General features: G+C 33.0%; 5 protein-coding genes and 1 long non-coding RNA gene across 24 annotated transcripts in view; 3 read left to right on the plus strand and 3 right to left on the minus strand.

Moving 5' to 3' along the window:
• LOC137806478 (putative alpha,alpha-trehalose-phosphate synthase [UDP-forming] 10) overlaps positions 1-4,533 on the plus strand; it is a 5,073-nt gene extending 540 nt beyond the window's left edge. Inside the window, exons 2-4 of the mRNA XM_068606617.2 lie at positions 1,263-3,292; positions 3,412-3,685; positions 3,775-4,533. Of these exons, the coding sequence (XP_068462718.1) occupies positions 1,305-3,292; positions 3,412-3,685; positions 3,775-4,086 (2,574 nt within the window). The 5' untranslated portion in view covers positions 1,263-1,304 and the 3' untranslated portion in view covers positions 4,087-4,533. The remainder of the gene's footprint in view (positions 1-1,262; positions 3,293-3,411; positions 3,686-3,774) is intronic.
• Positions 4,534-29,602: 25,069 nt separating this feature from the next.
• Positions 29,603-33,647, plus strand: LOC137806479 (uncharacterized). The gene is made up of 7 exons (XM_068606618.2): positions 29,603-30,021; positions 30,116-30,196; positions 30,297-30,473; positions 30,949-31,119; positions 31,303-31,515; positions 31,602-31,690; positions 32,589-33,647. Exons 1-7 carry the CDS (start codon positions 29,658-29,660, stop codon positions 33,264-33,266), a joined length of 1,773 nt encoding a protein of 590 aa, XP_068462719.1. The 5' UTR covers positions 29,603-29,657; the 3' UTR covers positions 33,267-33,647.
• A 1,471-nt stretch (positions 33,648-35,118) lies between these two features.
• Positions 35,119-38,426, minus strand: LOC137806480 (NHL domain-containing protein). 5 transcript variants are annotated; one of them, XM_068606620.2, is made up of 6 exons: positions 38,205-38,426; positions 37,953-38,129; positions 37,699-37,860; positions 37,063-37,260; positions 35,758-35,855; positions 35,119-35,673 (listed from the first exon to the last, which is right to left on the minus strand). In XM_068606620.2, the coding sequence occupies exons 1-6, from the start codon at positions 38,251-38,253 to the stop codon at positions 35,176-35,178; spliced, it is 1,182 nt and encodes a 393-aa protein (XP_068462721.1). In that variant the 5' UTR covers positions 38,254-38,426; the 3' UTR covers positions 35,119-35,175. The 5 variants fall into 5 exon arrangements, with proteins under 5 accessions (XP_068462721.1, XP_090156469.1, XP_090156468.1 ...); XM_090300343.1 differs by having other exon boundaries at positions 35,119-35,677; XM_090300342.1 differs by having other exon boundaries at positions 35,119-35,677; positions 37,699-37,863.
• Positions 38,427-43,477: 5,051 nt separating this feature from the next.
• Positions 43,478-45,662, minus strand: LOC137839018 (uncharacterized). Its single transcript, XM_068648147.1, has 3 exons — positions 44,961-45,662; positions 44,538-44,710; positions 43,478-44,183 (listed from the first exon to the last, which is right to left on the minus strand). Exons 1-3 carry the CDS (start codon positions 45,660-45,662, stop codon positions 43,478-43,480), a joined length of 1,581 nt encoding a protein of 526 aa, XP_068504248.1.
• A 3,578-nt stretch (positions 45,663-49,240) lies between these two features.
• Positions 49,241-71,817, plus strand: part of LOC137806481 (AP-1 complex subunit gamma-2) — a 28,701-nt gene continuing 6,124 nt past the window's right edge. For 4 of the 15 annotated variants that reach the window (XR_011080354.2, XR_011080353.2, XR_016519460.1 and 1 more), the window contains exons 1-14: positions 49,241-49,592; positions 50,386-50,688; positions 50,796-50,937; positions 51,793-51,966; positions 58,290-58,469; positions 60,767-60,921; positions 67,380-67,470; positions 67,567-67,730; positions 68,227-68,281; positions 68,671-68,793; positions 68,887-68,982; positions 70,850-70,977; positions 71,604-71,708; positions 71,814-71,817. The exon at positions 71,814-71,817 is cut by the window's right edge and continues 232 nt beyond it. Coding sequence is in view for 10 of the 15 variants with exons in the window: in XM_068606621.2 (XP_068462722.2) it covers positions 49,561-49,592; positions 50,386-50,688; positions 50,796-50,937; positions 51,793-51,966; positions 58,290-58,469; positions 60,767-60,921; positions 67,380-67,470; positions 67,567-67,730; positions 68,227-68,281; positions 68,671-68,793; positions 68,887-68,982; positions 70,850-70,977; positions 71,604-71,708; positions 71,814-71,817 (1,752 nt within the window). In the remaining 5 variants the exon portion in view is untranslated. Of the gene's footprint in view, positions 49,593-50,385; positions 50,689-50,795; positions 50,938-51,778; positions 51,967-56,471; positions 56,614-57,124; positions 57,371-58,289; positions 58,470-60,766; positions 60,922-67,379; positions 67,471-67,566; positions 67,731-68,226; positions 68,282-68,670; positions 68,794-68,886; positions 68,983-69,982; positions 70,432-70,849; positions 70,978-71,603; positions 71,709-71,813 lie in introns of those variants that run through there. The other 11 variants (XR_016519461.1, XR_016519462.1, XM_090300231.1 and 8 more) reach the window with 11 other exon arrangements.
• LOC137806482 (uncharacterized) overlaps positions 71,641-71,817 on the minus strand; it is a 1,986-nt gene continuing 1,809 nt past the window's right edge. The window contains exon 3 of the long non-coding RNA XR_011080355.2: positions 71,641-71,817. This exon is cut by the window's right edge and continues 213 nt beyond it. This is a non-coding gene — a long non-coding RNA (uncharacterized LOC137806482).

Consider the following 71,817-nt stretch of genomic DNA (forward strand, 5'->3'; position numbering starts at 1 on the left):
TGCCTTTTTGTCATCATCTTGTTGGGATTTAACTGTTTTGAGTCCAAATGGTTTTTAGATGGAATTTGTTCTCTTCTGTAACAAGTTTTTTTTTAATTAAAAATTATGTTTCGGATTTTTTTTTATATTATATGCTCCTCGATTATGATTTGTTTGCGGTAATTTATTTATTTCAATGTTTGGTGTTGGAAATGGAAAGTTTTTCTGAAGAGATAATTCGAAACCTAGTGATTTTCCTTTAAATAGATTTTGTTTGACATTTCGGCTAGATGAGGCTTCCAGCCCTTCTTCAAGAGGAAACTGTTAGGATGTAGTCCACCGATATATTTCGGTTGAAGTTTTGAGACCATTTTGTATTATTTTGATGTGGGGGTTATCGTATTTGATCATTGGAATATTGTGTTTCAGTGTTTCACAAATATTGTGAACTTGGATAATGGTGCATGAAGTTGGATTTAGACTAGTTTTGTGTAGTTTGAACTGTGGAATCAATGCCATAAAGATTAGTGCATGAGTATAGCATTATCTGTAATCTGCGCGGATTATAATCTGTTTGTATTTGGATGCGTGCCTGTAGTGAGACGAATTGGCATCTTCATTTTTAAAGGGAATCCATCTGGCTATTTCTGATATTGTGCCTCATGATTTGGGATGTACAGTTGAATTAGAAGAGATTTTTCTCTAACACAAGTGAAATTATTTTGGTATACCCAGAAACTTTTTAGATATACAATGCATTATGAATATTTTTTATTTATCTTTCTTGTGTTGGGTTAGTATTAAATACGCAACGTCTGCTTCTCTTTCTCCATATGGTACTGTGTTTGCCGTGTACCAAAATGGGAGAATAGCACAGTGAGGATGTTTATCTTCTGGAAATAATTATATCATCTTGGGTGTTATAAGTGATTCACTACACTTTCCGTTTTTTGGCCTTATTGTCAACGATTCACAAGTATAGCTACTTTTTTGCTGTTTTTTTCTATATTATTTTTTAAGACTGGGACAAAATAAATGCTATCAAGTGTTTGCTGATGTTGAGTACAATAAATTTGTTCTAGCAACTACATAATAACCAAGCTAGTAAATGTTCCTGAAAGGAATTAGAAAGAGATTCACATCAGATGTCTAGTGTTGTTGACACCATATGAATACAGTCTTTTTCATTTTAATTTACTTGGAGGCCCTAGTTATATCATATGTAGGATACTCACTGCGAATCTTGTTTGATATTCACATTTATTATCTTTTTTTTTTTGCAGAACTATTAGAAAGAATTGAAGAAAGGTACCCCTTGTCCAGTCATGGCTTCAAGATCATATGCTAATCTGCTAGACTTGGCTAGTGGGGACTTGCTTGATATTCCGCGCACTCCAAGAGCTCTTCCAAGGGTTATGACCATTCCTGGAATTATTTCTGACCTGGATGGTTATGGTTGTAATGATGGTGATTCAGATGTTAGCTCTTCTGGATATAGGGAGCGGAAAATCATTGTGGCAAACATGTTGCCGTTGCAGGCTAAAAGAGATATAGAAACTGCTAAATGGGTCTTCAGTTGGGATGAAGATTCAATTTTATTACAGTTAAAAGATGGTTTTTCTTCTGATACTGAAGTAATCTATGTGGGTTCTCTCAAGATTGAAATAGATCTCTGTGAGCAGGATGCAGTTGCTCAGAGATTACTGGATGAATTTAATTGTGTACCTACCTTTCTTCCCCATGATCTCCAGAAGAAGTTCTACCTTGGCTTTTGTAAGCAGCAACTTTGGCCTCTCTTTCATTATATGTTACCCATATGTCCAGATCATGGTGATCGCTTTGACCGTACACTTTGGCAGGCCTATGTTTCTGCAAACAAAATATTTGCAGACAAGGTCATGGAAGTAATTAATCCTGATGATGATTTTGTTTGGGTTCATGACTATCACTTAATGGTTTTGCCTACTTTCTTGAGGAAGCGATATAATCAGGTTAAACTTGGATTCTTTCTGCATAGTCCTTTCCCTTCATCTGAAATCTACCGAACTTTACCAGTAAGGGATGAAATTTTGAGGGGATTGTTGAACTCTGATTTAATTGGCTTTCATACATTTGATTATGCTCGCCACTTTCTTTCTTGCTGCAGTAGAATGCTAGGTCTTGACTATGAATCTAAGCGAGGACATATAGGGCTTGATTACTTTGGCCGCACTATTTTTATTAAAATTTCACCTGTAGGCATTCACATGGGTAGACTTGAATCTGTATTAAATCTTTCTTCTACATCTGCTAAACTGAAAGAGGTTCAGGAAGAGTTTAAGGGTAAGAAAGTAATTCTTGGTGTTGATGACATGGATATTTTTAAGGGTATTAGTCTGAAACTTCTAGCCGTGGAACATCTGCTGCAGCAGAATTCAGATTTGCGGGGCAAAGTTGTCCTAGTTCAAATTGTAAATCCTGCAAGGGGCTTTGGGAAGGATGTTCAAGAAGCAAAGAATGAAACATATTTAATTGCCAGGAGGATCAATGATACATATAGCAAAAATAATTATCAGCCAGTTATTCTCATTGACCGACCTGTTCCTCGCTTTGAGAAGAGTGCATATTATGCCGTAGCAGAATGTTGCATTGTGAATGCTGTAAGGGATGGTATGAACTTAGTTCCATACAAATATATAGTCTGCAGACAGGGAACTGCACGACTAGATGAATCATTGGGTAGAAAAAGTGATTCTCCTCGGACAAGCATGCTTGTTGTGTCTGAGTTCATTGGTTGTTCACCTTCTCTTAGCGGAGCAATAAGGGTCAATCCCTGGGACATAGATGCCGTAGCCGATGCTATGTATGCTGCCCTTACTATGAGTGATTCAGAGAAGCAGTTGCGCCACGAGAAGCACTATAGGTATGTCAGTTCTCATGATGTGGCATATTGGGCAAATAGCTTTATGCAGGATTTGGAGAGAGCGTGCGCAGATCATTACACCAAAAGATGCTGGGGATTTGGTTTGGGCTTGGGGTTCAGAGTTGTTTCTCTTTCTCATGGTTTTAGGAAGTTGACGATTGACCATGTTGTTTCAGCATACAAGAGAACCAATAGAAGGGCCATCTTTCTTGATTATGATGGTACTGTTGTACCACAATCTTCCATCAGTAAAGTCCCCAGCCCTGAAGTCATCTCCGTCTTAAATGCTCTTTGTAATGATCCCAAGAATATTGTGTTCATTGTTAGTGGGAGGGGAAGGGATTCACTGAGTGACTGGTTTACTTCATGCCGAAAGCTGGGACTTGCAGCAGAACATGGGTACTTTTTACGGTATGTCATTTTATTATAGGGAAGATTGTGCTACTTCATATCTCGCTATCTGCCACCCTGTCCTTTCCCTAAAAAAAGCCTAAACAAGTGTTTTTTCCCTCATCTTTTTATGGTTGCAGGTGGAACAAAGATTCAGAATGGGAAGCAAGTCACTTGTCTGCAGATCTGGATTGGAAAAAGATAGTGGAACCTGTCATGCAGTTGTATACAGAAGCAACTGATGGTTCTAATATTGAAATTAAGGAAAGTGGTTTGGTGTGGCATCATCAAGATGCAGACCCTGATTTTGGTTCTTGCCAAGCCAAGGAATTGTTGAATCACTTGGAAAGTGTGCTTGCTAATGAACCAGCAGTTGTTACGAGAGGCCAGCATATTGTTGAAGTTAAGCCACAGGTATATTTCAAAGTCTTTCCCCTTTGTTCTTTAATCTTGAAACTCAGGCTGGAGTGGACAAAATCAAAAAATTTCTTTGCTCTGTGCAGGGAATAAGCAAGGGTTGGGTAGCCGAAGAGGTTCTTCAGACCATGGTTAACAGTAATCCACCAGACTTTGTACTGTGCATAGGTGATGATAGGTCTGATGAGGACATGTTTGAGACCATTTTGAGGACGGTATCATTGCCATCAGCTCCAGAGATCTTTGCCTGCACTGTAGGTAGGAAGCCTAGCAAGGCCAAGTATTTTCTTGATGATACTAGTGATGTAGTAAAGTTGCTTCAAGGCCTTGCTGCTTCATCCAATCCAAAACCCAGGCATCTTGCTCACTTTCAGGTCTCCTTTGAGAGCACAGTTTGAGTTATAGACAAGTTAAGACAGCATTATTGGTTCATTGTGCTGCTCTTGCAAGGATTGTGAATCAATAAAATTTTTGGTTATTAATCTTAACCTGACAAACAAATGGTGCGACCTTGTTGTCCGGATCTAATTCTTTGTAGGGCTCCTGAACCGGTTTGCGTGGCATGTGGAAGGCTTTTGTTTAATACTACAATTCATGAATATGCCTGCCAATTTTTCTCTTGTACATGGTGCCATCAAGAGATTTAGTCATGCTTAGAATGTTAGATCTTATGGCTGTCATCACTGGACAATGGGGCACCCAAACTTGTATAGTTACGATATCTTTATTGCAATACATAATGCCTTTCTGGTTTGAGATCTCTTGAACATGGTGGATATCCATTTGCAGAAAATTGAATGCAATAACTGCTACCATCACTATCGACAAAATGGTGATTTTTACTATTTTTCAAGTAGTAATATTGTGTTTAAATCAGTGTGTCCCCATCTTTTGAACAGATATTTATGGGCATGCAAGTCTTATCGTGAAGCTGTTCAATGAAGTTTTGATGTGAATTCTTTCAAACACGTAAATTTGGTCAATTTAGTGTGATTAAGTTTAACTAATTTCAGATATTTAACTTTATAGTTCTCAACTTAGAAATATCTTTTGGTAATTTTAGCTTAGAAGTGTTTTGTATCCCTTGATAATTTATACTATCCTACAAATATATGGTTTATTATTTACTAACTTTCTTTGCGGTTATATTTTAATTGAATAATTTTATCGTTTTAATAAATAAAAGTAATTTATTTATTCAATAAAATAAATAACTAAATTATTTATTTATTATTTTAAAGAAATTAAATAAATTCTCCATTTTAAAAATAATCACTGCATATTTTCTAAATTGCATTATTTTATATTTTAGTTAATTACTCATAATGAAATTATAAAAGTAATAAAATTATAGAAACTAGTAGAAACACACGAGTGTATATGTAAATTTTTTTCTTATGATTTTCTTTATCATAATTATTAAAATAAAAATTTTAAATTTATAAAAAAAACCATTTGCGTAAAAATTAATTGTAAAATAAATAATTTTTATAATTTTATTATAGGTAGTTTTTTTATTATGCGGTTAATTGAATTTTAAAAAAACAGCTACCAAACTTAAAGGGTAAAATGAGTTATATTGATAAGAGTAATATTGGTAGTGTACTGCAAATAATTACACAACAATTATAAAGAAAAAATATATTTCTTAATGATTATTAAAAATAGAAAAAATATAAAATTATGTTTGTCTAAACTATATTATTTTATTGTAATAAAATTTATATTTTTCATTAAATTTTGTGATTTTTATTGTGTCACATTATCACTAAATAATTTATACCTAATTTTTTATAAAATAAATTTAGATAATTTTAATTTTTTTTAATTTAGACTTTATTATTATATATAATAAAATTTATTGTTTTAATGAATAAAATAACATTGTTTTTAATTTAAAGTTCAGTTACTCAATTTTTAAAAACTCTGGAGTGTTAAATGAGATGTTATTGTTTATTTGATCGGTTTCCCTTTTAGATTAAATTAATTTTTATTCTAAACAACTTTTGATATTGGTTTTTGCTTATGTTAGAAACTTATTTTGGTTGATTTAGCTTAAAAGAAAGTGACTGTCTCAATTAATTTAGTCTTCGTTCTCAATTAATTTAGTCGTTCTTTGGAGTTTGGTTATTTTCTATTTGTATTGTTTAGATCTCTAGAATATAAGAGTTTTCAACTCTTCTTGTGTTTCTTTGAGGCAGAAAAACTGTCGTTAATAAATTTTGTATTTGAGGCTGAAGATGATGTTTAAGTTCATGCATGTAACATCTTAGGGAGTGGGTACTCTTTTAATAATGGTTTGATGGAAATGATTGCATGTAATATAAGAATTTGGTACATGATGTTTTAGAGTTATTTTTAGTTGATTTGTGAAAATTGAAGTAGATGAATTGAATTTTACGTCGGTGAAATTGAATTTAAATTTTGTTATATAAATTATGCATGTACAACCTTTTAAAGTTGGTTGGTGATTATTTTGACAATGTATGAAAATGAATTGAATTTTAAGTCGATGAAATTGAATCTAAAATTTGTTAATTATGCATGTACAACCTTATAAAGTTGGTAATTATTTTAACAAGTGAATATTTTTGTTTGATGGAATATTGGGTGCATGTCCTAAAATGAGTTTTGAGTCTTGACAAACTAGCAAGTTTAGTTGAAATGAGATATGTACTTAGTGTAGTAAGTATTGAAAGTTGGTTTGATTGTTGGATGAGAATTTGAAATAAATGGATTGGAAACATGAAAATGGAGTTATTTAGGGTTGATCAACCCTTTTTTTAACTTGTCAATATTATTAAAGTTGATATAATATGTTTTAGCTAAATTTTGGTAAGATTGTTAGTTGTTGAAAAGAGTTTTTAGTTGTTAGATTTCGATTTAAGAAAGATATTCTTGTTTAAGAGAAAATGAGACAAAGAGTTAGATCTTGTCTTTATTTTTTCTCACTTAAGTGAGATCTTCTCATCCAAGTCAAAATGGAATAGAGAGTAAGTCCATATTTTTTGTTTGATTTTCGCTAGCACGAGTTTATCGCTTAAACAACACCTTATTACTACAAATTCAATGTTTTACTTGTTGGTTTGATAAATGATTGAGTTATTATTGTTATGTAAGTGGTGATACAATGTAAATGATTGTGAATGATATATTTTTGTGTACGGTGAATTATTTAAGATCACAAATTTGGGTGTTAGTCTTTAATAGGACATGCTTACTATAAGTTTTTCTAAAGACATTAATAAACATTCCTTAGAGAATATTATTTTGTTTTATATAGATCCATGTGTGATCTATTATTGTGTCTCTTTGATGAATAATTTGTGTGGAAATATATTAACTAGGAAGATGTTGTTATAATGAGTTTGCATAAGGTTCTTTTATTTGTTAGATAATATTATATAGGTATTAGTTAAGGGTAGTACAACCTTTATAATGTCATATTTATATCCTTGTTGTACATTATATATTCTAGCTTCTATTCTTGCTAATATTAGGAATCATGTTCCTCTTTTTTTTTCACGTATTCTTAAATTGTATCCCATCTATATATGTTATGACTTTTGATGGCTCTTAAATGCCATTAGCAGGCCTTATATTCGTCTCCACATATATTGTGTCCATTTTAGGTGTTTATTATAACTTTAAATATTGTCTCAGTTGGTCAATTTTGTGACTGTAGTTACTCTGTTTTGTTTTTCTCCACTAATTTTTATGTGCATGATCCTTAATCCGCGAAGCTGATCGGGACAAGTTGTAGACATAGAAACTTTATATGTTAGATGAGTTAAAGGTTCTAGTTGTTGGGACCTAATTTATTATATTTTCATTATAATTTCACATCATCTAGTTTCTATTTATGGCATTAACTCAATAGATATATTTTTTCCTCTAGGTTAAACTACTTAGTCTCCACTAGGTTTTAGGCAAGTTACAAACCAGTTGTGATTGTACACTTGCCAAATGTACTGCTTTATCTTTTACCAAGAGTGATTCCACCTCGCATGCACGTTTTGACTTGGTTCATTTTGATGTATGGGGTTCATTACTTGTTCCTATCAAGGTGGATCCAGCTATTATATTTCATTTATCAGTGGTTATATTCTTTATTGTTCGGTTTATCTTATGAAACATCATTCCAACTTTTTTTTATGTATATCATATGTTTCTTACTATGCTTAAAACTCAAGATAATGTTGTTATTAAATGTTTTTTTTTATATGATTTAGGTAGTGAGTACACTTCTAATAAATTTTGTGAATTACTTTCATTGATAACATTCTTCATTGGACTCTTGTACTAACACTCCTCAACACAATGAAGTTGATGAAAGAAAACATCGCCACATTCTTTATACTACTTGTTCTCTTTTATATTGTTCTTTAGTTCCCAATGAATTTTATTGTGAAGCTATTTTTATTGTTGTCCATGTTATTAACCAAATTTAATCTATTGTTATCTCAAGTATGTCTCCCTTTCAAAAAGTTGTATAATTGTGTTACTCATTATTATTTTTTGAATTTTTTCATTCTACTTGTTTTGTACTTCATCCACAAGTAAAACATACTAAATTGTTCTCTCCCTTCATGTGTTTTTGTTGGTTATGGGGATGATCAAAATGGTCATCATTGATATGGTCCTACCAATCACAAACTCTATACTTCTCATCATGTTGTTTTTCTTGAGCACATCTCATTCTATTCGCTCTCTTTTAACTCCCACAATCTTGCACAGTCTAATGTTATTTTTATATTGATTCTCTTTCCAAAAAATGTTGATAATGTAAATAATCCTAAAATTGAGAATTGCATCGATGTTATTGATACTACTACGACTTAGGATGTCCTCACGACTTCCTAAGCACGTCATGCGATTGTTGATCCTTCATCTCCTCGTTATCCTCCATATGTTCATAGGTCCACCCAATCACCAAATTTTATTTATTCTCTTTATTCTTCTTCCTTTGATTGCTTACTGATCACAATTCATATTTTTTCTAAGTCTTCTTCCTATCAATAGGTTGTCCTTGATCCACTTTGGCAACAAAATATATAAGAGAAAATTTCTGCATATTATAAGACAACTACTTGGGACTCATTATCTATTCCTCCAAGAAACAAGTTATTGTCTCTTGGTGGATCTATAAAATTAAAACAAAGTCATATGAGTCTATTAAGCATTACAAAGTTCATTTAGTCGCTAAAAGATTCTCTCAAGAATATGGTCTTGATTATGTAGAAACTTTTATCTTGACTGTTAACTATCATGCATACTCTTATTGTGTTGTGTTGTTTCTTAGTGGGATATTTTTAGATGAATGTTTTCTTGTTAATAGTGTAAATTACATTAATTATAACATTCAATAGTTTTAATTAAATAATTTATTCTCATATTAAAAGTTGTCATCATTTAAGTAAAGTTAAAAAAGTTATACTAATCTATAATTATTTTGAAAAGCCTATTTATATTCATTAAAATTGGCATAATATATAATTCTCAAAATATAAAAAATATGAACTAATGATCTCATTTTATTAATTTTTCTAAAATATAGCATACAATTACAATTAAGATAGTAGATAATTATAATTCAATAATTGTATTGGTAGGGTCGGAATGACCGAGTTCATGACTCGGCACCCGGTGCGTGCTAACCAAAACCACAAAGACCATTACGCCTAAATAGGATTAATGAGCCTAATTAGCGATCAAACACTAGGTAATGCATTCCTAAGCATGACCCAACTCCCTAATCTGGTCCAATAATAGAGGGCCCATGATAATAATATAAATAGGTACAGATTCCAAGAATCAGGTACGTCACTTCACAATATTAATAGCGTTGAGTGTCGAATACCGAATTCTCTCTTAAGCATCAGAGTGCCTTTTGCAGGTATCATCCGAGTCTGGGGATCGTGAGGCCAAGAGGGAGAGTAACGGAGGAGAGATGGACCCATTAGGAGAAGGAGGAAGGAAGTGTAGACCAACTGATCAAAATATGATATGAATCATTCTCTTAGTTCCAACATCGTTCGAGAACAATAATCAAATTGTAAAAGATTACATATTACATAGAGTTATTGAAAATATCATTATTAATGTAAATTTACATAAGTATAATATACACAAATAAATAAATATAAAATTAAAAAAACTTATCGAAATAACTACTAGAAAATCTTATAACATTAGTAGTCTTAAACCCCCGAAGGAACTACAAAAGAAAAAAAAATTATGTTAGAAAGGAGAGAGAGAGAGAGAAAATTAGATGAGCATAAAAGGGAAGAGGGAATGTAAGTGGGAAAACAAACTGAAGTGCTGGATTAAAAAAATAAAGAAGAAATGAAGAAACAAAATAAAAATAAGTAAAAATATATTGATGAAGTAGCTTACATTACCAATCACCATTAAAGTATGCTACACATAAGATAAATTATAGGCACTAGGTTAAGTGAATTTTGTACTTTTTCTAATGAACTAAATCTGGTGTATACTGATAGATTGGTGGCATTTTTTATTTTCATTAAATTTTGAAGTTGGTTGCATAGGAAACGAAGAGTGAATGAGCCAATGGAAACAAGAGACATAATAGGAAATTCCCTTTGTGCAAAGGAGTACACACTCCTCCCTCACTCTTAAGATTTTTTGGGAAAACAAATAAATCATGGCCTACTATTTGTCTGCTACTGCTAATTAGAAGGTTGAGCATTTGTCATCAACATCTTTGTTTTTCCAAATTTAGCTGCAGAATATATCAGATGGAATGTGTTGTCTACAAGATATGATGAATGCTTGTGACAAAGCAACCTATTGATGATAGGGCTGCAGCTTTTGACACCTACAAATGCATCCAAAAACCCTGAACAAATGGCCCCAACCTCATAAATTTCCTGCAGAAAGATAATACAGCTTGTTGTATCTAAACATATCTCCATAGTATTACTCATAAGTTCAATTTGGATTAATGATTCTATTCAAAAGGAAAAATAATACATAGCTCAAAAAACTTATTTTAATCTAAACAAAAAGTGATCTATTTGATCTAGTTAGTTCTTCTACAAGAGTAGATTAAAACCATTATCAAAACTAAGTCATAATCAAGCAATGTAGAAACTTATCTGTACAAAACATGCAAACAACTTTTTCTGTCTTGTTTTCTTCCATATGATTCAGTGGACATCCCTCAGCTAACATGAAAGATATGCTTTTGTGAGAGAGGAATATAAAATAGGCCACGCTTGTCTTGAGGTACTGTAAACTCTTTGTTTTCTTAGGGATTTGTAAGTTTGAGGTTTTGTAAATTGAAAGCTATAATTTAGAGAAGAGACTTTATAAAAAATAAAGATTAGTGAGATTTCAATGGAGATTAATCCACAGTTGATGTTCCTTAACACTAATATAATTATGAGAAAATAAGAAGAAACAGTTATATATATCTAGATGCAAAGCTAACACTGTCATCACATGGCATGGCATCATTGTCAGCTTGCTCTGGTGAATAGAGTTAGATAATACTAACCAATACATAGTGTCAGGTGCAGTCTGACCTTCAAAACAATAACAATAATAATGTTTCATGGTTTTTTATTATAATTATTGGTGTTTGTCCTAAACCAGTGTGGTTGTTTTGTTTTGTTTTGCTGGTGCCTGGTTGTACCCTCTTACACATCCCACCACTGTGCAGAGGAATTTTGTTGGATGGTATTGCATGGCATATCTGCATCTTCATTTCATCCTACAAATTAATCATAATCCTAATGATGTCACAACTGCAATCAGAGGCTGAAATTAATGAAGGAATGTGTTGGTGGCACCACAAATTTAACCAACTTCATTTATCATATTATAACTGAATATTTGAATTGAATCAATTTGTTGTCGGGTAAAATCTTAGCTCCCAGAAATGCTTAGATTATGTTCAAACCATTATTCAAAGCCTGGATGGTATATGAAAATGTTTTCATGTTATATATCATATATGATCATGTTGGTGTTCATATAACATGATCATATAATCATGGTTTGAACTGCCAGTTCAATCACAATATCAAGATGTTTGAGATCTTTGCAAGTGCAATTTTGGCTACCAGCATTTATCTCCAACATAAAAGATCCAAAAGAAACTATAATTATACCTTCAATTTAAATTGTTTGTTAAAATGCATTTAGAGTTTTTGTATGAAAACAAAAATCAATGTATAACTAAATGTAAGAACCACTTTTTTTCAGTTTAGAGAATAAAGTTACAATTAAATGTAGGAAAAAATGACTTTTAAACACAACTATAAATAATAGATTTAAAATGTTTTTTCATTCTTTATTTATTATCAAATTCTATTTTTCTAGAAATATAAATTCTATATAACTTTAGTTTCTCGATGGACAATTTACCATTTTTCATTTAGATCTAGGGATGATAATGCGAGTTGGTCCGTTCTGCATAGGCTCATCTCGTATTTGGCCCGCAAAATGTGGGTCGGGTTGGTCTGTCCTGTATAGAATATGCGGACTAATTTTACTAGCATGTCCCGCATAAGGGTTGGCCCGCGAGCCAACCTGCATAAAAAATACTTTTTTAAAAAAAATTAATAAAACAAATAAAATAAATTTTGAATAAATTTAATTCTTTTTTTTATTTAGATGCATTAGGTAAATGGTCTCACAATACTATTCTCATGACACATGCGTAATAAGATGTGAGTAAAATTTTCAGAATGTGAAATATGAGGCTGCATGAAGAAAATATGGGGGTACAAAATTTTTTTTTTTAACTTTTAAGTTATGCAGGTCAGCCCGCCCTATCCCGCACTTAGCCTGTGTGGACTGAGGGTTATGTGAGGCGGACCTACTCAAGCCAGGAGGTTGAAATAGTTAGCCTATCCCGTGTTTCTCTCAGCGGGCAGCGGGTCGGCCGCACACTCTGTCCCGCTTTACCATCCCTAGATCACATATTTGAGGAGATGGTCCATAATAAATTAAGTTGTACTAGTTAAAATTTTAATCTAAATAAGCTTTCCATTTACCATATAGTTGGTTTTTATTTTTGTTGCTCTTTTTTTTATATGATAATGTTATACTCATTTTATGTGAATCAATTGACAAACAATATCTTCTTATATATGAATAAGTATAAAGTGTTTATTAGTTGAAGTTTTTGAAAGACTATCATAATTTTTTTTAAGAATAGTGTGTATAATGGGAGATTTTTATTATTTTCAAGATTTCTTAAGCATCAAGCTAACCTTCATACAAGGAAAATAACTTATAATTATGATTTTTTTTATATATTGGAAATTTATTGACTATTGTGAATTTGGATTGGTACTTTTAAAAATTATAATATTGGAATTGATGGTGTTATTATTGATCTCTTTTATCTTATTTTTGACTTACTTTCAGTGTCATAATTTGATTGACATATTATATATGCAAGCTAGAGTGGAAAAAATGTTTATAGTGATGTTTAAAATGTATTAGACAAGTTAGAATTTGAATGTTTTGATGGTGTAATTCTCCCATGACTTTATTATTTTTTGAAGGTGCAACTGGTTTCAGAATGGAAGGGGATTGAATGGAGCATGAACTTAATTTGCAAATTAACAAACAAACAAATTCAGTGTTTAAAAGCGTATAAAGTAAAGAGAAGTAGACACAAATTTATATTGGTTCAGCCTACAACTTGGGTTATGTCCAATCCCTTAAGTAAATCACTTAAGAGTTTTTCACTAAACGAGTTTTAACACCTCTCTATGACAAGTATTCTTACACCTTTCCAAGTACAACGAGTTTTAACACCTCTCTAGGAACGAGTATTCAATACCTCTCCAGGCACACGAGTTTTAACACCTCTCCATGACAAGTATTCTTACACCTCTCAAAGTACAACATGTTTTAACACCTCTCCAGGAATGGGTATTCAACAACTCTCTAGGCACACGAGTTTTAACACCTCTTCATGAATGAGTATTCAACATATCTCTAACACACAAGTTTTAGCACCTCTCCAAGAATGAGTATTCAACACCTCTCCAGCAAACCATTTATAATCTCTCCCTAAGATTAAGACTTCTCAAAGATATGAGAAAACACTCTTTACATAGAGAACAATGGAAACACAAAATATACTTCACAAAGTGTTGGATTTACAAAGGTTTAGCACACAACACAACTCACTAAATGCTCTATAAAGCAGCACAATCTTTACAAGGCACAACTCTTTCACACATGATTATATTTCTTTCAATTTAATTTTCTGCATTTCGTAGGTCTGTATATTTTTAGAGATCCCACATCGACTAGAGATTAAAGCCTTTCATTGTATATAAGTGAGTGCAAACCTCAACCTCATGAACCAGTTTTATGGGGTTGAGTTAGGTTTAAAGTCCACTTTGTAATATGGTATTAGAGTCATTTCGAGTCTATCCTAATGAGTGTTTGTGTTGGGCCTATTGTGTCACTTGCTATCGGACCACCCATAATATATAGTCCCATGCACGAGTTGGCAGTCTCGGCGTGAGGGGGGTGTTGGAGATCCCACATCGACTAGAGATTAGAGCCTTTCATTGTATATAAGTGGGTGCAAACCTCAACCTGATGAGTCGGTTTTATGGGGTTGAGTTAGGCTTAAAGTCCACTTTGTAATATATATGATTCTTCATCTTCAAGGTCCTCATCTTCAGATTTAAACATTGAGACATAGATTTTAACTTGGATATATTTTCACAATATATTTTTTGAAAAAATCTTTAATGTAGTGAATATGTGTGCCTCTATTTTTGAAATCTTTGCAATAATAAATTTTTCATTTTGAAAACTTTCTAATACAATCTCAAATTAAACTTAATCCTTAAGGCATAATTGTACTTGAAATAGTTCTTAATCAATATAGAAAGTGCATTTCATTCGTAAATCATTAAGAAACTTAATATTTGGAGTTTTTGATATACCCTATTTTACGTTCACAACTATGAAAACTTTCCAAACTCATTCCATCAATTATCTATTTTCAAACTTTGTTTTATATGAACGAAGGTCACCAAATAAGGTTAAGAAACGTTAATGCATTGTCAAAAGTCTTAGAATGTAAAATTCAAGTTAGACACTCCCTAATATGTAAGATTGTCTAACGTGTAGAAGACGAAATGATCATATTTCATGTACAAGTTCCAAAGACCATCTAGTGTGTCTATGAGCATTGTATCGACAAACTTTTCCATTTAGAGACTGTCTGATGAGATTTTCTGGCACGTCCATGCACTGTGAGACTGTCTAGTGCGTCTATTTATAATTGGACTATTTAATTGGTCAGCATTTTCTAGTTTGACTATTCTTTCATTAACACAAAAACGTTCAGAGATTTTCTAATGAGTTTAACACTGAGAGACTGTCTAAGAGTTTTAACATTGCAAGACTGTCTAACAGGTTTTACCTTAATAGACCGTCTGACATGTCTTTAACTTGTTCTGCGCATTAGTGAGCTTTGTTGAAATACTTAACACATCTTATAATGTTTGCTATTATTAAAACTCATAGAATCTTGTATCACGAGACTATCTAATGAGTGGTAAACCATCTAATGGTTACTAGACCATTTAGTGTCATAACATTTTTTGGTTTCCTGCATATATCACTTAAGAGTCGAACGATACTTGAGTAATAGCAATCATGGCATAGACAAAACATTGCTATGAAATTGTTACTCCTACTGCTCAAGTGACAATGCTCATAATTCAAGCTATAACATGTAGTTTAAGTCATAGAGATGCCAAAATAATTATTTCTTCTTTGAAATTCCATTTGCTTAAGTAATAGACGATCACTGAAGCGATGAAGACTTAGTAACTTGAGATAGTTTTTGGAAGTTTGTAACTCGAGCAAAGAAGTCACATAGCTCAAACAATGATTTAGTGTTTGAGCGAGGGAGAATCAATGTTAATTATCTTCAAAAGTTGGGTGCATTAGGATGCTCAAACGAAGAAGAGACAAAATCACTATTCTCTCTCCTAAAGATATATCACTCAAATATTATGATAATGCTCAACAATAAATATATCTTATCAGTGGAGCGTCAATTTACCAATTAAGCAAGAGAGAATGAGTATTGATTATCTCTCTTTTGAAGCTTTCTTCATTCAAACGATCGTGAGTTCAACAAAAAATAATATATTATTAGTCCATACCTTTAATAATGAAATTTCATTAAAAAAATATTAAAAATTATGTTAAATTTTATCACTAAACTAGTATACTTTTGAAAATTTTACCTTAAACTTTTAAAATAATTTAATTATTAATTTTTCAAAACATTTTTTACTCTAGAATGATTTATTAACTGCTTGCAATCATTTAAGATATATTTGTTATGTAAAAAAATACTTTGGTAAAATCTCAATATCATAACTATTATTAATTATTTATATTATTTAAAAATAATTTTTTAATTTCTCTATATATTTTTCTTATTTTATCCTACTATATAGTGTTGTTGTTTATATTATTTAGTTTACCCCAGTCGTCAATCTATTAAAAATATAAGCTAGATAATTGTAAGCATAAATGTACTAAAAAAAAAATCAAGGTCTTAATTAGTTTCATAGAATAAAATATAGATAAATGAAACAAATAATTTAATATTTAAGACTAATATTATATCATTATTTCTTATTAATAAACATAGAATATTTTAACTTAATTTATTGATCACATTACCACAGCTTCATTTTTTTTTTCACCTTATTAATTGGTCATGCTATTACATCCTTAATAAATTGACATTTAATTGACGAAAAAGTAAAATGGATATACTTTTGAAATTCATATGAAAAATTTCCAAATTGAAAAGTTTAGTAACAAAATACATTGTATACAAAATTAAAAATTCAATAGTAAAATTTTCAAAAATGCAAAAATCAAGTATAAAATTTGTAATTTAAAATATATTATAGAATCATCATAATTTCACATTGGTTATCATGTTATTAGAAATTTGACAATCAATTTACAAAAAAGTAAAATGTGTAGGATTCTGAATTTCACGTGCTTTCATATTGGTGACGTGATCATATTATTAAAATTTTGACATTCAATTTATGAAAATATAAAATATGTATATTTTTTGACATTTCAGATGATAAAGTTCAAAAAGAAATTTTACAAAAATATAAAAACTTACTGGAAAAAAAATATGACATTGTTCCCATAAAATAAAATAAAATAAAAATACCGACAAACTTCAATTATTTGTTTTCACAAACACAACCTGGCATGTCGTATATATACAGCATAGAAAAGTTGTGCTTTCAGTTCCCAATGATGTTGGTTTTTGTTAAAGAATTCATCACGTTATTTGATACCTTCATTATTATAATAACTTCATGCAAGTAGTGTTTCTTTAAATACGCACGATAGTATTTATAAGCGAGTTGTAAAATAGAAACACTATTTACCGAGGAAAAATAAATCAAAACAACCATTTAAATGATTTCTATTTTCAATGAGAATATACATACATTGCATAAATACTTTAATAAGTGAATTATATGGGTTTGGAATGATTCCTTAATTAAGGAGATTATATCATTGAATCTTGGTAATTGATCAATTGAATATATTTAATGATGGACATTTTAATATTTTAGAATTATATTTCTCTTGAAAAGTACTACGAAGTTCAACCTATAAAGTTTTTCAAGATATCTTGAAAATGTGAACATCAATTATTCATATCTCTTTATGAAGAAATATTTTGTTCTTTCTCTATGTAAAGGAAATTTGTGAGGAAAATAAGAGTAAACAAGTGAGAAGAACAACATAGAGAGTAAATGAGAGAATTCACATTTACATAGTGGTGAGATTAGAAATCTTAGTGAGAGGATAAAGAGACATTATATCTCATCATTGTTGTGTGAGATTAAGTGTTACATTCATTGAGTGAGAGAAATAAATATCATAATCTTACTTTCATAGTGAAGACATTTCCTAGACTAGGTCATGTGAGTTTTTACTTCTCAAGTTGGGGAGGTTTTTTCACTTTAAAAATTATCGGTGTCATTATTCTATTTTGTTCTATTTTCTTTTGTTTGGTTATTACTTCGACAAGTGCCCATTTTGTATGTACACAAAGGAGAGAGAATTAGTTCTGATTTTTCCAACAGTGGTATCTGATTTTCCCAACAGTGGTATAGCTTGATTCTGATACAAAATGGAAGGAGTCTTTACTAATGGAGGCATGTTCAAGATCATAAAAGACAATTATTCCTATTGGAAGTCCATGATGGAGGATCACTTATATTTTAAGGATATGACGAACCCATTTCTGGCAAAGACAAACCAGAAGGTAAGAATGACAAAGATTGAGAACTTTTGAATTGAAAAGTTGTTTCAATTTCGAAAATATATTAATAAAAGTTTGTTTGAGCAATGTGTCCACATACATATAGGCTTGAGTTGTGGTAAAAAATTAAATCTATGACTCAAAAGAAAACTCTAAGAAATAAAGCATCTCTTGTCAGAAGACTGGTGAAACTTGACTATACAGATGGTCAAAGTATGATGGAGCACTTAAATTCATTTGAGGGTCTTGTAAATCAATTGACAAAGATAAATATGAAGATTGATGTTGAGTTGCAGGCATTTTTGTTATTCAGTTCTTTGCCTGAAAGTTGGGACACACTGGTGGTCTCGCTCAACAACTCGGTTCCAAATGAGAAGATCTCAATGGACATTGTTTCATACAATACTTTGACCCTCACAGAGTAAGAGAAACAAATATTGTAATCATACTTTCATAGTGGAGACATTTTCTGGATTAGGTCCATAGGTTTTTACTTAGGATGTTTTTACACGCTAAAAATTATTGATGTCATTATTCTATTTTGTTATATTTTTTTTATCTGTTTATTACTTTCGTAAGTGCCAGTTATGTATCTAGAGAGGAAATTGGTTCTGATTTTTTTAAACATGTAACATAATAAATCATATTATTAAACCCTTTAATATGATAATCATTTCATGGGGCTTAAATAATTGAGGTTAAATTATAAGTTTGATTTCCTTTAATTTTTTAATGTGATTTTACAATTATACTTTTCTAAATTTTAAGAAAGTTGTAATTTTAGTCTACTTTTTAATTTTGAATATGTTTTATTTCTTTTCTACTAGATTAATTCAACTCTAAACCTAGTATATTCATTTAACGCACCATAACAAATAATTAAATAAAATATGAAAAAGAAAAGATAGAATCGTGTATAAAATTGAGAATTGGATCAAAATTATAAATTTTGTAAAATTTAATAATTAAAAAAATAAGAGATAAGGGACGAAATCCATAATTAATAAATTTTTTTTGTAAGGAATTATTAGGGAGAAACTAATTGGCTGTTAAATGAGAGATCGTTTTAAGTTAGAACCAATGCCATTTTTCATTTTCAATAACAGAAAAATACTGTTTCCAAAATGTTAAGAATCTTATTCGCATAATGAATTGCTTTTTCTTTTCTAAAATTATTCTAACATAAACAAACAATTTAACTCTTTTTTTGCCATCATTGTGTTCAGTAGTATTTCTATTTTACATGGAGATAATTTGCATTCATAGATTTCTTAATATACTAACATTCTATAGCACAGATACGGATACGGACACTTGCACGACATGGGTACGGATACGAAGATATATTTAATCTCTAAAATGTAGGATACGGGGACACAGATCTATATATTATATAATTTTGAATTATATAAATTGAAAATAAATATTTATGTGCAAAAGTATGTTCCAGATTCTTTTGGGAGCAGGAAGATATTTTTCATGACTGGTTCAAAAGAATTTGTTCTTATTTTTATAATCATAATAAAAATTTATACAATAAATTTGAGTTTTTAGAAAGTTATTGTATTTATACCTTTTAAAATTGTGTTAGAATCGTGCTAGAATTTTCAAAAATCCAACAAATATTTTTTTGAATTAAACACTTCACCGATAAGTATCCTACGAGTGTCAACACGGATACGTGTGTTCGACACGGATACGCCATTTAAGAAGAAGTGTCCGAGCCTCATTAAATAAAAATTAATTTTAGAGACAAAAAATAATTAGATTTTAGATACTATTTTAGACACCAAAAAAATTATTGGTATCTAAATTAGATTTTATTATTGATAAATAATTTATAAATTGATATCTAATTAACTACCAAAATTTTAACTACCAACTTTAGAATATAAATAATTAGTAACTAAAATTTTGGTAGCTAATTAGATACTAATTTAGAAATCATTTATCAATAATAAAAAATAATTTAAATATCAATCATTTGTTTAGTCTATGATATGAAAAAATTATATTGCTCAAATTGTAAAAGATGAATTATATATATTTTTTGGTATGATATTATTGTACATGATAATTATTCTCACTTTTCTACATTACTCTTGTGCATGAAAATAAAATATAGAAATTTGAAAATATGACATACATAGATGAAAGCTCTAAATTATCGCAACACATTTTCAATTGTCATCACTACAATTTTTCCACAAACCAATTGGAATACAAATGTTATAGACAACCCATTTACCTTCCATAGGATTGGATTCTCCACACTAACATTCATAGCAAATATGGATGCCCTACTAAAATGACCCATGTGGTCACTTTCATATGCCACCAATAGGAAAATAACTTTGGGTGGGCTCTTGATAGACTAAAAGGTTGTTTCTTAGAGTTCATGCATAACGTAGGGTCGTGGTTAGTAATAGGGATGTTGCTCTAATGAATACAATAAAAAAATGTATTTCATTAAGCTTATAATCATCTGTGTCGATTTCACATTGATAAAAATGTGAAAGAAAAAATGTAAAATGTTGATGCATCCAAAAAAGACATGGGATGAAGTAATGCAAGTTTGGGGATCTGTTGTAGATTGTGATATTGTAGACGCCTTTGAAGATTGTGTGCATGCGTTTGAATTTGTTTGTTCTCCATGACCTATATTTGTTGAGTATGTGAGTGATACTTTTACGTCCATACAAAGAAAAATTTGTTTAAGGTATATAAGGTGAAGCACTTAGGCAACACAACAAGTAATAGGGTTGAGACTGCACATTGGAGTCCAAAGAGAATGCTATGGGGAAATTATGTTTTTGTTGGGATTCGATCAACAAGATGATTATCTTACAACATAATGCAATTACAACTTCATTTCAAAAGAGTCTTCATGTGATGAGACATCTATTTAACATCACAACATACAAAAAATTGGTTGGTCTTGTGTCTAAATATGCTTTACAACATTAATGAAGAGCTTCATAGAGTTAAATATGTTGGCTTTGATAAAGATTGGTGTGGATGTACTCTTAGATCTACTATGGTTTTCCTTGTGCGTGTGAATTAGTTTTGGTGTGGGTAGCATACCACTTCAATCGGTGCATGTCATATGGACTTGATTAAGTTTTGCAGATATTGAAAGCGAAGATTGCTCATCAGAGTTGTCAATTGAGAAAGAGTTTGAGGTAATCTTGAAGTGCTTTAAAGAAGTTGACATTACTAGAAACGTTAAAATAAAAAATAAGTTGCACGAAATTGTCTTTCCATAAAAGACATCCAAAAGTGCACACATGATACGGTAAAAACAAAAGGTTCTAAAAAAGGTCGTCCTAATAAGTTTATGAGATCAACTAAGTGAATTCCTTATTATTTTGAACATGTGGATTTCCTACATTCACAACATGATAATTGTTCAACTAACAAATCTAGGGAACGAGACATCCAAAAAATTAGTCCAGCACAATCAATTCCTTTGTTAGATCATTTCCCTATATGGTTTCACCCATACATTATTGATGTTAAGGTTGATGACCATTATGAATATCGCGTTGTTGTTGCCCAATTGGGTATGAGAGAGGAGTCATAAGTTGTTGATCAAATGAGCTTGTTAAAAGAACTTAGTTAGTGGTGACAAGTATATGTTGATTTGTTTGGTGGTGATGAACGATATGAATATTTGAAAAACTCACTTCTTGTTGACCGCATGTCAATGGTACCAATCAATTACACCCTTTGATGTGCTTTATTTATGAACTAATGCTTAAATGATTTAACTTCATTTATTGTTTGGACTTGCAAACATGAACAAATAAGTGGATGACAATTTCATATATGAGATATGTTATTGCTAATCAATATAATGTGATTCTTGGGTCATTGTTTTTGAAACAATCATCCACTATTTTTCCTTTAAGGACCCAACCACCAAATGATTTGACTCACCATCAAATTATTGCAATTGAGCATGTGCATGGAAATCATTATGTTAAGGTATATGACAAATATTATTCGTTTGTAATACATGCACTGAATTACTTTGTAACTTATGCTATTAACTTATATTGTTAATTAGTATTGCACGTAAAGGTGCAAGATGGTCGTCCAATTCCACCAACAGATAGTGTGGGTTACCCATCGTTATTCAACAACCCAATGTTGGTCATCATACTACACTAGTCATATGCAAGTTTTTACGCAAATAATAACCATCAAACGACATTTTTAATAAGTACTTTATATTTCAATTTGTAATAGATACTTTGTAAGATACTTTTTATAGGGTGGGTATCTTATAAGATGTTTGGTTTGGTGGAGAATTATATTTAAATTGAAATTGGTTTGAACAAAGTATAACAAATTGAAAAGACAATTGCATAACTTGCTTTCGAATGTCTATATCCACAATAGAGGGATTGTTTCTAGATTTTACCATCCGAAAGATGGAGAATAAATTTATTCTATATAAATTGATTCTTCTCACGACTGCCCCTCTAAAGAACAACCGCATAACCACCACAACACATTCCAAATCGTCGTAGAACCACCACAACACACTTCAGAAAACACTCATGAATGCTACCAGCCACTCAAAACGATAAATGATTAGTCGAGACTCGCCTACCGTCGCCCACACAAGCCATTACACACTGTCTTGCACACAAGCTGCTACAAACTGCCAAAGAAGTTGCCAAAGTTGTCAAACCTAAGTTTTATTAATTTTATTTCAAATTCATTAAGGGAAATTTGGTGAAATCACTTTATTTGTTGGGTGCAAGTTCATATTGATATTATGCAGGGAGAATTTTCTTGAACAAAATAAACCTACAACATCATGAACAAGATTGGATTGAAAAGTTACCCATGACTAAGAAAATACATCCTAAGTGCGTTGGGCTAAAGTCCTAATCTCTAAAGGTTTGGGTAATTACTTCCTGCACTTGATCAAATTTGAACTTGTACCCAATTTACATATGAAATAACAAAAATGCTCATAAATAAAAGAGGAGGTTCAGATAAAAAAAAAAAAAAACTTCTGAACCCCTTTTCCAAAACACGTTTCCAAATTTAAATAATTTTTTGAATTTTGGAATTCCTTTACCATAATTCATTTTCCATATTTTTTTTTTCTAAATTTTTTTCTAGAACTTATTTTTTGCATTTCATATTTGCTTTTCCAAAATGAGATTTTGATTTTCGAATTTTATTTCGATTTATTTTTCAAAACACAATAATCTATTCAAGATTTATTTTTCTAAAATGTATTTTTTCAATTCCAAATTTTCAAATTCAAAATAAAAGGTAATTTTAAAATTTTTAAAAATAAATCAGATACAAGTCATAAGGTAAGGTGCACGAAGAATTTGCCAAAGATTTGCTATAATAATCAAAATATTATATAATAATATATGTTACTCTCCTATTTGTTAAGATATGATTTTTTTTAATATCACAATAATGGTGTATTTCTTATTTTCATACAAGGCAAAGTTAGAAAACACTCTAACACTACAAAAAAAAATTAAATTTACCAGAGCTTTTTTAGAAGAGGTTATGAGAACCTCCACTAGAACACATACGTAATGGGGTTTTTCAACCCCTGATAAGTCTTTATAGTTTTACCAAAGTAATACTTTTATTTTTCCTTCTTTTCCACTTTTCCGTATTTTGTTTGTGGCACACTCCTTCTCATGTTTTGTTTTTTCACAAACTAAAACTTCCTCAGCCCTTTCACATTTTTACATATTCCTCAACGCTAGAAAATCACGTTGAGCTCTCTCACGTTTTTACACATTCCTCAGCCCTAGAAAATCATGTTCAACTCTCTAACGTTTTTACACATTCCTCAGCTCTAGAAAATCATCTTCAACCTCTTCGTTCTTCCCTCTGAAGCTTCATTCTCACTATGCTTTTTCCCTAGAAAACCATCTTCAACTTCTTTGTTCTTTCCTTTAAATTGAAGCTTCATTTCTCACTTTGTTTTTGTTATATTTGGTATTTGTTTTCGTTTTTCCAAATTTGGTTTTCATCTTCTCCATTTCTCATTTTCAGAATTGGGGTGCATTTTGCACGTTTGTGCCTCGAGTTTCTGCTCAAGGATCGAATACAACTCTTGGAAGACTGTCTCTGATTAGTCTCAGGTACACTCTTCTCTCATTGTAATAATTTTTAGTTTTTTGGTTTGATAACATGTTCTTTGTCTCTGGACTTTGTTTTCTTATAATTGTTATTGATCATATTTTTTAAATGTATGCATTTTGTTTTTAAGAGTATAAATGTGGGCATTACATTCATGCTCCATAAGTTGTTTTAGTTCTTATTTCTCTTCTAGAGGGAGACTATTTTGTGTAGTGGAGTATAAGATACTTGTACACCAAAACGAATGTTTTCTTCAGTTTCTGTGTGATGTGAGTTCTTCTTTTCTTTTCTCTTTATTAATGTTTTTCTTTGGTTTCTGTGTGATGTAAGTTCTTATTTTCTTGTCTCTTTATTAATTTCATCTTTTCTGTCTATTATTTATTTGTTAAACCAATTTATGTTGTTGACTTTATGAAATTCTAGAACAATTGGTGTTCTTTTGTATGTTTAATTTGTATAAATGTATGTTTTTAATTTGAGTCTTTGATTTTAAAATTACACGTTGTTTGGTGGTTTTATTTTGGAAATATACTGACATTGTTGATAACTTGCTAGGAATATATTCACTTTACTTTCTTGTTATTATAAATTATGTGTTTCTATCTTCATCCCTTTCTTTTTTGGGCGGGGTGTTTTTTAGCTTTCTTGGTCGGGGAAGGTTGATAATCACTAGGGTATTGTGGGGGTGGCTCACGTCATAGGGTAGAGAAGGTTTCCTTCTCTAATTAAATTTCTTTGTTTCTCAGATATACATCAGTAGTGGAGTTTTCTTGTAATCAACGCTCATTCTGAGTTTTCAACATCAATTCTTTAAAATACTATAAACTCGCACTAGAGCTCTTGATTCAGGGCATTATTGTTAGGATCATTAGTTAAATTGTTGGATTGTACACTTTTACAAGTTGTGGTCCCCCCTTGGTGCTGAGTCTCTTGCATTTTTAATAACCTTTAACCTTGTTTTAAAAACGCTAATTTCCTTTTTTCCTATACGACTCCATCTCCTTATCCGCTTTTCACTTCTGCAACCCTAAGTTCTCTTTGTTGCTTCCAACCTCAACCAGCCCACCTCCACCCTGCATGGCTGCCACACTGTTCTGTCGCCTGCACTGCCACTATCTCCCCTTCTTTGGCTTTACAAAGTGAAAACTGTGAACAACTGCTGCTTGGACCCTGTCATACTTGTTTCTCATTCCTAGTCTCATTGTTTTCTCACTCAATCCTTGCCTCTTCTCTCTGAGTTTTTGCACCCTATTTTGTATCTGACTTATTAACCTATTTTGAGTTTTTATTTTGTTTTGTATTGTATTTAGATCTTATGACTAATGGGTTTTCAATTTAAGTTTCTTTAGAAGTTACCATTAGTTGACGAAGCTATTGGTAAGCAAATGGAGGGGAGGATGAGGAAAATGATAACTTGAGTAGAAGCTATGCTAAGAAGTAGAAGAGGTGAAATGGAGGAAGAAGAAAACAATGGGGATAGTAAAAACAAGAGGTTAGGGCTTGAGGATTGCTCACATGGGTGGATCTAAGAGCATTGCAAGGAAAATAGATGAATGATGACAATATACATATGTTTATGTCAAATTTATGTTTTAATCTCTCTTACAACGTGTCATATAGTTTTTCTTCATTTTAATAGGAAAAAGAGTGTGGCAATAAGGTTAGTAGAGGATATATATGGATAGCTACACATAAGCATGCTAATGGAGCATTTGTGAGTGATGAAGCGAAGGAAATTAATGTAAGTTCAATTCTAATAAAGTCTATAATTGTCAATCCCACTTAATGTAAGTTTAATTTATTTCTTCTTGTGTTCTTTGTAGGAAAAAATTCAAGCATATGAATTAACCTCTTCATCATTCATATCTAAAGAAATATCAACAACCAATTCCTTAGCTTATGTTTTTGGAAGCTGAGAACATTGTGGACGTGTTAGGGGTTTAGATTTAGGTCCTTGCCCATCTAAAGTATTTGGTTGCACTGCTCATTCGTATAGTGAGACTTCTTCCAATACAGATTTACGAAATCAAGTTCATTATTTATTACGTTTGATCATATTTTTTTATTTGGGACGTGAAGTGCAGCAATGGCAATGTGGCAACATGTTATATATGAGTGAAAGTATGTTGACCATTACCTTATCAATTTTTTTCTCTTGTATATTTGCACACTAGTTCCCTCATCTTCATGCTTAATATTAAGCTAGGCATTAACCTTTTTTTAAAAAATGGGGAACCTTGATTGAAATACCATATTAGAGACTTGTATTTAAGGCATGTTTTGACACCCATCCTAACTATTTTGAACCATATTTTTATGATTTGTGGGAAAATGTTGACAAATAATATTTGGATAGATATTGTTGGAGATTTGTACAAATGGAAAATGCTTTCTATTGGGGGTATATAGCTTATAGTAGGATATAAATAAGGTTTCGATAATGATGCTTCGAAAATGAGACAAATATGAAACCTTAGGCTCAAAATAGTTTCATCCAAACATATTTTTTAGTTTTTTTTTGTTTCTGAACATCCAGACTTAGTTTCCTTACTCTTCTCGTGTAAGCCATTTAACAAACACTTTTGTTGTCATGCTCTGTTTGGATGGCTTGAAAATGGTCTCTTTAGCCCAAGATAATCTAGCCAAATTTGATGTTAGCTTCTTCAAAAATGTGAGAGATGGTAATGCAATTCTAGAGTCAGATCAGAGGTTGTGGGGAGACCCTGCTACACAAAGGATAGTGCAAAAATACACAAGGAATATAAGAGGGTTATTCATCTTGAAATAATTTTAATGCACTTTTATGTAACAATATTCTGATGGTAAGTGATTAATTTAATTGATTTTGTGTTCTAAACTAGGTTTCTATATTGACATCACAAGTCAATGATGACTTTTTTTGTGCAAACTATTCAGGAGAGTTGCCTCAAGATTTTGCTATGTTTCATGCATCATCGGTAATATTTAAATTTTGGTTAAATTAATATGTATTGTATATATAATTGGAATGCTACTTATTATAAATATTTTTATATATTAGACATCTAATCAAGGAAGTGTTCCTAACGATGAAACAATGATCAACATCAAGAGCCATAATTGAAGAATGTTATTTAGTGGGCACTATTTTAATTATTCGTAGGTACTGTTTTGTTTGTATATATGATGCACTTTGCTCTCAATGGGGTTTCTTATGAGTTTATGAATGAAAGACCGTACATTCACGAAAAACATTTGATAATTGTGGAAATGATATCTCCAACAATGATGAACACGCCAAAAGTATAGATTTGGTCATGTTTTGGTTTGTTTTGGGGTTGGTTAATTTTGTGAAGTGTCGCATGCAATTACAAAACATATATAGGTTTAAGGAGAGCCATATATGAAAAAAGGGTTTTTTTTTTTTATTTCAAAAGTTGTTTATTTCCAGTTTCCATTTTTTCACAAATAATTTAAAATGTCATTTTTGTATTTACATTTTCTGCCGATTTCATTATTTCCTACACAAATATTTAAAAATATAAAATGGATTGAATACATCTATGTAATTATTTGTAGAAAAAAAAGAAATGAAAATATAAACGTTTACTTTCTCTTAAAAGATGTTATTGTTCCTCCACCTACTGTGAAGAAAATATAGGAGTTACTTTGGGGTTTTCATATGCTCAAACTCACAACCTTCTCATCTAATCACTATCCATGCCTTTTGGAATTCAGGAGATATATTATTTCTTACTTTTCTATATGTATTTATTATAACTCCATGTTTGCAAATTTAGTTAGTTTTTACCATCAACTTTTATTCAATATTACGAATGCTTCTTCTACTGTTTGTATATAGCTTCAAGAGTACGATATCAGAGAATTGTTTGTATATATTTTCTCTCTTGCATGGATGTATAGAATATGTATTCATATGTTGTGGTATGACAGTAAAACATTCACTATAATTATGTATAATATTCATATTTACTCTAGAAAACATTTCCAAAAGGATAACCAAGTGTATTAATGTTATTTGACTATTTAATCCATTATATCAATAAAATTAATTAATTATTTCACGTTTTAACATATTAGAATAGAATTTATAAGGATTAAAATAGGCACACATTAACAAAACTTTTAGCAAGATGATAAGAAAAATTTCTTATTTAATATTTACTTTTATAACAATTTTTAAGCCTGAATACAAAATAAAAGCAAGTGATATATGCATGAGAGAAATCCTATTCTTCTTTAGATTTGTTCTTGAAATTAGTGGTAATTATACACTTTATCCAACTTGATCAATAAAGTTTGCTCAAAAGATAAAAGAGGTTTTTATTCTCTCTATTTGGCTTGAACTTCTTCTTTAGTTTGCATTGGTTCATGTTGATTCATAGGTATTTTCACATGTTTTTCATTCTTTGGTTGTTTAAAAAACTCCTACAAGTAACGAGGGTTTTAAAACTGTCAAGAATAACGGAGGTTTCAAAAACTATCAGGGATAATGGGGGTTTCAAAAACCGCTGGGAATAATGAGGGTTTCAAAACCATCGAAAAATAATTATTTTCTACAGGTTCATAAAAACCGTTGGTAATCAGTTAGCGACATTGATTCTTCTAGAAGAAAAACAAACTTCAAGTAATGTATTTAATAAGAGTTAAAACTATCAAAAATGTCAAATATAACACCGTTAAAAATATTTTTTTTAATGTAAACCTTACAAATTTTAAATAAGATATTTTATATTCTTACTATCACCCAACTTTATTATAACTATTATTGGTATTTTATTTTTTGTTATTAGTGTGGTTTCTAGTAACATTTGATTTTAGTCTCATAATAACTATTACAACGTCAATCCTATCAATTTTTATTTGTATTATCAATAATATCATTATCACCATATCATCTTTACCATAATCTTTATCACTATGTTGTAACCACCTGCATTATCATTTTTTATCATTTTCACATTCAACATCACAATATCCTTTAACCATCATCATCATTATTATTATCATTTTTTCACTTATCACCTATTATTTATCGTTACTCACTGTCACTATTATTACACTGCACTTTTATTATTATTATTATTATTATAACAATAATTACCATCAATATGATTGTCACAACCTATTAATATTTTAGTTTTTATTATATGCTTAACTCACCAACTATGATTAATTGTTATTTTGTTCGTATTCTATTATGTTAATATCTTACTTTTTTTTATCTTATTATACAGCGACACCAAACCAATTTTAAGAATAATAAAAAGTAATTCTTTTACTCATTTAGTTTTTATGATTTTACAAAAAAATTCCTTTTAATTTCTTCCTTAAAAACCATTATTTTATACATATCATTTTAATATTTCTAAATCTCTATAAATAACATTTCTATTTTTATTTCATTTCCACCATCCTTTTATATATTGAAAACGACTTTAAAAAACGACATGAAAACCAATTAAAGGACTCTCTCTCTCTTCTCCTTTTTGATCTTATTTTATGCACTGTACCTTTCCTCTTCTCTCTCTTTTGCCTTTTCCTCTTCACTCTTTTCGCTCACTCGAAAACACACTCCCTTTCCTTTCCTTTCCTTTCCTTTCTTTCTTCTCCTTTCTGCAAACACCAACATTACCCCAAAAAAAGAAACATTACCATTTGCTTTTCTCTCTTCGCACCTCTGAATTAGGGTTCTTCCATCAACTTTCTTCACCACCATTGTTCAAACCTCGCATTCTCCGAACCCACAGCTTCGGAATAACTCAAATGGGTAAGTACCTTCTGTTACGGGCTCTCACTCTCCTCAACCTCGTACTATTCTCCACCCTTCATGTCTCAGCTGCCCCTTCAACTACTTCTCCTGCAAGTGAGTCCCATTCACCTGTGTTCATTCTTTTGCTTCCATTTCGTCCAAGTTTCCTCCTTTAGCTCAGAATAACTTTGTGTCTTCGTGGTTTCAGAAATTGTTAGTGGGTTTCTCTCCAATGCCGTGCCTGCCGTCACCAAGTGGGTGTGGTCGCTCAAGGCCACCACCAAAGCGGGTATGGATCTGGCTCTGGTTTGGTTTTTGGTTCTGGGTTTCTCGTTTTCTGCAGGTTTGGTCTTCTGGGTTGTGAGGTTTGAATGTGGGCTTTCTTGCAGCGGTTTCGAGCAGGTCGATGATGAAGTTCGAGGGTGGATTCAGTGTGGAGACTGTGTTTGATGGGAGCAAGCTTGGGATCGAGCCTTATGCTGTAGAGGTGTTGCCCAGTGGGGAGCTTCTCATTCTTGATTCGGCTAATAGTAACATTTATAGGATTTCCTCCTCGCTTTCTTTGTGTAAGTGTCACAATGTGGGTTTAATGATGGCCTGTGGTTCTAAGTGATTTCTGAAGTTCACTTTATTATTCAATTTTGATATGTTGGGAAAATGAAAAGCCATAGGTTTGTGCTGTTATGGGGAAGGGGAATTTTTATGTTAAGATGTCTTTTGCTGGGTTTGTAATGATTAGCTACTTTAGGCTTATCTAGCTTCTTTTCGTTTTGAATTCAATCCCTTCGTTGCGTCATGTGGACTGTGTTTACTTATTGTGATTCTTAATGTCTAATGGGTAGGTTAGATTAGAAGACATGTTCTCATGTCACTTTATTATGAGCTGAATGAAGATGTATTACAGGATTGTAATGCACTTTGAACACTGTTTCTGTGGGGCTTGACTAATATAGTTGCTCTGTAATGGTTAAACTCTTTTGCATGTATGCGTAGTTGAATTGTTGTTCACTTGATGGAGATGATGTTCATTGCTATGTGCAGACAGCAGGCCCAAGCTGGTTGCAGGGTCAGCTGAAGGGTATTCTGGACATATTGATGGGAAGCTCAGGGAGGCCAGGATGAACCACCCTAAGGGGATAACTGTTGACGACCGAGGAAATATCTATGTTGCAGATACTACGAATATGGCAATTAGGAAAATTAGTGATTCAGGTAAAGTAATTTTAGGTGACCTTTTTTGTTTGTTTGCCAATGCATGCTTAACATAGTTAGTATTTTAGATAACTTATAAGTCCTGTGTATGTACTGTAATGGTCGGTCCAGAATCTTTGAATATAAAACTGTACAGCATTAGAGTCAAACGTGGGAACCTTTCAGTGAAGATTTCTGTTTCAGGGGTCACGACAATTGCGGGAGGAAAATGGAGCCGGGGAGGGGGGCATGTTGATGGACCAAGTGAAGAAGCTAAATTTTCTGATGACTTTGATGTGGTTTATGTTGGAAGTAGTTGTTCACTACTCGTCATAGACAGAGGAAACCGAGCCATCAGGGAGATCCAACTCCACTTTGATGATTGTGCCTATCAATATGGCAGTGGATTCCCACTTGGTAAACTAACAACCCATATACATGTTTCCGGTTGAAATTCTGTCAAGGGCTAATCAAATTTAGGCTAATTGTCTTCAATGTTACAGGGATTGCAATGCTAGTTGGGGCTGGCTTCTTTGGTTACATGCTGGCATTATTGCAGCGAAGGCTTTGTACAATTGTAGCATCCCAGGACGTTAGTGCCTTAGTCTTGTCCTACTCCTTCTCATGCATTACCCTGAATGATACTCACGTAGACTTCTTAGTTATACTAAAATGGTCAACCACTTATGCTATATATTTGATAAATAGAAAAAAAATGGAAGGGAGAGGAAATGGAAGAGAAAAGAAATAGAGTTAGAGTACAGATTGTTTGGTTTAAGAGAAATGAAAAGGAAATAGAGTAGAATTTGATTTATTAGATTATTTGGTTTAAAATAAAAATAAATAAATGTTATTTTATTATTCTTAATTCATAATAGTATTATTTATTTCATTATTAATATTTTTTTATGATTGATACTTTTTGTTACTTATTTATCATTATTAATATACTTGATTTATTTATTATAACAAGAGTGAGGATTGAAAAAAGAAAAATAAAACTCTAGCCTCCCTTAATTGATTATGGGAGTGTTTTGTAACTGAAACTTGGTTACACTCACACGACATAATCTATTGTATTGTATTTCAAAATGTCATTGTGCTTTTCACTATTTTTGAGGGAATAAATTTGTGGGTCTCAAACTATTTTTTTTTTTCAATTCTTCAAATTTCTTTCCTATCAAACTTTCCATTTTTCCTCTCTTGCCTCTTCCACATCGTTCTCTCTTACCAAACTCGTAGTTATAGAACTTCGTGAATCGTGAATGAATCTAAAACTTTGCAGTATTGTTGGAGGACTGTTGTTCTTAAACTTTGCAGCCAAAAGCATCAAGTTTCTTCCCCAGAGAATTGCATAGTAGAAAATTGATGCTTTCTATAGTTTCAAGTTATTACTTTTTATTTCAACTTTGCATGCATTACTTTCATACTGATATAGCATCGTGATACTACAGATGCATGGTCTATAATCCATCTCATGTTTCTTGTAGGCTCAGGTTCCAATAATAACATCTTCGGTTCCTCCAAGTTCATATCAAAAGCCCTTGAAATCTGTCAGGCCTCCTTTAATTCCAGCAGAATATGAACCTGACAAGCAGGAAGAAGGCTTCTTTGGATCCCTCGGGAAGCTTCTTGCAAATGCCGGTGCATCAATGGTGGAGATAATGGGAGGATTATTTCCTTCTTTCAGAAGAAAATCGCTAAGCCACCAATTTCAAAGACAACCACTTCTCCAGCAACCTCAGAAGCAAGCAAATGTTTGGCCTGTGCAGGAAAGTTTCGTGATCCCTGATGAAGACGAACCTCCTTCGATTGACACAAGAGCTCCAACCCCTAGAAAAACCTATCCTTTCATGTCCAAGGATGCAGAGAAAATGCAACAACTGCAGCAAAGTCGTGCATTCTATAGTGGATGGGATGGAGATCTCAATCAGCAGCAGCAGAAGCACCATCATCGCCAACAGTACCGATCGGCAACCCCTCACACTTACTATGAGCAGAGCCATGAGACAACCAATGAGATAGTGTTTGGGGCAGTTCAAGAACAGGATAGGAGGCAGGAATATGTGGTTATCAAGCCTGTGAATTATGGGGAGTCACTGTATGACACTCCCAATCACAATGTTAGGTCCAGAATGAGTTTCATGGGCTATGGCCACAGGTATTGAGTACATACAATTATTAGGAAGTTTAGATTTTAGAAGATGTGACCTAAATGGAGAGGGAAGAATGTCATCAGGTATAGGTAGTGGTATAATGATTTCTTTCAATGGGGTCTTAGTAAGGAGAAGTTGGTGATCATAATATTCAGTTTATTGCAAAATTGTTTATTCAGTTTTGCCAAATGTTGGTTGCTATGGTGTCTAGTGTAAGCAGCAATTCTGGCTATCATGAGGGGGGGATGGGATCAAGAAATTTTGCATGCTATTTCTTCTAGTGATCCTCGTCATGTTTAAATGTCCAATACTTCTCACGAATTTACAATATTAACCAGATGTCCACTAAATTGAACTAGTTCTTAGAAAAATGTAATTTGTATTTTATTTAAATGAATTTGGCATGGTAAACAAGAACGTATTTATTTTGAACTTTAGTTGGACAAGATCATAATATTCGTTGAATTGAGTTACTAAAGTGCCTTCAAGGATATTGGTTAGTAAAAGTTAAAAGTTTTACTAACCTATTTTGATCATATATTTTAAAGTATTTCGACCCTGTCTTCTTAATTAGCTTTTTCGTATATTTGTTCTTAAATGAACATTGACTAATGAGGTTTCTGAATCAAACATTACAATATTATTTTCATTGAAGTGAATTCGTTGTTGGAATTGGACTTATAAGTTATATGTAGCAAGATACTGATACGATATGGAGATACGTAGAATCTTTTAATATGGAGATACGTAAAATCTTTTAATGTATAAAATCTTTTAATGTAACATATGAGAACACAAATCTATATATTATATAATTATGAATTATATAAATTGACAATAAAGATTTATGTGCACAAGTATGTTCTAGATTATTTTTTGAGCAAAAATATGTTTTTTGATTATTTTTTGAACAAAAAGATGTTTTTTTATGATTGATTCACAAAAATTTGTTTTTTATTTTTATAATTATAATAACAATTTATACAATAAAATTTGAATTTTGAGAAAATTAATGTATTTTTTTTTTAAATTGTGTTAAAACGTACTAGAATTGTCAGAAATCTAACAAATACTTTTTAAATTAGACACCACTTCATGAATACGTATCCTACAGATATCATACGAGTGTCGATGTTCGATACGAATATCAGACACCGACACGCCATTTAAGAGGAGTGTCCGAACTTCATAGCTTATAGTCAACTAAAAATCTAGAAATGAAGTTTCTTTCAATGAGTTTTGAAGTGACCAAAATTTTTCAAAATCAAACAACACGGATTACGATATGTCGATGTGGTACACACGTATGGAATTTCCCCGTAAATGTGAAAATGAAATCGTCAAAATTTCATTACCTTTCAATTTAGGAAAACGGGTTAAGATATTGAAATTTTTTGGTAGAGGAAAAAGGGCCTCAATACATTCAATATCATTTAATTTGATCTCACCATATTTGATATGCAACATTTCACCCAATCTATTATTAAAAATACAAAATCACCCCTCCTAAATGACAAAATATTACTTATAGAATGGAAATATTACGGATTTCAATTTTCAGAACACATTTTTGAACTCCATAAATTTTCATCCATAATACATTTTAAATTGTGTTCCGGATTTTTTTTCCGGAATATATTTTTTATTTTTGAATTACATTCACTATTTAGGATTTTCAAATCCGAAAGAAGGGTAATTTTGGAAATTTTTGGAAATTTGAAAAAATGATAGGGTGTAGGTTAGAATTGATATGGTGCAGAAAAAAATTGCCATGATATTTTAACGGTACAGAAATCCATATTTTCCATGGTTACTACTTTCTTTCACAAAGCACAAAAGCAAAAAAAGATGGATGTTGCTATGATTGGTGAGAAAGTATATGCATGTTAGTTTCATGACAGAGAGCTATCTTACAATAACTTCATCTACGCTTCACAATACCCATATTACACACAGATGATTCTGGATTGAGAATGTTATCTTTAGGTGGCTCTACGAAGCCCATGTTAGCCTTTATCAAGAGATCACCTTCATGGCACACATTCCTCCTTCCTCTGCTATCATTGCCTTTGTTGAAGGATCCCTTGGTTGAATCTTCATCAAAACTCATCAAATCCTTCAATTGGTCATAGTACTTACCTGGTTTTGTTACCTCACCACTATTGCAGGCATCTAAATCTAGCAAAGACACAGACTCCAGATGTGGCCTTGGAGAAACTATGTTTATTCTAATTCTAGACAAGCAAACAAAATGTGAGAGACTCAATCTCCAAAACCTCACCATGATCGTGTAAACAGAGGAGCAGCTACAGCTAGCAATTGCGCTTTTGGCGCCGTAGAAGAGTATCGGAGTTTGCTTCCCCAGACTGGTTAGGCAATGCTTCCATGTCCCTTTGCAATGGCAGGGATTGGGGCCTTTCTGTCTACACAGTTCATTCGGAGAATGTGTAAGTAATTTTACTCTTTCACCATGTAACATCTTAACAAGTTGAGAGGAACTTACATTAGAGATGATGTAAGGGCGCACTGCAAACCCAATTACCAAGCCAAGTATACATGAAAGTCCTAATCCAAGAGTCCAAGTCATAACTGCACCTAGCCCTAAACAAAAGAGTTTTTTCCCAACATTATAGTCTATTAAAATATCTAGCTTAGAGAAGGCAAGGAATAATTGAGCAAGGGAATACTTAACATAAAGCTCTTACTTCAACATGGTTTAAGAGGAACTCTCACTCCAAATTCAGATGAAATCCAATTGGAAAATGATAACATAAAATATGAATTGCTTTGAAATACTCCCTCCATTTCAAATTGATTATTTACTTGGAAGAATTAAAAAAAATTATGTTGTCTTGAAGTACTTAATAACCCACTTGTAAGATTGAGAGAGTTAGGATATTTCAGTAAAATTGTTTTACTAATTTATTCATTGTTTTCTTAATCTGAGAAAAAAAACCCTTAAATGTTGATTAATTTGAAATGGAGGGGCTAATGATCAACAAGAATCATGGAAAATGCAAATGGATTACCTAAGGAAAATCCTTCGACAAAACAGTTATGTATGATGGTAGTTGAATTTTAATAGAAAAAAGGTATGGGCAGAATAAATAATCCATTCTTATAATGCTTGAGAGTAGAAGCAGCAAAAACTGTAAAATTACTCCAAATACCAAATATGTGGAAGAAAGAAGTTTCAGTGTTGTTTTTGGAATTGGGGGAGTTAGGAGGTGCCCCCTTGTTAGCCTAAATGCATGGAGGAAAATCCCATGTCAAAAGTGACACATGAGACATTGGTCTCCACTGAGTTTCATTCTGTCCACTTGTTACCAAATTGCTACCTAGTCTACTATTCCATATTATGGTTAAGAATGCACCTGCACAATACTTATACTTCTCTTCAACCTCATTGTTTCTTCATATATCTTTCTATAGTATCACATCTCTCAATTTATCTCTCTTTATTTTTTAGTAGTTATATGATATGTGAAAACTACATCATTCAAGACACTTCATTAGAACTTATTTTTCTCTCTTTCCTCTTAACACATGATATATATTACTTTACTTATTGTTCCCACACTTTTCTCTCTTTTGTCTTTATCTCTCTAGGTGTTAAGTCAACTATAGAGTGGAGGTGTCTACAATTCTTTATTCTTCATTATATGTTTTTCAATCTGTCTCTTCCTTCCACCTTCTACACCTCAAAAATGGGATGTACGCTAATCATTTTACAAAACCAAAAAACATAAAAATGTGAAAAAATAAATATAAGACACATACACAGATAACCCAAATTCTAAAATCTCACCAGATTTAGAACCAAGGGTGCAATCCTCCTCCTTCAAATTAATCTGGCGGACCAATCGATGCATGTGATCTGACACTAGCAAAGCACACATCCCCGGAATGAAGGTCAGGTCAAAATCATTTGAAAATGATGCATTAAGTGCAGGGACATCCTTTGTGCCTGACTGGTCTGAGAACCCTCCAGCAATTGTGGTCACACCTAGAGACAAGACGAAATTAGACAGAAAGAATGTTCAACATTTTCTGATAACACAACTCACCTAATTCACCATCCAAACCGTGCATTTAAAAACAATCCTTACGCCATTCTAAGCTAGAATCAAAACTAGAGGCCCACCAGCCCACCACACTCAACAATTCACATTCTTAGTTTGACCCATACTTGCTTGCGACAATTTTTGAGTAATCTTAGCAACAAACCAACTAACTCATTCCTCATATCACATTTTCTTTACTAATGGTTAAAATTTATTAGAAACTGTAAAAAATCATACTAGTTAAAAATAACAAGTCGTCAAATTTTATGATTTTCCATAAATTTTAGTTAATAATAAAGAATATATTCAAAAAAGTGTCTTGCTAACGTTTCTATGCAAACTCTAGATGCAACAAAGTTATGGAATTACACAAAGCATACCCTTGGCACTAATTTTCCTTATTGCACGGTTGGACTTGTCAGCAACATACACATTCCCTCTAAGATCAAAAGCAAAGCTTCTGGGTTTAGCAAACCGAGCTGAACCAACGTCACCATCCAAATACCCCACAGACCCATCTCCTGAAAGCCTCGTGAAAACGACTTCTGCCACAGAATAACGAAGAATTACCACAAAAAATAAAGAAAAATCGAAACTTTGGTACCCCAAAAGACAAAAACGGGAGTGGCAGAACCTTGGGAAATGGGGAATTGCGCTGTGTAGAAAGTGCTGTTGACAGAATCGAGAAGGATGAGATCGGAAGAAAAGGGTCGCTGGAGGACGATGTAAGGAGCGGTGTGATGCTTGTTGCCGTCGAACACGGTGGTGACGGTGTAACCGTCCTCGGCGATGACGACTTCCCTGGCCTTAACTGAAAAATGAAAACGAAAACAAGAAATGAAAAATGGGAAATGGAAGGGAGAGGAAGAGCAAGGGAGAATGTTACCGAGTGGGAGGAAGAAGAGAGTGAGTAAGAGTAAGGTAGAAAGAGCCATGACTCACACACTTTGCTGCAAGACGAAGCACAAGTTTGTTTAAGTTGTTAATATATATTTAGTATAATAATAGCACCAGAAAGGGTTCCTTGCAGGCGAAGTAGTATAGAATAAAAGAAAGACTGGAATATTTTTCTGTTGCAACTTGACCGAAAGTCTCTCCTCTGCAACTCACTCCACTCAAGTTCAAGTTTTTTACTTCTATGAATTGAATTATTTTTATTAAATTATAGTATTTATATTTGATTTTATAGAAAAAAATGGTATACATTTGTATTTATCCAACCAAGAGATATTCACATTGGAAATATACTCCAATGATATAGATAATAGTATTTTGTTTAGTATTTCAGTATGTAATATTCATGATGGATCAATCAGACATGCAAACAATTTAATTGATATTTTTTTCTGTTTAGTTTTATTTAGGGAAATCCAAAATTTTATAAATGCATATTACAACCAAATAAATTACACAGTTAATTATTTTTATTATACATATTTGTTACTGTATAAAATGAAAGAGTTGAATTATATTTTAATTAATTTTAACAGTCTTTTCAAGAATATTGTTCGATGATAATTATTTAAACGTTAGTTTTATATATAAAAATATTTTATGAATAAGTTTAATTGTATTTTTTTTTAAAACATTTTTTATCATATATTCTGATAATAATCCTTGAATATTATTTGAGCTCGTAATTACATTTGGTTAATCTTTTGAGTATTTTTTCACAAGTCACTCCTAACTTAATCGAGTATGCTTTGAATAGTAGTCACTCTGACAAATAATTGAGTATTTATTTGTCAAATAGTCACTCATGACTAAGATAAAGAAGTTGTATGATTGATGATCAATAGATCACACAGTTGCTCATTAGAGAGAATTATTGTTTGTTAACATATGTGATATTTGTATACTCTCTTGTAGTTAGCTAATAGAGCGCGAACAATGTTCTTCTATGAACCTTTTGATGGGTGCAAAAATTTCAACAAAGTTTCAACATAATACAATGTCATTTCTCTTTTCCTTCTTCTTCTTGAGATGCTTTATATATGCTTTGAAAAAAGTAGTTGTTGTGAATCATTTTTTGGAAGTTGATCAACTTCAATTACTTTTTAGTGTCTTTCTTTCATCTGATGAGTTTGATGTAAAAGGATGCATTAAATGCATTCCATGTAGCAATGTATGTCCTTTTCTTCTTTACTTTACATTATAATAGCTAGATGTGCTTATCTCTTCTTGTGAAGTGTGCATTTTCTTAAATTTGTCTGACGTACAATATTGTACAAAGTACATAATTCTTCTAGAGTTGACAATGCATGACTTAGGGATTTGTTGAAGAAAAGCATTTGTAGCTCTTTATCCAAGAGATTTTCTAATGTGACTTACCATTTGATACTGGATTTTTTTGTAGACAAAAGTAATGAACATTCTATGCAATAAAGAATAAACATTTATATGTTTTTTTTGTGTAATACAATGTTAGCTTACTTATATGTTTATCATTTGAGCGTGTGCATGTTTTGTTAGGCATAAAACAAGACTATAATGTAATATCATATGTTAAACAAAACACTTGTGTCTTGCTTGATATGTTGTTGAACTAAACTATCATCTTAGAGACCAAGCATGACCATGTTTGTACTTAGTTATTTTTAACACTTAATCAAAATTTTAGGGTGTTGGTATTTTTCACTAACAATTTCTCTTTTTTTATGGTTCTTGAAATAATAAGGTTAAAACATGATATTTTCAAAAACATGTTCAACAAATCATGTCTTCCTAAAACATTTTATTATAAAACTCAAATATGTATAAAGCATTCACTAAAGCGAGGTTGATGGATTATCAAAATGTTGAATCATAAACTTAATCTTCATTAGTTCGGTCATATCAAGTAGATATAATCTTAGTCATTTGAGTACAAGGCAAATTCAAAAATGATTACTAGAGATAGTTCAGGTAATTGAGACAAAGTTTATAAATTGCCGCCTACTTGTTCGCCAAACAGGTAATCATAAAGACTTGTTGTTTTGCTAAAAAGAATCACCAGACTTTATAACTCGGTTTGTTACAATTTAAGCACAAACAAAACAACATAGAAAGTAAACATTGATATTCTTTTTATTCTGCACGTTCCCTTGAACTCGATATTTTCCTCTTGAGGCTCCTTTTGGACGTAAGCTCTAATGATCATTATTCATAAAGCTCCAATTTTCTCCCCCCTTAATGTGTATTCCTCTTTTATACTTTTCCTCACTCTAATTTGCTCTTCATATATATTTCTCCACCTTTTTAAGTACCAACAACAAAGGGGTGGACATTTAATCAATTTCTTCCAACTCTTCATATTCCGATGACAACACTTGTGGATTTGAGGAAGTTGTTTGTGTTATAGGTTTAGGTCCAAGACCTAGCATAAATGTTTTCATGGCCTTCCATCTGACAACTTCTTTGATGGCTTAGTCACGAACCTAAAGTGCTTGTTGAAGCATGACATTAATTGTGTCCAAACCAACTTTAGATGCATGTTGTTACTGGATAAATAAAAAGCTTGGCTTACTGACTCAGATAGAACATAAATAAGCATGTTGGCAAGACCACCATGAAGGTTTTCTAAGTTTGAGAGATGTAAAAGTACATGTAAAGATATGATCTATCATCCATTAGACTGAGAGTCTAAGAGTTTTGATGATAACAAATATTATAAGATTTGTTGTGATGTATAACCAAGCTCACTCATGTACAAAATCATTAGAAATTATATATCAGACGATCATGAGAGTCAATCAGAAGCTATGAACTAATAGACTTCACAAAGAACATATCAGACGATACATGTTGCGAAGGATTGAATATGACAAACGCTACTTTAGGCATGGTAGACATTACTTGAAGAAAAAAAAATAAACATATCAAATGATGCAAAGAATACAAGTGTTAGACTATATAGTGAATGCACACTAGATGATGTGCTGGAAAGGAAGAAAGATGATGTTACATAAAATGTTAAAGACTATGTCAAATACTATATATCCTTGCCAGGCGATGATAGAAGTAAGCATAGTATTTGCTGAAGGTGTCAAACCAACAAGATGTTGAAAAGGACTAGAAGTGTGTCTTCACATAAAGCATCAAATGATGTCTCATAGGAACTTGCTAGACAATGTTCAAGCATGAAAGAGTTATACGAAGGTCTCATAAATTATGGTAGATGATGTCTACATAAGCATTCAATGGACCAAGCTCATGATATAGTGTTGAGGAGAGCTAACACAATTGATAGACCTAAAAGCTTTACAATGCGTTAGACATTGATCAAGTCATATGTGACAAATGATGATACGTGTTGGACAATCATTTGACAAGGAAGTTTCCATACTCACTAATTTAATTACTTACATGTTCAAATGGTTATTAAATATTTTCTATACTTGTTTTAATGTTGAGAATTCATTGAAAATAAATTAAATAAAAACAAACAATTGAAACCAAAAATGTCTTTGCAAAATTGATTTGAAATACAATACAAATTGTTTTTATGAGAATACATGTGCTTTAATGTTTCAAAGAAGAAATATAATTTCATGATTGATTATAAAATGATTTCAAATATACCTATACACTAGTGATTAATTTCGAATTGTACACTCAGTGCTCGAACGTAAAAGGTTTTGAAAAACATAGTATATGATTGATTATGTATTAAAGAGTTTTTTTAATTATATAAAAAATATTAAATCTAATTTTGCTTAAATGTTTAATTTGAGTTACTATAGAAATTCTTGATAATATATTTATGAATTAATATATGAGAATAGAAAGTTTTGATAATACATAAATATTCAAAGATATTGTTTTTCAGTAATACTCATGCTTTAAGTATAAAGATTATATTGATTGTTGAAATTCATGAAAGGTTTCTAAATGTGTTTTAGGAACATAAAGACGCATACAAGTCAACATCTAGAGTTTTCATACTCAATGTTTGATGTAGGAAACCATGAAGTTATGAATGAGTTTGGTGTAATCAAGCATGGAAGCGTCATTCAGATATTACTTTGAGAAAACACACAATAGATTTATTTTGAAAGTAACCATGTATCAAAGATGTATTCAAGGCTCATATAAGAACATTCCTAATTCAACGTCTTATACAAGAACCGAAGATACACACTATGAAGATTCAAATTCAATTATATCAAGCATAACATTCTGATTCGGTTGGTTAAGGAAGCTATTTGAATGAACGAACTTGTGACAAACAAGTGGAAAATGTGATTCAAGTCTTGCCAGATATATCTACAATGTTCAAACAACCACAATAATGAAAGGAATTCAAAAGTGCATTGATGCATATATGAGTTGACAATGACGCACATATATTAACAAAGCTAAAACTTCTTTATTAAGCGTCTATTGCATTAAAGAGCAATCAACGTGACAAAGATAATTGAAGATTCGGTCACTAAGCATTGAAGGGTTAAAAGGAAACAATTCAAAATTGTTTCACATGCTTAAAGATGCGCATGATTTGATCACAACAGAAATTACTGATGACTATTTAACGACAAATGTACCGTGTCATAAGTAATAATTTGTCCCTAAGAAAGGATATCGAACCCACAAAGAACAATTAAATTCTCAAGTATAATATTCACTAATATAAGACAATTTGTAAAAGTTTGTTGAAAAGGTTGTTTGTATTGTGAATTTGCAAGAAATTAAATAAAGCAAATTAAAAGATTTGTATGAGTCAATTGGGAAAATTGGGATTGAGATTCATCTTTCTCACTCGTTTGTATTTTTTCAAAAGATTATAATATTCAACCTTGATTGATATTAATGCACATATAAAAATCATTCATATCAATTCCCCGCATACAAAGTTATTAAGAGAGTGATATGAATCCAAATAGAAATGACAATAAAATTGGAAATTTAGGGTTACGGAACGGAATAAATTCAAAACAGAAACCTGGATAAAGGAAGGCGCCACAAACAAAGTTTGATAAGCCTAAGGATGATCGCCACAAGAATTGGTGGATTCTTGATAAGATTGCAAGATACAGGGAAAAACCCTAGCAGAGAAACACTCTCTAAAATTGTCAAAATATTCGTCCCTATTCTGAGTTTCAACAGTGTATAAATTACAAAGGTCTTTTCTTGTTTGTAAGAAAATAAGACGATACTACAATCCTTATAATTCAAGAATGATCATTTGTCCCAGTGGTTAGGTTGATACTCTGTATTTGGTCTTGAGTTCAAATATTCCAATCGTGTTGTGCGTGGCCCTTGGGCTTGGATGTCCGCATCATTCCCTCCCTCTTGAAAAAGACTTGAAGTTAAATCCAAAGTTTCATCACCTGAAATAAAAGGAGACAAATCAGACACATTAAAAGTGCTACTCATATTGTACTTACTTGAAAGATCAATCTTGTAGGCATTGTCATTAATCATTTCTAACACTTGAAAAGGTCCATCCCGTCTAGATTGGAGCATGGATTTTCTTTGTCTAGTTAACATTTCTTTCCTCATGTGCACCCAGACCCTATCTCCAAGATCAAAGATTACTTTCTTTCTTCCTTTGTTAACTTGTTTAGAAGAACATTCACCTTTTCCTTCAACTTGTGCTTCAACCTTTTTATGTTGCTTTCTCACATAGTCAACCTTAGCCTGTGTATCTTTATGCTTTAAAACAGAAATGTTAGGCATAGTTAACAAATCTATTGGAGTTAAAGGATTTAATCCATACAAAATTTCAAATGGATCACAATTCGATGTGTTGTCAACAACCATATTGTAAGCAAACTCAACATGATGTAAACATAATTCTTGGATAGCCTTCACTTTTTCATAATCTACCTGAACACCTTTGGCACTTACCACAAAACCCAAGAACGCAATTTGTTCAGTACAAAATCTGCATTTATCAAGATTAGCGTACAACTTTTATTTTCTAAGAACATTCAAAACAGCACACAAATGTTCCTCATGTAATTCCAAACTAGTGCTATAGATCAAGATGTCATCAAAATACACCACAACAAATTTGCCCAAAAATTCTCTCAAAACATGGTTCATTAATCTCATAAAAGTGCTTGGGGCATTTGTTAGCCCAAATGGCATCACACGCCACTCATACAATCCATATTTTGTTTTAAAGGTAGTTTTCCATTCATCCTCCTCCTTAATCCTAAGTTGATGGTAACCACTTCTTAAGTCAATTTTTGAAAATATACAAGCACCATACAGTTTATCCAATAAATCATCTAACCTGGGAATAGGGTGTCTATACTTGATGGTAATGTTATTGAGTGCTCTACAATCTATGCACATCCTCCAATAACCATCATTTTTAGGCACCAAAATTACTGGAACAACACATGGGCTCATGGTCTCTTGTACCCATCCTTTGTTCATCAATTCTTCAACTTGAGTTTGGATTTCCTGCAAAACAGAATCAACACTAGGAAGAAAATTAATTTGGTTAGAATGGTCAACAACCAAAGTGTTGTTTTTGCAATAAGGTAAATAAACAGGTTTGCTAGAAAGTAGCAACTTCTTCACTTCATTCACTTTCAGTAATCCACTCATTTTTCTCTCATGTGTTTCTCTCTTTTTAAGTGTTTCACTCTTGCTCTGTTTAGGTGTTTCATTCATCTCTCTTTTCTCTCAATTTGATTTGATCCTCACACACCTCTCTAGGAGATAAGGGTTTGAGAATGATCTTCTTATTATTCTGCATGAAAGAGATTTTATTGGTGAAACCATCATGAATAGCCTTGGTGTCAAACTGCCATGACCTCCCTAACAAAATGTGAGTTGCCTCCATTGGAACCACATCACACAAGACATTGTCATTATATTGTCCTATGGATAGGTTCACCTCCACTTGTTTACTCACTGTCATCTCTCCATCTTCACTAAGCCATTGAAGCTTGTATGGCCTTGGGTGTGGTTTTGTCTCCAAATTCAATTTGGTAACTAGTCTTGAGCTAGCTACATTGGTGCAACTTCCTCCATCAACTATGAGTGAACATATTTTCCCTTGAATGGAACATCTAGTATGGAAAATATTTTCCCTTTGGGTTTGGTCCATAGCTTGCATTTTGCTTCCTAAAAGCCTTCGAATCATCAACAAATCACCCTCCAATGCATCCAACTCCACCTCTACATCCTCCTTCTCTTCTTCACTTGAAGGTTCATTGTCTATTTGTCCATTTGATAACATGTACATAGTTTTTTTTGTTGGAAATTCTGCAGCATAATCTCCCCTTCCTAAGCATTTGAAACATTTGACATCACTTGTCTTCCTTTTAGGTGGTGAATTATTATATCTATTAGATGACTTCCCACTTGAAGACATGGCTGAACTTGAGGGAACTCCTTTATCCTTCATCACCTTATCCTTCTAGTTGGAATTATTATTATTGTTAGAACTCCTCCTCATGATTCCTTTCCTCTTGAGTTGTTGTTCTACTTGGTTAGCCTTGTGCAACAAGTCCTCAATGTCAATATACTCTTGCAGCTCCATAATATCGTAGTTCAGTCCATTCAAAAACCTAGCCATGATTGCTTCGTTTTCTTCATTCATTCCAGCTCTAATCATGGTTACCTCCATCTCTTTAAAATACTCTTCCACACTTTTATTTCCTTGAGTAATTCTTTGGAGCTTGAGTTGCAAATCCCTATTGTAGCTTGCTAGAATATATCTCTTCCTCATAATCCTTTTCATTTTTGTCCAAGATTCTATCATGGGTTCTTCATATCTAGTTTTGTCCCTTTGGTATTTATTCCACCAAGTTAAAGCATAAGCTGAAAATTCAGCTGCTGCCAACTTCATCTTCTGCTCCTCATTGTACTCATTGCAAGCAAACACATGCTCTACTTTAATTTCCCACTCCAAGTAAGCATCAGGATCACTTTTCCCATTGAATGTGGGAATATTTAATTTTATTCCATCAATTCTTAGAGTTCTTTGTTCTCCATCATTTTCTCTTCTCCTCCTCCTATCTCCCCCTCTATTTTCTGGATTTACTTGTTGTGCTTGTTCCATTTGATCCAACCTCTCATGGAGTCCATCACTTTGTTGTTTCATTATCCTTTCCAAGTGTTGTGTTAAGGTTCGCATCTGTAGTTGAGACAGTTCACTATCTGACGGTTCCCCTGCCATGCTCAAGTAAACAGATTACAAATAACAATAAGTTTGGGCCTCACACCACTTTCTCACGTGTTTACACTCAACACTCGTGTTTCACACAATAAGGCTTTTTTTTTCTTCTAATGATCATACTGCCTTTTACCACTCTTTCTCTACTTAAGGTTCTTACAAGAATCAAACAATCAATAATCCAGAATCACTTTCAAAAGTAGCAATTAGAATCAATTAAAAATAATAGTAAAGAACAAAATAGTGAAGAACAATTTCACTATCAACAAACAAGCGAGACAATTAAAAAACAGCAAGCAAAAACAATATATAGAGAAAATAAAATATGTAGACAGGACACTTTTAGAACTTTTAACAAACACCAAGTATGCACTGAATAAGAACTATTTTTTTTCCTCTTGTTCTTTTATTTTTCTATTTTTGTTTTCCTCTTCTTCCTTTTTTTTCTTTTCTTTTTTCTATTTTTTTTTTCTGTTTCTGTTTTTTATTTTAAAAAAATTAAAAAAAAAATGAACAGTGTCGTGAACAGTACCCTGTGAATAGTAACCCCGTGAACAGTAATGAGGGTAAAAAAATAAAATTTCAGGATGCACAGTTATATTATGACTCAAACCTTTGCTATAAATACCGACTGATATGAATCCAAATAGAAATGACAATAAAATTGGAAATTTAGAGTTACGGAACGAAATAAATTCAAAACAGAAACATGGATAAAGGAAGGCGCCACAAACAAAGTTTGATAAGCCTAAGGATGATCGCCACAAGAATTGGTAGATTCTTGATAAGATCGCAAGATACAGGGAAAAACCCTAGCAGAGAAACACTCTCTAAAATTGTCAAAATATTCGTCCCTATTATGAGTTTCAACAGTGTATAAATTACAAAGGTCTTTTCTTGTTTGTAAGAAAATAAGACGATACTACAATCCTTATATTTCAAGAATGATCATTTGGCCTAGTGGTTAGGTTGATACTTTGTACCTGGTTTTGAGTTCAAATCCTAACTCCAAATAAAATAATAATATTATTTTATTTTAATATTCCAATCGTGTTGTGCGTGGCCCTTGGGCTTGGATGTATTTGTCACTCGTGTTAACCATTACAAGCATGGAAAAGAAGATCTAGGATATTTCTCCTTCTCGATTGTCTCCTCTAGAGTGATCTTGCTTGGGCGAGTTTCCAATATTCCAACTTTCCATTTCCATCTTGTCCATTTGTAAATAAATCATTCTGATTCATCTTATGATCACAAAGTATGTAACAAGGTTTGAATTCCTAAATTAGGGATTGAATTATAGTTATTTTATCATTAAAAATCCATAAGTATCTATCTTTTAATATGAAATATTACTGAAATATGACACTTATTAGTACCATATTAAGCATCTGATAGAAGATGATGAACAATACATACCAAAGAAGGATATGATGAAGATACCCAAAATTACAATATTGAATTATCACATTGGGAGTAAAAAAGAAATAATTCAAAATGCATTTAAATCAATCAGATTAAAGAGTTTCTATATTCAGCATCTGACGACTATTTGAACAACAAAAAATGAAATAAAAGCTTCAAGGGTAATAATATGAAAGCTATATAAATACCTTGAAGATGAAGAAGATACAATGAATATATACAACACGATCAAAATCTATAGTGTGCATAGTCTTACATTGATTGTATTTCGTTTTTGTGGTTTAGAGCATCCATACTTTGGAGAGTGAGTCTATCATTATAAATCCTTCATTTTGTGAAGATAACCCTGTGCGCTTTCATTATTGCTCTCTGATTAGAGTGTTTCTCACTTGTTGAATGGTCTTATTCTCACTTATTGAGAGGTCTTAGTCTCGCTTATTGAGAGGTCTTAGTCTCAGGGGAGATTAAGATTGGTTACTTGGAGATGTGTAAAATACTTCTACCTAAAGAGGTGTATGATACTTGTACCTAGAAAGGTGTAGAATATTTGTACCTAGAGAGATACACAATACTTGTGTTAGGAATTACTCTTAAGTGGGTTGCTTGAGAGGAGTGAATGTAGCCCAAGTCTTGGATGAACCAATATAAACTATGTGTGTACTTCTCTCACTTTATTTTAAACGACGAGACCTTTCCAACCCCTACAAGAACCACAACAACAACAACAACAACAATAATAATAATAATAATAATAATAGTAATAATAATAATAAAAAAAAGAAGATATTATCTCTTTGTAAAAAAATGCACATTTTAAATCTTAACCGTATGTTCTTGAAAACACTTTTTTTTTCTTCATCTAGAAATTCGCCTTATATTACTCAATACTCTCGTAACATAGTTGTGAACCATTATAAGATTTGAATTCATGATCACATTTTTTTTTTTTTAGTATATGATTGTGTTGGACCAAATGAAAGTTTTACTTTCATCTCTCAAAACTATATTTCTATGGACTAGAAACAAAGATGATAGTTTTATAAAAAAATAATTTATTGTATTGTTAAATATAATCAATTAATTTACGAGACAATAAATTATTTATTCATGTTTTTTTTAAAGTCAAATAATCGATCATTCAAAGTGAATAACTAACTATTTGTGAATTATCCAATGATCATATAATTTATTAATATAATCACGACAATAAATTAATTAATTTGTTGCCGTTTCAATTCTTAAAAGCATTTTACAAAAAGTTTTTAAATGTATTTTATATTAGGCCATATAAAATATATGTTTATTCATTATTTAACACTTATTTTATAAAAGTATGATCAAATTAAAAAAATGAAAATAATATATGTTCTTGAATCATATCAGTGTTTTTCACAAGGAAGCATGCAAATCCATGATGCTAAATTGCACCTTCTAAAAAAATGGTTGAACTCCTCAAAGCTAAATGTTCAACCAACTTAGTTCCCTCATTTATTTTCCTCTTTTTCGTTTCCTTTCACAAAATTCATATACAGCAATGTTGGCATAGCGCATTGCATTATGATCGTTGCGGGTGAGAGAGGAAGAAGGAAAAAGAAAGAGAAAGAAATTTCAGAGGCTCACACCAAAAACGCTGCTCTCAGATCCAAATATTTTTTTACTCTCACATCGGAATCGAATCAAACTGGATCCGCTCGACCTTCCGATCATGAATGCATTCTCTTCTCCTACACGTTTGAGGTATGCAATGCAAATCACGGTCTTTCATTTTTCTTACCTGAAGAAAAAGAAGAATAATAAGCATTGCTCACTCAGAAGAACCTCAATAATTTGTGAAATTGTTCGGCATGGATGCAATTAGCAAATGATTAAGTTGATTAGCAGTTTTAGTGTCTCAATTGATTCTTTTGTTTCCTTTCATTAAGTTCTATTGAAGACATTGCCATTTGCCTGATGCTATGCCGGTATTGCTTAATAATTGTTGTGCATGTGTCATTAAGTATTTTGTCAGGAACCAATTTGAAGGCCTTTATTCAATATGCTATCTTTGTTTAGGATGTGAAGTCTCTGGATAAATTTATTAGGAAGTATTTATACGAAATGAAAATATGAAGATAAAATGAATTATTTTCTTTCTTGAGTTAAAATCAATTCATGCACCCTTACTTTTGCAGAAGTTAGATGATAGAGGTTTTATAAAATTTAAAATGCTTAAGTTGGTTTTAACTTGGGGTAATGAGATTCTCTTCTCCACCCTTTCTATCATAAGTTTTGTTGTTTCGATATAACATTATACAAGAAAGTTGGAATTGCAGTCCTGCTATGTGGTCACTGACTCAAACACTTCCTTTCTGTAAGTCCTAGCGATTGTGTGTTTCGCTAATCGTGAATGAATTTTTTCAGTATTTTTTTTATTGTAAATCAAATACAGTTAACATGTAGTTTGTTCTTTTTCAAAGATATAAATGTTTATAATATATTTTAAAATATTATCAGTATCTATTAACACTGTAATTTATATCCCTGCATTTAGGGACATGATTCGGGCCATACGTGCTTGCAAAACTGCAGCAGAAGAACGTGCCGTTGTAAGAAAAGAATGTGCAGCCATTCGTACTTCTATAAATGAAAATGATCAACACTATAGGCATCGGAATCTGGCTAAGCTAATGTTCATCCACATACTTGGCTACCCCACTTATTTTGGTCAAATGGAGTGCCTAACGTTGATAGCATCTCCTGGATTTCCGGAGAAGAGAATGGGTTACCTTGGTCTTATGTTGCTTCTTGATGAAAAACAAGAAGTTCTAATGTTGGTAACCAATTCTTTGAAACAGTATCCAATTTCATGTCAATATTGATCATTTGTTTTTTAGTTCCTCAAAATTTTACTTTCCTTGGCAATATTGATGATGGGATATATCAACCTTAGCTAAGTCACAGAGATCTTAATCACACAAATCAATATATTGTGGGACTTGCCCTTTGTGCTTTAGGAAATATTTGTTCAGCCGAAATGGCTCGTGATCTTGCACAAGAGGTTGAGAGATTACTGGATTTTCGAGATCCAAATATTCGGAAGAAGGTGAACTTTTAATTATATTTCATACCCTTTCAACAAAATTTAATCTCTTCAGGAATTTTGAAACTTGATAGATATATTGGATATTCAGAGTCATGCATTCATGTATGCTTAGGAAAGGAAGACTATAAATGCTTTTATGACTTTATAGTGTCTCCTGTACATAATGACAATTATTTGCTCTTACTTAAAGCAATTAGTTTTGAAACTTCTTAATAGAGTTCACTATACATAGAGAAGGGAGAGAGAAAGGATAAAGAAGTTTTATATTTATCAAGGGCTCACCTACTGAGGACAAGAGGATGGAAACTCACCTAAGGTGGTTTGATAAAGGGACAAGAAAATCAACAAAAACTCCAATGAGAGAGTGGAAGATAGTTCAATTAAAAGGGGTAGAGGAAGACATTGAAAAACTTAAAGAGAAATCACTACTAAATTCCTGTTCAATGATTTCACTGAATTTTAGTTTTCTGGTAGAACTCATTTTGCATTGATTAAATTCATGTAGCTAACCTCAACTTCTGAAAGTTTGGTTGTTGCTATATATTTATGTATGATCATATAATACCAAAGGTAGTTTCAGACCTACGAGATCATGACATCTTAGTTGGTTTTGGATATCAATTTTTTTCCCATTCAAGTACTAACTTTGTTCAATGTGTTTTTGGATGTTTCTACTACTACTATTATTACTATTATTTTGAGTAGAAGTCTGCCTCCCATTTGATTAATGATTCTAGCTGTGTTATAATTTAATGTTGAGTTCTTGAGTCATAGGCAAAACCTTTTCCATTTAACTTTTTTGAATTTTTATTCTTCACTCACTCTGATCAGCTTAGTATAGTCACTTTTATATAGGCAGCATTGTGCTCTGCAAGAATCATAAAGAAAGTTCCAGACTTGGCTGAAAATTTTGTTGGTCCTGCTACTGCCTTACTAAGGGAGAAACATCATGGAGTTTTGATCACTGGGGTTCAGCTTTGTACAGATCTGTGCAAAATTAGCTCAGAAGCTCTTGAACATGTTAGAAAGGTGTTTTTCAATCTTTATTATGATTATTTCTCTTTAGCTAGTATATTTTCCTCCATCTACTAGTTAGATTAAATTTAGTAATTTTATCCACTATAAACTTAGCACAACAAAATCATTCTGTAGTGCCACGTGATACACTAATATGCAATATTTAGTTAAAGAATATATTTTTCTTTTTTACTGATAGTTGTTACAAGAATGTTAAGGTCTATTTAGTTTGAGAAAATGTTTTGTTTTTGTTTTCATTTTTAATTATTTTAGTTAGTATGCAATAAAGTAAATACCCAAATTGATCCCTTAAAGATGAGTGTGATGACTAATAGATCTCTGTTTAATTTTTTTTTTATAAATGAGTCCTTGAAAGGTTCATTTGTTTTCTTTGTATTTGATATGGAGACACACAAAATTCATTTGTTTTGTTTGTATTTGATATGAAGACACAAACTTTTCTTTATATTTGATACGAGGGACTTGTATGCAAACATATGAATCTTTCAAGTCATGAAAATTTTAATCAGGGACCTATTAGCTAGTCTACTCATCTTTCAGGGCCAATTTAGATATTTATCCTTTCATGATAAGATTCCAGTTATTTAATGTGATTTGAGTGAACAGTGGCAAAATGAATTGCACTGGTGAATTGTTTTTTTTATCATGAATCACTACTTGAATTATGGAATTGTGATCAATGTATATGTTGTGCGATTTTGAAACAAAGTTGGATGACTTTTGTGATAGGTCAGGTTTCACTAGTGGCTGGTTAGGTTGTGCAACCCAATTCAAAAAAGTCATAGACGGATCTTTTTGTTAAATCTCTTGTAAAGACTCACAAAACAAGTCAAATTTTTGTCCTCCTACAAGATGGATAATGTGTCCTTCGTGTGAGAGAGTCTCAGAGTACATATAGACATGGAAAACTTAAAAAACACAAGCATATAATATTAAGAAAACCAGATCAAAATAGAATCACATCCTTTCCTTAAGTAATGGATTGAATCCATGAAAGACTTGAATTAATGATTTTATCAGCACAAGAACACATATTGGTTAAGATCATTATAAGTAAATAAGAATCAAACTAACAGTAACATAAAAACTTGTGATCTGAATAGGATAGAAGATAGGAACACATGAACCGAATGAACACGATAAAAAGAAAAAGAAAACGTGGAGACTTTTGAGATGGAAGAAAACGCCACTTGAAGTGGAACATCCATTTTCAGGATAAGTACATTAAGATATCAAGATAAGACTCAAGTAAGGAGAATCACTCTCACAAAAGAGACAGTGCTCTATAATATCTCTGTATTTCATATACTCAAAATTGATTTACAAAGAGAGGAGATGACTTTTTATAGCCATCAAGGTTCGAAAATTTTCGAAATGAAATACAAGAGGGATAAAGTTGAAATTCAAATTCTAAATCTACATGCGGCCATGAGTTTTAGGGGCAATCATGCCTTGGTCACACTTTTCATACTTGTGTAGCTTTCTTCTCAAGGCACTAATTAGCACATGCTTTCCTTGCCTCTTTTCTCCTATTGCTGAAGTTTAGAACTCCAATTTGGGTTTGATTGAATCTTCAATTGAATCCAAATTTCATCCCTTCTACAATTACAATTAAAATCCAAATTAAAAAGAAATTGAAGAAATTAAATTCTACAAATTATGAATCCAAAAAATAAAAGAGAAATTAAAGAATTGTTTTTATGAACTAAAAATATTGTCTCTAATCATGCTGCTTGTAACTCTCCTTGGGATTATTCTGTGCATTCTTGCTCTTTTCTTAAACTCCATTCATGCACTAATTACAACCATTTTCTCTGTTTTTCTCTTCAACATATCCTTCCTTCATTCCTTCATTTTCTTTGTTGTTTTTGTCTAATCTTCTGTTTTTGGCTTCGTTTATGCTATGGACCTCTCATCTCTTTGTTCCTGATAAGTTCCTACTGTGGGACTCTGCTCCTTCATTAAAAGTGAATGAACCACTGATTTTGTACTCTCTTTTTCTGGTTAGCTTATTGGTTTTGGCTGAGTCTCTTATTGTTGGGTTGCTGGTCCCTGTTTCTGCTGTATTGCTGCCTTGCTTTCTCCTACTTCCTTTTTGTGCTGTTAGATTATATTGATGAATGAGTTAAGCTAAAATGGAGATGGTTGATTTACCCTGTTACATTCCTCTATGCAGTATATATGGTGGATCTCCCTAGATTTTTGCTCTGATCCCCTTTGGTTCTATCTATTTCTAATAACGTGGATGTTAAGAGAACGCCTAGTTTCAGATTTTTTAAAATGTGGTTCCAACACCTTGACTTATTTTTTCTGGTCAAGGAATCTTGGGCTGGTCCTGCTTCTGGTTGCCCTATGCTGGTTCTCCAAAGAAAGCGGAAAAGATTGAAGGTGGTTCTTAAAGCCTGGAACAACAATAATTTTTGGGAATGTTCACTCTGGTGTGACTGGAAACCAGAAAAAGCTGACTGATATTCATAACCTTATTGCTAGTTGTTCCAATTTTGTTATTTCTTCCCTGCTTGCTCAGGACAAGATTGTTATGGATGATCTTAACATGGCCTTGGATTGCCAAGCTATCTTTTGGAAGGAGAAAGCTAAGATGAATTGGTTCATGGTTGGTGATAGGAACACAACTTTCTTTCATTCTGTGGTGAAAAAGAAAGACATAATGCTAGTGGTATACACAAACTTGTTACTGGTGATTCTGTTCTTAAAAGCCCTAAGCTCATTGAAGATTCTATTCTTAATTTCTATAATGATTTAGATGCTGCTGGTCCTAGTCATGCTACTCAGGCTCAAATTTTTGCTTTGGTTTCTAAATATATTCCTCCTCTTGTTAATCAAGATCAGAATCTGCTCTTGACTAAAGTTCCGGATAATGCGGAAATTAAGCTATCTTTTTTTAGCCTTAACATGGATGGTGCTCCTAGTCCGGATGATTTTGGGAGTTCTTTTTTTCAAGGCTGTTGGGATATTATTAGTGTTGATGTTTGTGCCACTGTTAAGCAATTCTTTATTCAAAGTTGGATCCTTCCTGGCACGAATTCCAATATTGTTTTCCTTATTCCCAAGATTCAGGGGGCTGTTTCTATAAAGGATTTCAGGCCTATTGTTGTTGCTAACTTAAAGTAATTTCTAAAATCCTCACTGACAGACTTGCTGGTGTTTGTAGTAGGATCATCTCTCACTATCAAAATGATTTCATCAAAGGGTGGAATATTAAAGAGTGATAATGTCAAGGGTGATAATGTTGCTATTAAAATTGATATTCCCAAAGCTTTTGACACTCTTAGCTGGAGTTTTTTTGTTGCAGGTTCTACAATAGTTTGGTTTTCACTAGATCTTTATCAAATGGATTCATACCATTATTAAATCTGCTTTTCTTTCTATAAGAATCAATGGCAATTTGGTTGGGTATTTTCTTGCAGCTGGGGTGTTAGGCAGGGAGATCCTTTATCTCCTCTTCTCTTTTGTTTGGCTGAAGAGGTGCTTAGTAGAGAATTATTTCTGTTGGTTCTTGAGCAGTAGATTCTTCCTATGGCTGGTCTTAAAGGGATTGTTTTTTCATCACATGTTCTGTATGCAAATGATCTTTTTGTTTTTTTGTAGGACTAACAATAAATCCTTGATCAAACTTATGGAGTTTTTACAAGCATATGGTACCTCTTTTGACCAATGGATGAATGTTTCCGAAAGTCTTTTCTTCACTGCTGATAACTCTCCTTCTTTCAATGACAGAATTAACTATTTTAGGATGCAATAGGGGGTCTATTCCTTATAATTATCTTGGTGTTCCGATTTTTGTTAGTGCTCCTAAGTCTCGTTATTTTAAGCCTTGGCTAATAAGGTTAAAAATAAATGGTAAAAGTTTAAACATGATGGGGAGGATCCAATTAGTTAACTCTGTTATTTCTGGTATTATGACATACAATTTTCAAATTTATGAATGGCCTCTTATTCTTTTAAAAGAGGTTAACAGATGGATTAGAAATTTTGGACTGGGAATGTTAATAAGGCTAGTTTGGTTACTATTAAATGGAATTTTGTTGCAGTTCTAAGAAGATGGGGGTTTGCAAGTGCTTAATCTGCAGGTGGAAAACAAAGCCTATCTCCTTCATTTAGCTTGGGATTTTGCCTACACTAATATGCCTTGGTCTATTATTATGTGTTCCAGATTCCTGAAATCTAAGAATTTGAAGTTTTCTTCTTGTCATTCTTCGTTTATTTGGCCTGGAATTAATGAGTATTTTGATTCTGTTTTAGACAGCACTTTCTGGATTATTGGGAGGGGTGATCAAATTAATTTCTGGAATGATTTATGGTGTTCTTCTAAATGCATTTCCTTTATTACTAGGGTGCCTTATCTTGAAAGAATTAGTCTTACCTCTACTGTTGCTGATGGTTGGATAGGACCTGGTTGGTATCTTTCTCCAGATATTTGTAGACATCCTGATATTCATTCTATTAATTATTTGGTGCTCTCCGATTTGCTTAATGTTCCTAATTGGAGAATGGAGGACAGCGGGGGTTCTTAATCAGAAAACTGCCAGGAATATTTTTCTCTCCTCCTTCTCCTTGGGACAGGGGGAAGTTAATTTGGTCTAGTTCCATTCCTTCTGCCAAATCTCTAGTGCTTTGGTAAGTCATTCATAAGAGGCTTCCTATTGATAATGAGGTTCAGAAACGAGATGTTGTTTTATGTTCTATGTGCTCTCTATGCAGGGAGCAAGAGGAGAGTATTGACCATGTTTATTTTATTTGGTCTTGGCTTCAGAATATCTTTCCTGATGTTAATAATTTTTCATGTTCTGGTTTTATTACTTTTCTTAAGTCTCCCGATAGCCCTATTATTAAGCACATTAAGCTTGTCGCTATCACCTTCTATCTTTGGATGATATGGAGGATGATGAATCATACCAGATTTCAACAGTGCATCAGTATGGTCTGTACCATTCACTTGGTTAAGGTCTGCATTCGTATTTTAGGTAATAGGTCTAAAAAATGTATGTCTAATCAGATGGATGACTTCACTGTCTTGAAGTTCTTTGGCATTAGCATCAGACTTGGTAAGGTCTATGTTCCTGTACAAGTGTATTCTAACTTCCCACATGTGGGTTGGACTAAAGTGAACATTGACGGTGCTGCTCAGGGGTCTTCATTCAGACCCTGTTGCTTGTGCGAGTATCTTCATTGGGAGTCACGGAAAATATATTGGTGGTTTTTCTACTTTTTTGGGGAATCATAATGCCTTGTATGCTGAGTTCTCTTGCCATTGAACATGCTCAGAGGGCTGGTTTCAGAAAGCTTTGGTTGGAGAGTGATTCTACTTTGCTCTGTCAAGCTTTTCCTTTTGTGGAAGTGGTTTCTTGGACTCTTAGAGAGAGGTGGAGAAGATGTATGCAACTATGTGTTCGCATGGATTTCAAAGTTTCTCATATTTTTAGGGAAGAAAATAATTGTGCTGATAAATTGGCTAATTTGAGTGTTGATAATAAGTTAGACATTTTTTGGTACTCTGTTATGCCTCCTTGTCTTAGTTTGGTCCCCCACGTTTTGTATTCTTTTCTTCTCTTTTATGTTATGGTTCATGTGATGACAGATGATTAGTGGACTTTGATGTATCAACCTAGCCGAGATGTCAAAATTCATAGTGATGCCTAATATGAATTTTATAAAAAAAAGGTTGTTTAACTATTTTATTAACATATCTTGGAAAAAAAAAGAAAAAAGTAAAGTGACATTTTTTTATGATTAAAAGAATACAAAACATATCTCTTAAAATTTATTCTTTTTTATTTTGCTTCCTTATGTAATGAGTATATTGACATATCTTATTAGAATTAGATTTATTAGAACTCTTAATGTTGCCAAAGTGAACCTGATGTTGGAATCACTAGTAATTGTGGATCATGCCGTGGTGAATATGTACTTGGGTCCTGTAGATAGGGTCTGTCTCACCATGGGAATTGGTTTTCAAGGCTGAGTGAAGTGTCATATAATGGAGTCAGTAGGATGTCAATTATGTTTAGGTAGTTGAGATTACATATCAACTATAGATAAGTGTCAAGTCTAATAAAAATGTAGATATGGGTTAAGTTAGTGCTTATAAGGCTTGGGCAATCTTCATCTTATAGGTTAGTTATTTTGCAGTTGAGTTAGGTCCTAAGCTCAAATTCTATGAATTATTTATTTATGTAAAGGCATGCAAACTAGGCTCATATGCATAACTTTATATTATATTTCATCTTAGGGTGTTTTATTTGACTGAGGTCAGATTTTGTTATATTAAAATACAATTTGAACAATTATCGTAGAAATGCATGGATGGTTTGGTCAGAGCTCTAAAGGATTTAGCAAACAATGCTTATTCACCAGAGTATGATGTTGGTGGTTTCACGGACCCTTTTCTGCATATCAGATTGCTAAGACTGTTGCGGGTATTGGGTGAAGGTGATGCAGATGCTAGTGATTCTATGAATGACATACTTGCCCAGGTTAGTGTTCAATGTCAGTTTTATGGTTTTATATTGTATTTCTACTTCAGAAATGATTTAAAATGTCATTTCGGTGTTGTTCTGTTAATAACCTTGTTGAAAATTGTATATGCTGTTTGGATATTTTCTCGACTTTTATTCAATTTGATAAAAGCAAATTATTCTGCCTTACGTGCCAAGACAAAATAAAGCAGGTGTGTTAATAAAGGATTGAAGGAAACTTTTGTTTCCTTGTTGTTTTTCTTTTTCCTTTTAAATTCAAAAGTAAGTTTTATTGGAGAAAAATAGGGAAAATACAATTTGGATGATGACGAGATATTTGTGAAATTTGAAAAAACTAGATGCACAAGGTACAAGAGTAATTCAGAGTGCCTGGTGTCTCTACGGATCGAAGTCCTATTTTAGCATTCTTTGCTTTTTATACTTTTAACTTCTTTTACAAAAGTTTAGATGAAATTGTCATAAAGTCTTGTGAATTTTTTAGGAGTATTGATCAGATCGTAAAGCATCCAAAGTTTTTTTCCCTCATTATTACATTTTTGCTTTGCTATTTCTTAATTCTCATGTCTTACTCTGATCCTTTTTGGCTGTGCTATTAATTCATTAAATCTTTTTCCATTTTTAGAATTAAATTCATGTTTAATTTATTTTATTTTCTTTTTATTTTTTGAAAGTTAAAGTTTAGTATGCTAATTTGTTCCCTAGATAGAGTTTTTGTTACAGATTTGGTTGGATAATATTCAAATTTCAAAGTTTTTGAAGATGAAAAATGGAGAACTTTGTTCTTGAGGAAATGGATGCATTAGAAGCAGGGTTTTAACTAGTAGGCTATAGCGCCTTTGTTGTGGCATAGTCCCTGCCACTACTTCTGCACTAGACTAGATATTATTTGTCAGTCTATTTTGTACTCTCCAAGGAAGAAGCATTTGTTTCTGTAAATAATATTGCTATCTCAAGGTACGCCTAGAGAAAGTAGTGGTGTTCATATAGTAACCATATATGACCCAATCCATAACCATATTTGACAATTGCATTTTATAACCAAACCAGGTGATATTTTCCATAACCGTATTTGGTTTGGTAAAACTGATTTTAATTTTTTAAAAACTGGCTATATGATCAGTTATAGCCAAAATCGGTTTTTAAAATAAAAAAACTTCCAATTTTGGCCTTTAAAAATGGTTTTATGCTTTAATAGTTGGTTTTGGCCTTTAAAAAACATTAATTTATTAATCATATTTTAACATGTATTCATTTGAAAGTTCAATACTCTAAACTTTAAATGTAGTCGGGGGGAGGGGGGAGACATGATTAATAGAAAGCTACAGAAGCTAAGAGGTATTTATAATAATTCCATGATAGATCACTGAACAATATAAAAGCACATTTTGGTTTAGCTTACACTAGTGAAGCTATAAAACAGGAGTCCATATAGTTAGTTTGAGTCCATATGTAATAAGTTCTAAAAGAATATTCTAAGGAATCAAGTAATTGAAAATAGACTTAAATATATTATAAGTCCCTTAAAGTTCGACTTTTTTTTAGTCAAATTTTTCTTTTCCACTTTTTAGTCCTCCAAATTTTTGAAAATTTGGTTGGAGGGAGGGTGGTTGTAGTTATTTGTCTTGTATACACACGTGAATACTCTTATTTATATTGAAAGTAAGGAATAAAATCAATAACTAATAATGGGAGTTATTTTAGCAAATATTTCCCTATATCAAACCATATCATATATCCCTGTTCGATATAATAAGATCATACATTTCCCTAATACAACCAAATTATGTCTCTTAACACTGGTTTTAGTCTGTATCTATTACCTCCATTACAAAGGTTGATGACGTGGCAACCTATGTGTTATTTTGTTGGGAGTTTTGTCAAACAAAATGATTTAGAGTGTAATTTTGAAATACCTTTTTCTGTGTTTAAACGTGCTAGAAAAGAATAAACATAAAAAACAGCAGAGTATCTTCCATTTTCATAACCCCTTATAATTGATTGAGAACTTGAAAACCCAAAACTCCAATTCAATCCCCAATCCCACATATGCTTCTAAGCTTGAGTTACGCATGTTAGCTTGGAATGCATAAGATTGGAGTGAAAGAGGGAAATAACTGAAAAGAAGGGATTCTGGCTGTGCTTTGTCATCGGAGCAAATCTGTCCTTTCCGTTACTCAAGCCAAATACATTGTCTATGACACTTCGCTACGCTACATTTATTGTTGCTAATTATAAACAACCAAGTTTTGTCTCTCTAAATTATGGTCATTTCTTTACCTTGATATTTCTTTTAGGTGGCTACAAAGATCGAGTCAAATAAAATCATTGGGAATGCCATTTTATATGAGTGTGTTCAAACAATAATGAGCGTTCAAGATACTGGTGGCTTACGGGTGCTTGCCATCAATATTCTAGGAAAGTTCTTGTCCCACCGAGACAACAATATCAGGTTTGTTTCTATGTAAGTTTTTTCTATAAAGAATGCAAATAAGGAGATCATAGTTGTACAACATATTTTTATTTAAATTATGACAACAATATGCTTTTTTTTAGATATGTTTTGTAAATTGCTAATGGGAATCAGATTCACTAAATTTTTCATATTTTTCACTCTTAACATAGTATCATGGCCTAACCTAACAAGAAGCAAGATCTGTGCATACCTGTCACCTGATGGACACACCTCTCACTAGTATTTTTTATTTTACTTTTTAAATTGCGTGTCATATTTAGTCTTTGGTTCTCTAGCCCAGCTGTTTCTCAACAATATCCTTTATGAGCCAAGGTGATAAGTGATGATTGATGAAATGATGGATTTAGAATGAAACCATACATGATGTTTGATGTATTTTATATATGGGCTTGATCCCATCTCTATGTACAAGGTGTTGAAGCTTGGTAAGGATACGATGGCCCTATTGAGCATGGATCAGAGAAGGGGAATTCACCATCAAGCCGACATAAGCAAAGGTTGTAGTTGATATAGGTCCCGAGACTCACATTTGGTCTTGTAAGAAAACAAAATCTTGAGTGAAAGAAATAAGACAATCAAGAGAATAGATGTGACGACTATGGAATAATAAATTAAACGAGTACATTGTCAATGGAGAGTGAAGGGAGAAGATGGACAATACTAGGTAACACGAGTACAATCATCAATAAATGAAACAAACCATTTTGCACCCGATATATTAGGAATAGGTGAAGGTCCGCATACATCTGAAGTTTAGAACTTTTATTACCATTGGGAAGAAAAGTTGTCTGATGGTGTTTAGCAAACTGACAAACATCACAATGAAAAGACTCAGCAGACACTTTTGTAAATAAAACAGGAAATAAGGACTTTAGGGTATTAAATGGAGGATGACCAAGACGTCTGTGGTGAAGCCATATCTGAGAGGATGACCAAGATTCACGGCCTTGCTGAAGATTAGAAGTGTGTGCCTGTAGTCTAGCACACTTTTTATTTTCTTCATGCTGTAAATAATATAACCCGCCCTGCTCTTTAGCAATTCCAATAGTTTTCCCCGTGGCAAGATCTCGAAAAGCACAATGGGAAGGAAAAAATACCACTGCACAATTAAATCTTGGGTAACCTTTTGAATAGACAAGAGGTTATTGGATAGTTTGGGAACATAAAACACATTTTTTAAAGGAAATGAAGGTTGAAGGTAAATGTTACCACAACTAGTAACGGGGGTATTGGAACCATTAGCAACAGTAATATATTGGTTACCAGATGAAGCAGTGTAGGATGAAAAAGAAGAGGAATGAGGTGTCATAAAAGAGTAAAGAGGGTGAGAGAAAGGATTAGGAAGAAGAGAGAGAGAGATTGAGAGAACTTTAGTATTTGAGATTCTAATTTACATGTAGAGCAGTCTGGGTATTAATAGTACCCAGTGCAGTATGGAATACAAGTGAACAGTTAGGACTGTTATAAATAGTTATTACTGTTATACCTAATATCCCCCCCTTAAATTGATGGTTTAGGATACACCATTAATTTATGTGAGAAGGCTGAAAAAGGGCCAGCACTTAAAGGTTTCGTGAAAACATCCGCGATCTGTAAAGTGGCAGGGACATGTAGAAGGTGCAGTTGCTTTTGTTGAATAGCATCACGAACAAAATGGAGGTCAAGCTCAAAATGCTTGGTCTTGGAGTGCATAATAGGATTGGATGCAAGAAGAACAGCGCCAAGGTTATCCGAGCGAATGGTGGGTAGCGTAGGAGGAAGACGAAGTTCAGTGAGCAGATTCTGGATCCATTTGAGTTCAGCAAGCGTAGCAGCAATGCTGCGATATTCTGCTTCAGTGGAGCTGCGAGAGACAACCTTTTGTTTCTTTGAAAGCCAAGCAATAGGGTTCGAGCCGAGAAAGACAACAAGGCCAGAGGTGGATTTCCTGTCATCAGGATCAGAACCCCAATCAGCATCAGCAAAGGCATTGAGAGTGAGTTGAGAAGGGCGCCGAAGATGAAGACCATGAGTGGTAGTGCCAGCTAGGTAACGAAGAATACGTTTAACAGCATTCCAGTGGTGATGTTGAGGGTTGTTCATGAACTGGCATGCTTTGTTGACGCTATAGGCGAGTTCAGGACGAGTGATGAGGATATATTGAAGAGAGCCTACCACTGAGCGATAGAATGAAGAATCATCTACAACAGTGGTAGCGTCTATTGTTAGACGAGTAGTGGAGAGCATAGGTGTTGGTTGAGGCTTGGAAGAGAGCATGTTGGTTTTACGAAGGAGATCCTGAATGTATTTAGTTTGAGATAGATGTAAGCCGCCATCCAACGTCCAAGTGGCTTCAATCCCGAGAAAGTAATGAAGAGTCCCAAGGTCCTTTAGGGCAAAGTGCTGACTGAGAGAGTGAATAAGACGCTGAATGGCACTGTTAGAGTTCCCTGTGATTAGTATGTCATCAACATAGATTAGGACAAAGAGAGTAATATTGTTGTGGAAGTGAAGGAAAAGAGAGGTGTCACTTTTAGTAGGATGAAAACCAAGAGAAAGCAAAGTGGTACTTAGCTTGTGAAACCAGGATCTAGGTGCTTGCTTCAACCCATAGAGAGCTTTGGTAAGTTTGCAGACAGTGTTGGAGTCACCAATTTCAAAACCAGGAGGTTGACTTATGTAGACAGATTCCTCAAGGTCACCATACAAAAAGGCGTTATTAATATCAATTTGATTGACAGACCAGTTTAGTTGAAGGGCTAGAGTAAGGATAATACGGATGGTGACAGGCTTTATCACAGGACTGAATGTTTCAAAATAGTCAAAACCATATTGCTGATGAAAACCTTTGGCGACGAGGCGAGCTTTATTGCGCTGAAATGAGCCATCTGCATTGTATTTTATTTTGAAAATCCATTTGCAGCCAATGGGTTGAACTCCAGGAGGAAGGGTAGTGAGAATCCAAGTGTTGTTTGTGTTTAGAGCAGCAAGTTCTTCTTGCATGGCAGCAAGCCATTGGGGAAGCTGTAAGGCCTCTTTGGTGGATTTTGGGAGAGGCAACACAGGGACAGCAGTGAAAGCACTTGGACCAAGTAAGGCAGCCTTCGCACGTGTAAGCATAGGGTGAGTGTTGTGAGGAGCAGAATGTTGTGGGGGTGAAACCGTGGAAGACAAATCAGAGTGAGAAGATGTGGATGCAGAGGAAGCAGGTTGGTCATGTGAAGAGGCAGAGGCGATGGGTTGTGAGGCAGGAAGAGCTGGTTGTGACACAGAGAAAGTTGGTTGCTGAAAAACAGTTAAACTAGGTGAAGCATCGGAGGGGCTATTTGTGGGTGGAGAGACAGAAGAAAAAAGGTTAGAAGAATCAGCATAGGGAAAAACAGATTCATTAAAGGTAACATGGCGAGTAATATACATACGCCCAGAGGGAGAGAGACACATGTAGCCTTTGTGATTGGATGCATAGCCAAGAAACACACACAAAGATGAACGAAAACTCATTTTATGTTTATTATATGGGCGAAGCAAAGGATAACAAGCACATCCAAAGGTTTTATAAAAAACATAATCAGGGTGTGTGTTAAACAACAAATAGTATGGGCTTTGATTATTTAAAACAGGTGTGGGTAAAACATTGATAATGGATACAGTAGCAGTGAAAGCATAGCCCCAGAAATGCATGGGTAATTTAGAGCAAGCAAGTAAAGTCAAACCAATATCAACAATATGTCTATGCTTGCGTTCCACAGAACCATTCTGTTCATGAGTGTGAGGGCAAGTTAGACGGTGAGATATGCCATTGGATAGCAAAAAGGATTTAAAACAGAGAAATTCTTTTGCATTATCAGTCTGAATGCTTAACAAAGGAAAACCAGTCTGTTTTTCAACATATATTTTGAAAGATTTAAAAACAGTGAGAGCTTGTGATTTAGCATGAATTAAATAGAACCAAACATATCTAGTGTAAGCATCCACAAAAGAGATATAATAAGGAGCACCATTAGTGGCAGGGGTAGCCGATGGCCCCCAAATGTCAATGAAAACAAGTTGTAAAGGTTTAGAGTATATAGTTTGAGAGGCTTTAAAAGGAAGCTGATGGGACTTGCCAACAACACAGGATTCACAAAATTCATGTTTAGCAGTAAAGGGTATATTACACATCTTCATTATTTGATGAATCACTCTTGGTTGGGCATGACCAAACCGGGAGTGCCACAAATGATAAGCAGAAGAGCCAGCAGAGAGTGCAGTATTGTAAGCAGAGTATGATGCAGTTTGAACTAGATTGGGAAACACATAAAGACCATCTTTAAGCTTGCCTTGGAGCAGGATTTTGTTGGTTCCCTGACGTTTAACAAGGCAAACATCAGCATGAAACTCAAAGAAAACATTATTATCACGGGCGAACCTGGAAACACTTAATAGATTTTTAGAAATAGTAGGAACATGCAGAAGGTGGTGTAAAGAGAAGGTATGATGAGTATTAATATCTGTAAAAGTTGCAGAACCAATAGAAGTAATAGGAAGCTGGAAACCATTACCTACAGCCACCTTTTCCGAACCTGTGTAGGGAGTTGTTGTGGAAAGATTGGTGCCATGAGCAGTGAGATGATGGGAAGCACCGCTATCAGGGTACCAAAGGGGATCATGGAGATTTTTGGGAGTCCTGAGGATCGAAGGTTCATCATCACAAAAAGATGAAGGAAAGTGAGCAGTATTAGCAGTAACTTGAGATGGAGTGGAAGAATCAAACCTATGCCAACAGTGAAGGGCAGTATGCCCATATTTTCCACAGATTTGACATTGAACCCGAGAAGAGGAAGCAGTAGAAGATATCTTGGGGAAGTTCTGGGATGACTGAAAGCGGGGTTTAGAGTAGAACCATTGTTTGGCGTGACCAGAGGGGCGGAAAAAGGAGGAAGAATGTGTAGAACTGGAGTTGTAGGGAGAGAAGGAGGATGGGACAGAAGCAACATTTGCCTGCAGAATGTGATCAACAGATTGTTTGTTTCGTTCAATACGATTTTCTTGAGCAAGAAGCAGTGCTTCAATGTCTGCAACCGTGTAAGGGTCAAGACGGGATGTGATAGAGGTTATAAAGGAGTCGTATTCTTCAGACAGCCCATCAAGAACAGCTTCAATGTGATCTTCGGTAGAGATGGGACAACCCACAGCAACCAATTGATCTACAGTTTTCTTGATATCAAGAAGGTAGGTAGAGATGGAGCGGTCCTTCTTGGGTGTACGCAGCTGCTGCTTGTGCTTCTTGATTTGAGCACGGGTTTGGGACGCATAATGGGTCTGGAGCTTTTCCCAGACTTGGGCTGACGTGTCCATGCCAACCATCTGGGTGAGGACACCTGCAGTCATTGATGCCAGTAACCAGGCCAAGATTGCTTGATCTTGACGATCATACTGGATGTATTTGGAATTCACAATTGGAGAAGCGTCTTCTTCGACGTGGAGGAATGCAAGACCCATCCAGAAAATAAAGAAGATCTAAACTGCGAAGAGTGGCATTAACTTGCTGCCGCCAGACAAGGAAGTTTTCTGAGTCCAGTTTTAGAGGAATTGGCGTATGAAAGATATGAGGGGGAAGGGCTTCGGGCTTGGCAGAAAAAGTTTCAGAATTGGGTTCAGTGGTAGATGATGAGGCCATTTTTGGCTCTGGATACCATAAAAGAGTAAAGAGGGTGAGAGAAAGGATTAGGAAGAAGAGAGAGAGAGATTGAGAGAACTTTAGTATTTGAGATTCTAATTTACATGTAGAGCAGCCTGGGTATTAATAGTACCCAGTGCAGTATGGAATACAAGTGAACAGTTAGGACTGTTATAAACAGTTATTACTGTTATACCTAATATGTCATGTGATCAGTAGCACCAGAGTCTATAATTCAGATATTTTCAGTACTAAAAGCATTAAAGGATAAGAGACTAGAACTCTTACCACTCATATTGAAGGAACAATAACTAGATGTCTTTCTAAGGGAGTCCATGAGACCTCAAAACCAACTAAGTTTTGCAAATTGGTAAAATTTGGTCCTGTTCACAAAAAAAAACTCATCGGAAAAAATTTCCGGTTGCGGTTTCCGGCGGCCGGAGGCGGTTTCCAGAGATATGCGGCGGTGGTGGTTGGCAGCGGTGAATGGCGGTGGCAGTAAGGTCAATGGTACAAGGTGGTGGTCAATGGAGAAAAGATAAAAAAAAAGTTGCAGCAGGCTGTCCAAAAAAATAATTGCAAGCTAGAAATAATGGGTGTTTAAAGCTGTACAAACCAAATCAAATAAAATCACTAACAAATCTGTCCTAATAAATATAGAATGGAGTCTGCACTTAATTACAGCATAATTCTCCAGATTATGCAACATTTTCTTAAAGAATTTTGTAAACTTTTTTGCTTTTCTTGTTGTATTCATTATCGAAGTGAATTGGAATCTTCAAACTTATCCCTTCAGATACGTAGGATTAAACATGTTGATAAAGGCTATCACTGTTGATGCTCAGGCAGTGCAGAGGCATCGTGCAACAATTCTGGAATGTATAAAGGTATTAATTAATTGAGCAGTCTCTCTTCCTATTTCTTATTTAATGGTGAAACTTAGCTTTCTTTTGCGACATTAGTGATTTGACTTTTTGGTTTAGGATTCTGATGCTTCAATTCGGAAAAGAGCCCTTGAACTTGTTTGTATTCTGGTGAATGAAACTAATGTGAAGGCCTTAACAATGGTGCTAGTTGACTATCTGGAAGTCAGTGATCCAGATTTCAGGGTAGACCTTACTGAAAAAATTTGTTCAATAGTTTCAAAGTGAGTCATATAGGTTCACAATGGTATTCCTTCTTGAGTGAAAATGTATTATTTTTATCATTTGTACTCTGCTTTTTTTGTGGTGGCTTTAGCAGGCTAGAGTTGCTTGTGTATTAGAATTATGTGTTTTAACATTTATTTGTCATCATGAAATGATTTTTTGGGACATTCATGACCTGTCAATATTTTAAGATGGTTTGTTTTGTGGAACAGGTTTTATTATTGTTAATTATTGATTATCATTAGAAACATCATAAACCTTTTTTTCTGTGTAACACTAACAGTACTAAGCATCTTATTTGACCTTACAACTTTTGTGCAGTGGATATTGTATCCTTTCTTCATCCTTTTGGTAAAAAAGAGCAATTTGGTAGATTTCACATAGGTGTCATATACGTTCACCTTCCTCAGTTTAGAAGTTATAACTAAAGTCTTTTGCCCCCACACATCTATAAAAAGTATTTGGTTGATTAGTATTTACTTATTTATTCTTCAGGTATTCCTCAGAGAAGATCTGGTACATTGATCAGATGCTCAAGGTTCTGTCTGAGGTATGAACATATGAAACAAACTTTTTTAGTGAATTAAAATCTCCATCTGGAAAAACTGACCTGTTATAGTTTATTATGGTATTAAATTAATTAGTATTTTTTTTGTTTATGATAGTGAAGTTTTTTTTCTTATCTCTACAATTGGCATGCTACATTCAAGGAAAAAATGATTGCTATGACAGCTTATTATGCTTTTTGCCCAAGCTTTTTTAACATTTAATGTTTGCACAAGGACAATTCTGTACTGCTTCTTTCATGTATTTGTACCACTAAATAAATTGGATGTATTGTGTTGTGATTTCTATTTTGATACTTGTAGTGTTCATATTAAGTCATTTTATTCGGTTGCACATTGAGTGCAAATAGTGATCTTTATGCTATACTAGTAGGCTGGGAACTTTGTGAAAGATGAAGTTTGGCACGCCTTAATTGTTGTGATAAGCAATGCTTCTGAACTTCATGGATATACAGTAAGAGCATTATACCAGGCATTTCAGAGGTCAGCTGAACAGGTGCTCTTTTCTGCTTTCACAAAGTCTGTTCATCCTTTGGATTTTTTCTTTACTGCAATTGATGTAATATCATTGCTTAATATTTTTCATCAGGAAACTCTTGTTCGCGTTGCAGTGTGGTGCATTGGAGAGTATGGTGACTTCCTGATCAATAATGTTGGAATGCTTGATGTAGAAGATCCAATAACGGTGAGTATAATATTTTTAACTTGAATAATGAGAGGGATAAAGAAATATTTTACTAATTACAATCATGCTAATTACATTCTTAACTCCTCTATTTGTAACAATCACATTCTCTTAAAAAGGAAATAAAATCTGCTGGAATGAATGTGTAGATTTTAAGGATATCGCAAGTTCCTCCTTATAGGTTTTCATACCAAATATTGAAAACAAAAATCACAAAACAGACTTAACAAAGAGAACCTGATTGGCAAAAAGAACAAAAAAATTAGATCTACTCAAATCGGAGCCAAATGATACATCACCACCACTTGGAATGTGCTCACAAGGTTCTGATGACCCGTTTATCTCGGAGGTGAGTGGGCTTTGCCAGAGCAAGGCACGTGGGGTACATGTGTCAATATTGGTTGTGGTTTGTGATGATGTGGGACAACTCTGTTGACGATGCAACTATCGGCATTGTGATCGCTGGGGTGGGGCGTAACTTCTTTGCCCATCACTAACCTCAACAGCAATGGTGAGCAGCAGTGGTATCAAATGGACTGTTAACGTGGCAGCAGAAACAGGCCTCCTAAGATTAGTAGCTCTAGTAGTACCAACTTGAGTTATGTAAAGAAATAAAGAATTATTTTACTAAAAACAATAAAACCAATTACATTCTCATCATATCTAATTGTAATAATCAAATTCTTTAAAATAAAGAAATAAAAATATGTTGAAATGAATAGGAAGATTCTAAAAATACTCTTTCCTAATCATAATGGAGAGATATTGAAGATATTTTTGTCCTAATAATCCGCTGCTATTCACAATAGATATGCTACTGTAACTCGTCCTGAAATGGGTCTTCTGAACAAGATATGCTAAGTTTTGTCCCAACTTATAGAACACTGGGTTGTCGTAAAAGGGAATCTAAGACATGTTAAAGGAACACTTAACTATGGTCTTCATTTTCAACTTGCTCCTTCCAAAACGTCCTTTACTATCCATGCATGTTGTGTTGTAGATTAGGCATCAGATCCGGATGATAGGAGATGTGCTTCAGATGCTTCAATATTTTGGACCGGATTTCTTGTCTTGGTGGTCTAAAGCAAACGGTTGTTGGTGTATCTAGTATTGCAGTAGAAGATAGAAGCTTGACTCATATTGCTGCTAGTTGCTTGGAGTCAGACATTATTATCAGAGCTTCAAGTTTCTCACACCACTGTTTGTGTTTTGTAATGATATGAGCATTGTTGCTCTTGCACATAATCCTATTCTTCATACCAAAACTAAGCATATGGAACTAGATCTTTTCTTTGCCAGGAAAAAGGTTGTTAAGCTTCTTCATGTAGTGATCAATGTTCTGGCATTCTCACCTAAGCTATTTCTCCTACTATATTCAGTGCTTTGCGTTCCAAGCTCAGAGTGTTGGAATCAGGGCCTGCTTCTCACTCCCTATGAGCTTTCGTGGGGGTGGGTATTGGTGTATAATTTTATTTCGTATTTCTTTACTTTCTTGTACAACTGTAGAACAATTAGAATATTCTTTTCTCTGTGACAAACTAACTGTTAGTCAATTAGATATTAGGTGCTTAGTTTGTTAAGAGTTTGTTACTCAGATCTAACTAACTTTTAGTCACTTTCAGTAACTTTCTTAGCTTTTCAGATATAAATACATGTACCTATCGATTTGTAAGTGGGTTGAATTATTTTACACAATGTAGCTTAGTTTAATAATGATTGGAGTGTTGGCTATTGATGTGTCTAAGACTCTCTGCTTGTAATGTATATTGTAGCAGCTAGAAAATTCTAGAAGATTAATCTTCATAACATTCTTTTCTTACTGTTTTTTTTTAAAATTTTTCATTCTTCATTTCTTTCATGCAAGCAGGTGACCGAGTCAGATGTTGTGCGTGTTGTAGAGATTGCTTTAAAACGCCATTCATCGGATCTTACCACAAAAGCAATGGCTTTGGTTTCCCTATTGAAGCTATCTTCACGGTTTCCTTCTCGTTCAGAGTATGATATGCCTGTTCATTTGGTTGTACATATATATTACATTATACTTAAAATGGATATTTTCTGAGTAAATTACACTCTTTTCTTCAAAGACACGAGAGTTTTATATTGTCATTCCCTCTTGTGTTAAACACATACTTCCCTCACCTAACATATTTGACTGTATGACTTTATTTTAAACTTGTTAATGTTTCATTAATTTCCGTTAAAAGAGGTTATTGCCAAAATATCCTTTTTAACCCAACCATCTCCTAAGACATGCAAGTTATTACCCCTAACATATTACACTTCACTCTATTTTGAAAATTTTCTTAGAAATAATGACCTAAATATCTTTTACAATCTCCTACCTCGAGATACTTTACTGTTGATTTTTCTTTTTCTTTTTATTTTAAGATATATAATTTTCTCCTTTAACAGATGAAATGTACATCACAGTTTTCAACATTTTTTTCTATAGAAGTTTCTATCAATGAATATTCTTTTGATCAGAAAATCATGTGTTAATATGTTTCTGCTTTTTTTTTTTACAGAAAAGGGTGCTACTAAATTATGTACGTATGATAATCTCATATCTTGCTTGTATTTATACATTTGACACGAAAACATTCTCATTCAATATGTAGGAGAATCAGGGAAATAGTCGTTCAGTACAAAGGCAACTTTGTTTTAGAATTGCAGCAAAGATCCATAGAATTCAATTTGATTATTACGAAGCATCAAAATATTAGGTGAGGTTAACCAATATGTATGTATAATATATTCTATCAAAAGCTTAAATTGCTACTGCGCCCTTAATTGGAAATCATATAGAGAAAATATTTATCATCGTGCAGGCCT

This window comes from Phaseolus vulgaris, chromosome 3, assembly GCF_051622355.1.
Source record: "Phaseolus vulgaris cultivar YP4 chromosome 3, ASM5162235v1, whole genome shotgun sequence".
Lineage (NCBI taxonomy): Eukaryota > Viridiplantae > Streptophyta > Magnoliopsida > Fabales > Fabaceae > Phaseolus > Phaseolus vulgaris.

Bases quoted from the DNA above. Each gene is read 5' to 3' on its own strand.
- LOC137839018 (XM_068648147.1), bottom strand. From the start codon at position 45,662: ATGAAGGATAAAGGAGTTCCCTCAAGTTCAGCCATGTCTTCAAGTGGG. The intron at 44,711-44,960 runs GTGTGTGAGGAT...TCTGTTTTGCAG, and splicing joins AACCCTTATCTCCTAGAGAG to GAAATCCAAACTCAAGTTGA. The intron at 44,184-44,537 runs GTTAGATGATTT...TGATAAATGCAG, and splicing joins TATAGACACCCTATTCCCAG to ATTTTGTACTGAACAAATTG.
- LOC137806479 (XM_068606618.2), top strand. From the start codon at position 29,658: ATGCACTGTACCTTTCCTCTTCTCTCTCTTTTGCCTTTTCCTCTTCAC. The intron at 31,120-31,302 runs GTAAAGTAATTT...TTTCTGTTTCAG, and splicing joins TAGGAAAATTAGTGATTCAG to GGGTCACGACAATTGCGGGA. The intron at 31,691-32,588 runs GTTAGTGCCTTA...TGTTTCTTGTAG, and splicing joins CAATTGTAGCATCCCAGGAC to GCTCAGGTTCCAATAATAAC.
- LOC137806480 (XM_090300341.1), bottom strand. From the start codon at position 38,253: ATGGCTCTTTCTACCTTACTCTTACTCACTCTCTTCTTCCTCCCACTC. The intron at 35,856-37,062 runs GTGAGATTTTAG...TCTTTTGTTTAG, and splicing joins CACCCTTGGTTCTAAATCTG to GGCTAGGTGCAGTTATGACT. The intron at 35,674-35,757 runs GTAAGTTCCTCT...CTGTGTAGACAG, and splicing joins GCCCTTACATCATCTCTAAT to AAAGGCCCCAATCCCTGCCA.